Below are 60,948 nucleotides of genomic sequence, written 5' to 3' on the forward strand. Positions count from 1 at the left end.
CCTCTCCGGCCGCCTGGCTGTCCGCCCGGGCTCTCTCTCTTCCCGCCTCTCGTCTGATTCCTCTCCGCTCTTTCCTTAGAAACTTCTTCACCATCTCGCCGACACGGAGGCAATATTCACCGCTTAACTTCCGACACCAATGTAGCGTTCCTGGTATTTATGGAATCATGAGGCTGCTTGTTGGTACAGGGTTCTTTATTCACAGTTGTTATCTGACAACTCTTGGCGGTTGCTACGCCCATAGCTAGCTAGCTGCTTCCTTGTTAAGCTGCTCATGGAGACTGACTCCACGCATGCTCTGTCTGACAGGAAGTTTCCCCCAAGCATAGTGTTCCCCCCCAGGAACACTCCCACACATCAGTTCCTAGCTGCAATCGAGACACTCCCATTGCACACCACATTACATGTAACTCCGGATCGCTACAATAGCCTATTAGCCTATAGGAATTATTCCATCAGTGCGACCAAACACATCATGAGATCATTATTATTCATTGAGCCTAAATGGTCTAAAAACACCTACGGATTCTGGAAATTTAGACTGAGATAGATTAAACATTTCTTCCACTCGCAAAAAAGACATGCAGGTTTTATTGAGTTCATTCAGAGGGTGAAGCTGTAGAAGGCAGAAACCGCTCTTCAAAGAAATTACTGATGTGAATAAAAGTGGTAACTTTGGACAGTCATTCGGGAACAGACTAATAATATCCAATGCGGATTTTGATTCTGACATACATAGTAAAGCTTCATGATTTGCGCTTTGAATGAATGAGGAAATAGGCGTGTCTGGAGCTGTAAAAGCTGGAGCAGTCCATATTGCATTGTGATTAGCTAGTTGTTAAAAACCACACCTCTTTTGCGGGCACGAGCTCCTGTGCACGGGCATTTTCATGTGCACGCTCTCAACTTGATTAGAAAAACCTGGATCAACTTGAGAACTACATTCGTGGTATGGCTTAAAGCCCCAATCAGTAAGATTTTTAACATTTTTACTGAAATATAATAGCTTTTTAGTCACAGGACATGGTAGATTGACTTGGAATAGGGAGACCCTCGTCTTTATTTATCCCACACCGCCCTCCATTGGCCAGCACTGGGACTAAGCAGTTTGTCTGCCACGTCCCGTAGCAAGAAAAGCATGCGCGCATGCGCTGTACAGCGGAAGCGCTGTGTTCATGAAAACAAGGAAGTAACTCGATTCGGATTTGCTACGAAAATGATGTTTCACGGAACTATGGATTATTATTTCATCACGTGGTGAGTACCCGATGTCACAACATGTACATAGAGCTTTCTGGCGCTGTGTTTTGTTGACTTTGAATGGCGATATCGTTACCGATACTAATGCACGCAGAGGGCGCAGTTTCTCCAACTCCAAAACTTACTGAATGGGGCTTTAACTACGTATATATATATATATATATATATATATAGCTAGATCGCAATTATCTGGTTAAGCCAAACCAGATCAAGGGACAGATCCTGGATCTGCTTATCCTACATTCGTGGTATAGCCTAGGACTGTAGTAACTTCAACTACTCAGCAACAAGTCGATGGTGCACTGTGGGACTGTGCAGCATCCGTTTCTGTGCCACTGTATCGCACCACATTTACACCAGAATGCAACCTGCATCCGGATAAGTTATCTGGATAATGGTCACATTTAAAAACCAGGTGTAGATGGGGTGTTTAATGAATTTGAGAATGATACTGTATATTGACGTAATTAATCTATAAATAGACAACAATGGGCAACTGTCTATCTCTTCTGCTCTTGCTTGTATAAATAATAATGTGCAACAGCCTGCAGTTTGGCCAGCTAACTGACACACACGTGCACATAATACACACCAAACCATCTCACTATCCCTCTCAAAACTGAAAGACTGACAAGGGCGTGGTAGACCACAAACACATTCAGCAGTCTAACATGGCCTATTGTCTAATCATGTTCAGACTGGTCAGACCTGCTAGAGAATCAGCCTTTCAGTCTGTCATCACTGTCACTATAGATGCCTCAGGTCAGCAAATTTCCATTGGACATACATGTAAACAAAGCCACATTTGCCAATGATTAACAATGGTATCGGCCATTTTTGGCTCATTAAAGCATGAAGTAAATGAAAACCTTTTCATAGCCTACTTGGTTCTCCTTGGTGATACAATGTTCAAAACAGCACATTGAATAATAGTGAAATTAAAAGTGATAGGCTATACAGTATGAAGCATTTTTAAACATCCTTTGCATTTATTTCAGCAGCATGTCACTAGTCAGACTGACATTTTGGTATTATAGTCTTCTTCGGCACATCCAGAAACAGTCAGAGGCAGGATAAGCTGAAATACAATGTTTACTACTGTAAGCGTATTAAAGTGTCCATGTGGCTTCTATTATGTGGGAAGGTCTAAAAGAGAATTGGGAGTTTAAATTAAAGAACATATATCAGGAAAGTCAATGAAGGTTCCAAGGTATTGAGGTAGGGTTAGGGTTAGGGGTTTAGTTAAACCAAACAACATTTGGTTTAAGCGAGAACAAAAAATTACAAGATTATTATTTTTTTACCCGTTGTTATTTTTTGTTCTCGCTTAAACCAAGTGTTTTATGGTCACTCAACAAGATTCTCTGGAAGACTTGTTGGCTTGGTTCGAGCCTTAAAACTCATTATACTTGGATTTATCAAAATGTCTACGGCGAAAATGGATGCGGAACTTACTTCCGGGGCAAATTACGTCACGAAAAGTCACTTGCCTGTTGAGCTCTATAGTAGTGACACTATGAAATATAAATAGAAAATGTACAGTACTTCTGTTGCTTGCTGATGATATGGCATAACCAATCAATTTTGAATGTACATGTAATAGTATAATGTAGTATAATAGAATGAACATGTCTTATGTCCTGTAAACAAAATGAATCATTGTAATGCATGCATGGGGATTTCATGGTGAGGCATTGACATTAGTAATAGAATATAAATAAGTATCCTAGAGGTGTTCATGACACCCCCCCCCCCCCCCGACACACATGCACGCACGCACGCACGCGCGCGCACACACACACACACACACACACACACAAACACACACACACACACACACACAAACACACACACACACACACACACACACACACAGGCGATTCTAGGCTTTCCAACCAGGGGGTGCACCATCACGGTCAAAAGTGAACCCCGAATGGGAGGTTTCCAGGGACAAAGAAATGTTGTACATTTAAAGTAAAATGTATTAATCTGGTATACTCAGAGCAAAATGAAGAGGCTAGTAATAGATCTATGAAGAACACACATCACATTAATATCCTCTTCACTAGGCTGTGGCTTTACAATGATGAAAAACTACGAGTTAGTTGAGTTGAGAGGTCAAGTATAGATTTATTTTTTTCAGAAACAATGAATCGAGAAATTGCATTGAATAATGTTGAATACAATGAAATATAAATATCTACGACACATAATATACGTATATATATTCGATTAGATTTAGTTTCGGACACGTGTAGAATTCTTTTTTTTTCTTCATCTGGGCACAAGGGGTGCACGTGCATCCAGTGCACCAATGTAAAATCGTCGCGTGCGCACACACACACACACACACACACACACACACACACACACACACACACACACACACAAACAAATCTACTTAAGTTACTAGTTACTTAAATAACTTTTGTAACTTAAATAACATATAATTTCTCAATAGTTGGAGAAGGCTATAATGCTGAAAAATCAATAGTAATATGCTGCTGAAATTGATGCACCAAACATGTTGCGATGACAATGTGCTCTTCCTATTTTGTACAATCTCCCGTTGTGCCATAAACCAATTAATCAGAATTCTCATGAAATCAGACCTGTTGGCGATGTAAAATGCAGTGTAGAGGCCAGTAGAGGCTACCATTTTTAGCAATGCTTTTGTTTGTTAATTATGTCTCAAAAATAGTGATTTATTGATGTTAAAATGCTCCACATAGCACCTTGCATCTTTCTTGGGTGCTCCTCAAGGATATCCCTGGTACCCACAAATCACTGCAACAGGACAAATATTCCACTTATCTGTTTTCATTTGTCCTAATCTGCAAAGCATACATGTTTAGTTTATCTCCAAATCAAGGCAATGGACAAATGACTCTATAGTACTAGTCGACATTAGTCATTTAAAGGGTCAGTCTTGTATGTCTTGTATTATTGATGAGTCACAAGAAAGCATTTCGATAGCACTTTACATTACAGCTCGGTAACAACATGGTAATAGTGTGATCATAAAGAAGTAATAATTAGGTAATACCATGTAGCCTACGGTAATTACAAAAGTAATAACCAGGTAATTGCTTGGTATTAACACTGGTGGGGCACTATCGGGGCTGCAGATTGCTAGCTGGGAAGTGTTTCCAGGTAATCCCTTTGTCTCTAGATGTTTGTTTTAATCTAATATTACCATGAAATTAAAATTCCCCATTATTACTATTTGTTTCTGGCCCTGTTACCCTATCCTGTTAACATATTACATAAATCTCCCTCTAATTACCCAGGTATACCCATTGTTAATACCAAGCTAATTGGTCATTACATACCTGATTACTTTAATTATTACTTCTTTATTATCACACTATTACCTGTTACCATGTTGTTTACCGAGCTGTAATGTGAAGTGCTACCAGAATTTACACCATCTGTGTGTGCAAAGTAAAGTGGAGCTGCCTTCCATTTTACCATTAGATTTCCATGCTGCAGCACACAGGCTGGTACTTTGCATACAGTTAGAGCGCAACTCCGGAGGGCAGCAGCACACAGTACAGTCAACAGTCTCCTGCAGGCACTAAGGAAACGCTAACACTACACACATACATATCATAGCTCAGTATTAAGATAATTTTGTTAATATCAAAAACCACTGGTTGTTTTACTCATACACCTTAACAGATTCACACTTACAGAAGTAACATTCAGATTTTTTTTTTATCGTCCCTCAAATACATAAACAAAACAACAAATACATCCATTTTACATCAAATTGTATGCACTTAGTTGACATGCTTATCCAGAGTAACTTACAATGAACGTGTTATCAGGTGAGGTTCCACAGTGAATGGGTTCCCTATACTATAGCATGAAACATTTTGAGAACCATTTATCTATTCAGTGGGCAAATAGATGCCTAATAGGTTCTCACTTTGGAAAATGTTGCTGAAATTTCAGACATATACGTACGTACCGGTATGTACAGTATGTCTGAATGTATGTCATCACATACATACATACATACATACATACATACATACATACATACAGTACATACATAGCTACATGGCATACATACATACATACATGGTATACCTACATACATTATTACATACATACATGCATGCATGCCTAATTGCCTATACTGGCAGTGACTGCCACTGAAACACATTACTCTTCATGATTCTCTGGATGAGCTGAGGTATTCTTGGAGTGACCTCTATTGGTATTTGCATGTCTCTGGCTGCGTCTGTATTTGCCATGCAGAATCCAGTGAAATAAGATGCCAGTTCATTTGCTCTCGTGAACGCACTCTTTTCTTTCTGGCCGTGCAGGGCAGACCATTAGACAAGGCTGAGATGTTATTCTTTGGTGGAATTGCTAGACAAAGAGGGACTGTTTAGATGCCTGAGTAATACATTGATCATCATTGCTGGAGATTTGAGCATTTTGGACATCTTTTTGCATTCCTAGAAAGAGAATACCGTAGTGTAGTTGCGACTCCAGAAAGATATAATGTGCCATCATGTATGTCCATTTATGTAAATGACACAGTCAACGGACACCAAACACTACATGCTTGACATCTTTTCAATGCCTTTTAATGGCCTTTGTCTGCATTTTTAGAAGCTCCATAATCCCACCAAACAATTGAAACATAAGGAGGCAAAAAAAAGAAAAGAAAAAAGAAAGGGCTGATTTACCTAGCAGTTAAGGTTGTGGCTCCTCTGTGCATGCTCCTGTTACTCAGACCGTGCCCTTTGTCTGGGGCAAGGGCTTGGTCCGGGGCCCATATTTGCATGCCGAGGGCCACTTGAATGCGAAGGCCCCCGGATTTTCACTGCCTGACATGCAAAACCATTGGGGGACCAGTTAAAGCGGCGCACGCGCACAGTCAACACAGGTGTACACGAGTCAAAACACTCCCCAGCCCAACCACCCCACCCCCCAACTCCAAACCTTCGCCACTCTTCCAAGAGAGTGTTATGGAAATGAGAGCTGTGATTTTGTTGGGCTACCTTGTTGGGCAGTTGTCGAAGGATACGGACGGGACGTTGAGGGCGAGGCGATGTGATTTCTCAATTGGTCTTTCACAGTAGCTGATCACAAACTAAAAGCAGTGTGGCATTTGAGAGCAGGGACTACGTACATCAAGGGTCAGATAAGAGACAGATCTGCAGATAGGCTATAGAAGCAAAAGAAGGACAGAAAGCAAAGGATGCCAAGGTCTTTCCTTGTCAAAAAGAAACAGGCAGCCCATGGTGCTTGGCGATGGAAAGAGCCGGAGCAGATGGACTGGAAAGAAGATACTATAGTAGGTAAGAGTGTCAAGACAAAGTATTATACATTTTATTTTCATTGTTTCACTACTGATTCATCATTGGATTATTTCAAATTTAAAAAAGTTAAATGAGTAAGACACCACTTGGATTAACCCTACAGTAGTAGTGACTAAGTCATACTATGTGTCAATTATCAGTTATAATTCAGTAAAACCTGTTAATTTACTAATGTTAGACAACTGATGTTTTCTTTGGTCCCTTTTAGTGAGTAAGAATGCTATGGAACAGATACTCAGTAGCCCTGATGTCCAAAAGCCTGCCACTCTTCCTCAGCCAGTAAGCGCTGTAGGACCTGGGACAGCACAAGACATCAGAGTGCCAGTACCCCTAGCAGGACCAGGAGGGCCAGGGCCTGCTACAGCCCAAGACTGGTCCACCCTGATACCACCCCAGGGCCCCTACTACCATCCAAATGCACTGGCGTTGGCAAGCCGAGCTAAGGTAGGGTCATAGTTTGAATGTGAAATACTGTATCTCATGTGGGCTGGCTTTTACTGTACATTCTACTTCCTAACAAAATTATATTGTAAAATACAGTCAAGATCAATTGCTTACTGAAGCCCTATTTGTTCAGTTTGAATCCCTAATTAACAGAAATGTAGGAATGTTTTTTTACAAATCATATCACCTAGCCTGATATTCAAACTACATTGTCAATTCATTAACTCATTGCCTCTTCGTCTGAGATTGTGCTCACTTCAGAGCATTTCTATGAGGGGACGGGCTTCGGTTTTCCCTAACCAATCGGCAGGGCAGCCGCAGCAGTCTTGCTAGTCACAAGCACAAGCTAATGTAGCTAGCTAATGCTAGCCAGTTTCTCCACGTTAAGCAGCTAAAGTTGGCTGAATTTGTACTTGTGCTTTTAATGTAAGTCTTATTGTACACTGCAGTAACTAATAAGTCTTATTGTACACTGCAGTAACTAATAAGTCTTATTGTACACTGCAGTAACTAATAAGTCTTATCGTACACTGCAGTAACTAATAAGTCTTATCGTACACTGCAGTAACTAATAAGTCTTATTGTACACTGCAGTAACTAATAAGTCTTATCGTACACTGCAGTAACTAATAAGTCTTATTGTACACTGCAGTAACTAATAAGTCTTATTGTACACTGCAGTAACTAATAAGTCTTATTGTACACTGCAGTAACTAATAAGTCTTATTGTACACTGCAGTAACTAATAAGTCTTATTGTACACTGCAGTAACTAATAAGTCTTATTGTACACTGCAGTAACTAATAAGTCTTATTGTACACTGCAGTAACTAATAAGTCTTATTGTACACTGCAGTAACTAATAAGTCTTATTGTACACTGCAGTAACTAATAAGACGTTCGTTAAAACGAAAAGTACAAAGTCGGCCAAAGTTGGCTGCTTAACATGGAGAAGCTGGCTAGCATTAGCTAGCTATGTTATGTTGTGTAATCTTTATGCCTCTAAGATCACATAATGACAAGACGGAGAGCAGAATATCAGTAACGTGCTTTACTCTTTACATTATGTCTGACCAGGAAGTTACATGTCCGTCACATAAACCGGTCCGTGCGGCAACATCAACCTATGACTAGCATCCACATTATACACGTTAGCTTTGGCCACAGCTGTTTCTGTTGTGCATGACTGACAACCAGGCGCTGACTGCATAATCGGGCACGTTGGGCAAATGCCCGGTGGCCTGGCCTGGCCTGTACTTTTTTTTTTTTGTGTGTGTGCCCGCAGTCAGGCCACTCACTGAACAGCAGGCCAGGCGCCGCCTACTGGTTTACTAGTGGTTTTATTACTTTATTAGTTAGTCTGAAGTAATAATTACACTTCAGGGTTAAAGTGGGTGCATCTCATTGTAAAATTGGACTCAGAAGCTCAGAACCATGAAAATATGGACAGAGCCACCGTGATGTCACTCATTCATTTCTGGACTCTTGTGTTGGAGCCTTGAGTTTTGCATTGCTCAACACGGCTATAGAGACTAAAACCATTGTTGGCATAATTTTTCAGAAACAAAGGTTGGGGCTTGAGCAGAACACACTAACATGTCTTTAATGTTAGGGGCTTGCTTAAACAGGAAGATGTTTAATGAAACTGAGAATATGTCAATGTTTATTATTATTGTTATGACGTGTAGTTCTTAAGCCTGTGGAGAATAACGCAGTATGCACGATCTGATCACTCTTCCTTAAATAAAGTTTGCTGTGAAGCGTTTGTACAGAGGCATGTTTTTGGTTTTACTTCTTCATATTATACTTGCAGTTATCTAGGCAATGTTGATGTTTCTATTAATGAACAAATAGGTAACATGTATCATCGTGTTAGCATTATATTCACTAAATCCTGCTTCAAATGACCCAAATTGGGCTTCAAACGGCCCAAATCTGGCTTCAAACAACCCAAATTGGGCTTCAAAATGGCCCAAATCTGGCTTCAAACGACCCAAATTGGGCTTCAAACGGCCCAAATCTGGCTTCAAACGGCCCAAATCTGGCTTCAAACTACCCAAATTGGGCTTCAAATGGCCCAAATGGGCTTCAAACAGCCCAAACTTTTTCGCGTGTCAGCCCGTGTTGGCCTGGCCTGCTTCTGAATTATGATCCCAGTCCGCCCCTACTGACAATAGCGTTAGCCAATCAGCGTCCGTCATTGGATTTTCAACTGGAGAAAAGGCATTTGCACATGGTGATTCCAGACCAAGAAGAGCCAAATTCACAACTGTGGAGTTGGTGTGGCTTCGAGGGTCTGGAGCCAGGCTACATATCTCCTCCTCTGGTGTAACAAAACTAATAATTTGTTTTTTAAATGGCATTTTTCACCTACAGTATAAGGTTTGCCCAAGTATGGTTTTCCCCCCACTTTCCTAATCAATAAGTTTACAGCAGTGTTGTGACCCCCACATCTCTCACTCTACTAGCCCCGCCCCCGTGCGTCCCCCAGCTCAGGAGACTTCCTGTGTTCGGTGTGTCACAAGGTGTTCCCCCTGCAGCGCATGTTGACGCGCCACCTCAAGTGCCACAGCCTGTTGAAGAGACACCCCTGTCGGTTCTGCGGCAAAGGCTTCAACGATACCTTTGACCTCAAGAGGCATATGCGCACACATACAGGTGAGGGATGCATGCACACACATTTGAATTATTTATTTCACATAAATACAAGTATGCAAAGGACATAAACACTGATAATCCATTCAGATATTAGGAGTCAGTCAGTTACATAAGTGCCCAATCGGCAACCACAATAATGCATGCACATAGGATAACAACAACACGGGGCCTTTACAGTGTTGGGGGTCTTATGCAAGCTGCGTAATGAGCGGGCGGACCAGCACTGCCCAGTTATGTCACCAATATCACTCCATCTTCAATAGCCAATCAGCCCATGTCATCTGCCAAATATGACGTTGTCCATCTCCGTCTGCTCAGCCAATCACCGAAGAGGACGTGTGCAGTATAGCCGAGGTTACCATGTCATCATCCTCTTCCAGATTGATCACCTCAGTTTCGCCCTACCCACCCCACCAGTCCACCACCAATGTCTTTGACCCCTGAAGAATTCCCTACCGGGGAGGATTCTCTATCCTAGTCTGCGCCGATGCTCTCATCTCTCACCACAAGAGGAGCGACATCTTATCATGGAGTCATATGCCAAATTAGCTACCATGGCATTTGCTGAATAAAGCTTGCCTGTTAAATCTTACCCACTGGTCTCTCATGATTAATCAAATAATGTGCGGTGCAACTACGTATGGAGGGGGGCTACCTTGCTTGGCGGAAGAACGATTATTTCTTATCAAGATTGAATTTTTTAGTTGCTCAAACCTTACCAGGTAGGCTCTGTAGTAACCGTTTTATAAAACCAATAAGCTGTGTGAGGCTGTGATTTACAGTGATTTTACACCAGCTAAGAGGTGTTTAAGGCACGCTGCTGCTTAAATAACTATGGCTAGTAGTTACATGTTAACATTAAATGTCAGTTGCATTTAAATTACCGGGCTAGTTAGCTAGCTAACAAAACCCAAAACCAGTAAGGACTTGGGCCAATTAAAGGGGCAATCACTAAAGACAACAACACATTTGAAAACAAATTTACTTTTATATCAGACTATCGTATCAGACTACCAGTATTGTGATGCAACTAAGCCTCTGTAATCAAAGTAGGATGCATACCTGCATCTATACACGCACACACAAAAACCACCCACTTGTCTTCTCCTGCTGCAGGTATCCGCCCCTACAGGTGTGAACTCTGCGAGAAAGCCTTCACGCAGCGTTGCTCTCTTGAGTCCCATATGAGGAAGATCCATGGCGTCCACCAGCAGTACGCCTACCGCCAGCGCCGCTCCAAGATCTTCGTGTGTGAGGACTGTGGTTACACCTCCAACCGGCCTGATGAGTACTTCCTCCATGTGCGGCAGTGTCACCCCGGAAGCCCTGCCCTGCGCCGCTACTACCGCCGCCAAGCCCATGAGAATGGCAGCTTTGCACCAGCTGACCGTAAACTCAACCCCTACCTGCTGTACTCAACCCCTGGATACTATGTTTAAGACTGATTCTAAAGAGCAGTTTATATGGTCACCACCGACCATGGCCACCGACTATCATCGATGTCCATTTGGCCCAATGGCCATCGATGATTGTTGGTGGCCATGCTCGGTGGCGACCATGTACTATAAACTGCCCTTAATGCTCGTGAAGTTATCAGCTAAGCTTGAGTTTAAATATGGACTTGAGATGTATTCATTTCGAATAGATTACTTTGTGCCTTAGCATTGTCTTCTTATTAAAAGAGATGCACATCACTGTTGATAGAATGTTAAATGTACATAAATTATATACAGCTTCAGGATACATTGAATCAAATTTGAATCTTTTATTAGTTTTCAAAAAAGTATTTGTGTTGTAGGCTACAATCATCTGATATCTGTCAATATATCTGTGCCACCTTCATCCTGTGCATTTTTTTTAAATGCCTCAATTGTTTAGGATATTACTGCACTTTTTAGGCTATTTATATAGGCTGTTTTTTACATGTATATATTTTTATATTTAATCATGATTAATGTTAATAATGTTTTATATAGTCTCTAATTATGCATTTTCTCTGCACTTATATCTTTTTTTATTCTTGCTGATAAAAAAAAACAATTTTGACCTGAGGGTAGGGCCTAGAACTGAAAATAAGAGCTTGCTCTCTTTGTTGCTAACTATAAAAAATAAAAATAATGGGCAACAATTATTCTTATTGTTGTTAAATACCACACTAGCATATAAATTCACTTTTTATCAACAACTGTTCAGGACTTTTTTGGTGTGGTGTGGCAGGTGATTTGACGTTTCTGTAGCATGCCTAAGTGTTTTGTTAAGTTTCTAAACTGTTGAGGAAATGTCTTCCTACAAAAATATGGAATTGTTTGTTGTTTTCCCTTGAACAATAGAGTTGCTTCCTGATTTGCATGGGTTTATTTTAATCCCAGCCCATTTTAGGTTAAACTTGAGAAGCAGCCAGATAGGCCTACAGCAGGGGTGTCAAACATACAGCCCGGGGCCCAGATCTGGCCTGACAAAGGGTCCATCCAGCCCACAGGATGTCTTTGCAAAGTGTAAAAATAACACTGAGAAGTCCTTCAATCCAATGTGATGCAGTTGTGAAGGCTAAGGTACCAGGTTTGAGGAGCAACTTAAATATTAAGTAGCCTATTCGTGTTTTCTGTATTAATCACTAAATGGCGAACTATTTTCCTCACCTTTTACTATAGAGAATTGTACCCACACAGGGCCTTAGACCCTCCATGCACCGAAGGGTCTTACAATACTGCGGTGTAGCACTAACTCTATTGCAGCGGATTGGACGTGATCAACCCTTCTGCGGGCAACGTTGCAGACAGAATAGGAAGGCTGATCCGTGAGCGGCTGCTTCTGGGACGAGGGTCGGGGTCTTAATCGGCCTCGGCTGGGTCTACTGGGCGAGGGTCTATAATGTTGACAGACCCGAAACACCTTACGACCCCAGCTAACATCACTGATGACGCGTCCCAGCGCATGCTGTAGCATGTATTTTAAACCTACAGTTGCTGTCAATTGTAATGCACAGCTACAGACAGTAGATTTGATCATTTGTTTGATGGTAGACTCAGCCCTCAGTCTTAATCCGTTTCACTCCTGTAAGACTGAGAATATTACTATTTAAATCTTTGCATAACGTTAGGTGGCGCTGTTGGAAGCCTTGCATCGGAGAACCAATCATGAGTGTTGTGGGCGGGCTTGCTTTCTGGGGGCAGTGACGCTCATGCAGAACCGGTGTCTCGCAAAACATCGTCGCATTTGCGGAGAAACATATTAATCACTTAGAAACAAACATAACCTGTTAATAGGACGTGTTTCATCCGGCCCCGGCGGCTAGAGGTCTTTCCCCCAGCGATAAACCCGACTCCCGAGGCTAACGTTACAGAGCCTGCTGATGACTTCACACAGTAGCAAGCAGACCCCTTCCGGGTAGGAAAAATGATTGTAAAATAAACCACAGCTATAAATTTTGTTTGGAGCATATCAGCTTCATGCTCTGTGTTAGGACTATGATAAATGGCATTGACGCTACCAAATAAAATTCTAATAATAAATGTAGGCGTGTCTGCTGCCGGCGGTTCTCGCCGGGCTCGGACAGACAGTTTCTGACAGTGAAATTCCCAGACGTTTGGTGGCGCAGCTCACCAAACGTCTGGGAGCCGAGACTAGTTTGATGGTAGCTGAGATAACCCTATGTGAAAATCTGTTCTTAAAATGTACCTGCAATTCTTTACACTAAAAGAAACAGGAACATTTGTAGATGTCATTTATAGGTTATTATAGATTTTCTTTGTCTGGCACTTGAGACCAAATTGGGTCACATGTGGCCCGTGACCTGAGATGAGTTTGACACCCCTGAGCTACAGGGTGCAGAGCACTGTTCTGGCCTACAGGGTGCAGCGCACTGTTCTGGCCTACAGGGTGCAGCGCACTGTTCTATCTATAGTATCTATCATATCAGTCACCGTGAGAGCTGAGCAACCTCCTGTAGCCCTTCCCTACCCATATCTCCATTGCCATAATAAACACTATGGGGACATTGTGCAATGGTGACCGTATTTCTCAAATGAGAATTGGGGACATTTCCAGTTCATTCAAATATCCAATGTTATTATCTATGAAACAAAAGAAAGGGGGACAATTCCGGTTTCATGTATTTTGACCATTGAATGCAATAAACTATGGTGCAGGCAGGCTGAATGATATCACTCCAAAATACCACATTAAGACACCAAGACCTAAACACCATAGAAAAAGTCATGCTGTGATTTAGTATAAAAAACGTTTTGACATTTGGAGATTTTCTTAACAATTGCATTAATTGGTGTCGTGATTTGGTGGCGAACAGTTCTGTTCTGGAAATCGCTCAGAAACCCCCTTAAGGCTAATTTATACTCCATTTTCATGCGAAAATAAATGCGTCTGTTTCTTTAATGTAGAGTATAATTGGGCCTTTATTGTCAATATAAAGGCCCTAGGTCTCTAGTTTGTTGTTGTAAAGATTCATGAGGCTGTGTTTATCCTAGAGGTCAGAAGGTCATTTTATAGTATACAGTGAGGTCAAGTTTAAAAAATTGGTCTCTCTACAATGAAATGGCTACTATGGGGACTAACATACAGTATCACACATGATGAATACAATTGGGCTCATTGATCCACAAGTCTCAGTTTTTCAGACCAGGGTATACAGAAATATTCAAATAGAATAGGTGAAAATAACATTTATACTGCATGCAAAAAATGCATATATTTTGCCAAAAACTGCATGGGATTAGCGGTGGGCATGTCTGTAAAGGGGAGACTCATCTCATTCATATCTTGGGGTGAGAGCAGGGACCCCTTTGAAAAAAATGACCATGCCAGTTTTTCCCTTGCCAAAATTGTGCCTAACTTTGGAGTGTTGTGAGACCCGTTCTCGACAAGCTAGCACTACAGTTGGTGACCAACGGTTGGGACGAATGGATGCCTTAGGTCTTCTAGTTTATATGATATGAGTATTTTCACTGTATGAGCATGCTACTGTAGCCCAGGCGCGTAGCCACGGGTGCGCTAGGGTGTGCAAATGCCACCCAGACAGGCCGCTGGCGCACCCAAAAAAAATGGGGTAAAAAAAGTTTTTTGTTTGTCTGCAAAACACATGTCAACGCTGTCATGCACTGTGTCCAACTTATCCTATGTGCGAATAGAAATCACGCTCCGCTGACCTATGTGCCCCGGAGCATCATGGGAAACTAGTTAAGCTGTCGTCCACGTAAAGTAAACAAATGCACGCACAGCAGCAGCAGCAGCGCCAAATCAAGAAGACATGAAACAAAGCTCGCTTTTAAGCTTTTTCGGCAAAGGCAAGAAATGTCGCATTGACGACAAGGAAGAAGATGACTCGTTGTCACCCTCCCCCTCAACAAGTGCGGATTGTAGTGCACCCGTTCCCGCACACTGTATTGGTGGTGTACAGTGGAGAAGAGACAGACGATGATGAAGAATACGCAGCCGAAACAATGACGTTAACAGCGGGGAACGCAGCCAACAACACACCGGAGGTTTGTGCAGAGCCAGAGGACACTGACGCTACAGATCTCTCTGAGAGCCTCCAAAGATATATACTGTATCCTCACTGTTTGCTTTTGTAGAAGAGAAACGAGACCCTCCCTGCACTGCAGCAGCAGACTTTTTTGAGATACCAAAGTAGTTTTACATGTTGCCAAAAAATACAATTTAATTGACTGCTTCTATCTGCTAATAATGAGTGCGAAAAGGAGCAAACATTGATATGTCATGGTCCTTCAAGGCACTATGTAGTGATTTTTTTTGTCCACTAGATATCGCAATTTTCCCTCTAAATCTGGCTTGAAAAGCCCCAAATTTTTTGATCCGCCCCCTGGCACACCCTCTCTTTCTGTGGCACACCCATTGTGCCAAGTCTGGCTACGCCACTGCTGTAGCCTCTAAAAGAGAGTACATGCATGTGGCCACACACACACTCATGCTGATGGTGGCCAGTGAAATATAAAATCCAAAATCCCTCCCTTTCTCACGAGGGAAGCGACGCAACTCCTGGTCCAGTCACTTATCGTCTCCCGCCTGGACTACTGCAACGTGCTCCTGGCTGGCCTACCTGCCTCTGACATTCAACCGCTTCAGCTCATTCAGAACGCTGCAGCCCGTCTGGTATTCAACCAACCCAAATTCTCTGATGTCACTCCTCTCTTCCGGGACCTTCACTGGCTTCCCATCTCGGCACGCATCAAATTCAAGACACTGGTACTGGCCTACAGGGCAGTACACCAGACAGCTCCTCTGTACTTACAATCTATGGTCAGGTTCCAAACCTCTCACCGCTCCCTCCGCTCCTCCACCAGTGCAGGACGCCTCGCCCCTCCTTCGCTATGGGGGCTCAAAAGTCGCACATCCCGATCGCGACTCTTCTCGTCCCTGGCTCCGCAATGGTGGAATGAGCTCCCCCCTATCGTCAGGACGGCCGCTTCACTGCCAATCTTTCGGCAAAAACTTTTCAGGCTCCACCTGGCTCCTCCTTGAACTAACATCTTTCTCTCAAAAAAACAACAACAACTAAACTTTACCACTATTTCTTCAGAAGTTGTAGCTGTCATAGACTGTTGCATAGTTGATTGCTCTATTGCTGACAAAAATGTGTTATTGTAAGTCGCTTTGGACAAAAGTGTCTGCCAAATTACGTAATGTAATGTAATGTATAGTCTCTGCATTTATCCCATCCAGGCTTGTGCTTCCTTGGGCAGGCCAGGAGCAGTGGGCAGCTTTCTTGTGTACAGCACCCGGGGACCAACTTCGGTTGTAGTCGTCACTGGTCAGATGACGATCTTCTGCATGTTTTTAGTGGGGGTCCATACCGATGTTGTATGGAGGAGCCCCTGGGGGGTAACGGGGAGAACATGCAAACTCCACACAGAAAGGCCCTTTTGACGAGATAGCCCAGCTGGGCAGTGGGCACCTGAGGATAAGTCTGGTCACCTGTGCATCATGTGATGATTGATAACATGGTCATGTTTTGACGTGGACAGTGACAATCCTTTCACCTTGTTTGACCCTACAGAAATCTCACATTCAACCACCTTGTCCATCATCTGCACCACCACCCTTCTTGAGAGTATGGTCAGGACGTGCTTAGCTCAGGGCACATGGCGCTGTCGCCTCACAGCTAGAAGGTCCTGGGTTCAATTCCCACCTGAGACGCTGAGGGTGTATCCTGTGATAGTAAAATTATTGATTGATTGCTTATGATCTATGGCTCTTCTATGTATTTTGTGAACTATGCTCTCCATCATTGCAGAGCATTCCTGTAGGGCATGAACTCCTGTGCACGGGCATTTTAATGTGCACACTCTCAACCTTAACTAGAATCCAGCTACAGTAGATGGCAATTATCTGGTTGAACCACACCAGATCAAGGGACAGATCCACACTTTTACTCTTAGGCCACAGAGCACCTCTATTTACTATGAAAACACCATTTTATCAATGTCCCATCGATACACATTTGACTAATTATGCCAGTGGTGGGAAGAGACTTGAACTCGTGGCTCTTCTGACAAAATGTGGTCAGGGGAGATTCTGTGCACATATGTAAACATGTGGAATAAATCCTCCTATATACACATTTAAACGGGCATCTCATTATTGATGGATCAGCAAGGCATTTCAGCTATTTTTCTATTACAATCCCCCATATCTTCAGTGCCTACTGCGCAGGTGTTCTATAGTCTCATCAAAAAGGCCTTTCTGTGTAGAGTTTGCGTGTTCTCCCCCTGCTCCCCTGGGGTTCCTCCATAACATCAGTATGGATCCCCACTAAAAACATGCAGAAGATCGTCATCTGACCAGTGTCGACAATGTTTGAAGATGTGCTGTCGGGTGCCGGGTGCTGTCCTTCTTCTTCTTCTTCTGTGGTGTTTTCTGTATCTGTGAGGCTGTGGCATTATTGTATTTGAGTTATTTATTTGAGTTTTATTTGAGTTGCATGCATTCTATTATACTTTGTTTATTTTTGGATTGTTTACTGTGAGTGGTTGTTTTCTGGACTGTTATTATTGTATTATTTTGCATGGAATAGAAGTTATGATTTGGCCCAGCAATCAACAGGATAAGAGGCAGCCCTGTAAACCATCAGCCACAGCAGAGGCACCTGTGTGGGGGCGGAGACACTTAACCGGCAGCAGATATATTCCCTCCTGGGAGGAATTGGCAGACAGAGAGAGACAGAGGCACAGAGCAGACGCAGCAGCAGCAGAGGGATCCCACATTCCCATCCAGTACCGCACGGAGCCGCAGAGACAGCCAGATCAGCTGGACGCGCCGAGCACCACTAAAGATACCCACCCAGGCCATCTACTTACAGTCTGGACAGCAGGGACGCGCTGTCCATACCAAGCACAGCAGCGGTGGCTTCAGGAAGGACGCCACGGACCGCGTGCAGTGCTGGGGAGAGCGATCATCAGCATCGAAGGACAGGACGGCGGCGCGGTGACTGGAGACGTTGGACTGGGAAAGACTTTTATCCGCTGTTTTAGCTGCATCTTTAACTGGACTTTTAACTGCTTATTGTGCTTGTTTTATCTTTTTAGACAGGGCCTTGTTTTTACATTCAATTGTCTCTATTGTAAGCTATTTTTATGAAGGTGCTATGCGATGTCATTTATGTTTACGTTCTAGGCAGCACTGTAGGCTTTTATGTTGAAGGCCGGAAACGGAAGTGTGGGTTGTTGTTGTGGGGAACTTGAGGCTGGAAGAGTACGAGGAGGAGAGAACGGGAAGAGGGAATAAAGCTGGCGTCTCATGGTGAGAGTGTTCAAGTGGGAGTTGCACCATTTATTGCTTTTATATATCCAAGTCTAAGCGCAGCCTAACGCTCGGCTACACTGGTGGCAGCGGTGTTTCAAGGGAACGTCCCGAGGAGAACCGAAGTAAAACGCTAGGGCGGTTAGCTGTGCGTGCTAACTGCTACGGAGCTAGCTGTGTGTGCTAGCTGCTGGGAGCACCACGTGCGATCATGTTGCGCGGCGGAGAATGGCCGTCGGTGAACGGGATGAGAGAGGAGCTGACAACGGTGATCAGCTCGATGCTTGCGGGTGTGGAAGCCCGTTTGTTGAAGGAAGTGAGACGGCTGTTGGATGCTACGCCTGCCTGGGCAGAGGGGCTGATGCGGATGCTACGAGAAGTCATACAGCAGGTGGACTTGTTGAGCACAGAGGTGACGAAGAGTGGAGAACGGCCGGAGGAGCCGCAAGAGAGACGGTGTTGGACTTGTGGAGAACCTGGGCACATAGCGAGGTGGTGTCGCAGCGGTCCCGGGGGACAGACCAGGTGCGCGGAACAACGGTACTGGGGACACCCGGGTGTCTGTTGGTCATGCGGTGCGTTTGGACACTTAGCCAGGGAGTGTCAAGAGGCTGTCTGGGACCGGAGGACAGCGGAAGAGGAGAGACGTGCAGGCGGCTGGCAGGTGAGACTCTGCTGGTCGTGTGGTAGGCCAGGTCATTTGGCCAGAGAGTGCACTGAGAGGATAGAGGACAGAGGAGAGACACAGGCTGGGGAGAATGTGAGCAGCCGGAGAGAGGTAATCTGCAACGCGGTTACAGACGGGGGAGCGACGCTCGTGTCTCCAGGTGAGCGAGAGGGGTTGACGCCGGAGGAGCCGGCCCAACCTAGGCGCTCCACAACCCCCACGGTTGCTGTGCAGAAAGCCGAGGTGGAGATGGATGCCGGTGGTGTTCGCCCTGCTGCCCTCAACACGCCGCCCCCTGGGGGAGGAAGACGAGAGGACGAGCGAGTGCAAGAGGCGGAGGAACAGGAGGAGTGTCCAGATGTGGACCTGACGGACGACAGAGTGACCATCAGGGATGTCGAGGTGGGTGAGTGGAAGCGCAGACAGATGGAGGATGCGGATATCGGTCCGGTGTACGTGTGGGTAGCGGCCGGACGCCGGCCCCCTGTGGAGGAGATTCCCCTGTGTTCCGGTGCCATGAAGGGACTGTGGGAGATTTTTACCGACCTGCGTCTGGATGAAGATGGGCTGTTGGAGAGGACAGGGCACCGTAGAAGGGGGTTCCAGACGGTTGTACCCAGTTACCTGCGAGAATTGGCACTGAAGGGGGCGCACAAGGGCCCTGGATCCAGTCATTTTGGGCCCGAAGAGACACTCAGCCGCATCCGTGGACATTTCTACTTGAGCGGACACACGGGGGATGTGCTGAGCTACTGCAGTGCGTGTGATGTCTGTGGGACACAGAAGGGGGTGTGGGAGAATTTTTGGGGTTGAAAGGGAGTAGCGTGCTTCAGGTGGGACAGAAGCTGTAAAAGGGGGGATGGAAATGGTGGTGGTCGAAATGAAGGTAGAAAGAGAAAAGAAGTAATGAAAATAAATAATGTAAATGTTGGGGTTATTGTGGAATGGAAATGTGTGTAAAAAAAAAAAAAGATTGTTGGTATGGAAATGCACTGTGAATGTTTGGAAATACTGATGCCTTTTCACGGGGGGGATGCAGTGTTATGGAGTGTGTTAATGTCCGTGTCTCTGGGGGATTGGAGTGATGGGGTGTTTAGTTAATGAGTTAAGAGTGTGTAATTTTGAGGGTGATGGAATGTGTTGGGTGCTTTATGTTACATTACAATGCCAGGTAGTTACACCGTGAATGGATGCTGAAACGAGGACGTTTCTTTTGGAGGAGGGGAGGTGTGTAAGCTATTTTTATGAAGGTGCTATGCGATGTCATTTATGTTTACGTTCTAGGCAGCACTGTAGGCTTTTATGTTGAAGGCCGGAAACGGAAGTGTGGGTTGTTGTTGTTGTGGGGAACTTGAGGCTGGAAGAGTATGAGGAGGAGAGAACGGGAAGAGGGAATAAAGCTGGCGTCTCATGGTGAGAGTGTTCAAGTGGGAGTTGCACCGTTTATTGCTTTTATATATCCAAGTCTAAGCGCAGCCTAACGCTCGGTTACACTATCATGCTTTTTGAATAGTTTTTAATTAAATTATTCATTCTGACCTTCTGCCTCCGTTTGGGTAAATACTGCTGCTCACCCCTGTGTTTTATTATTGAGTTTGTACACACAAACCAGGAGTCCTAGGCTCCTTCATTCCTCTAGGTGGCGTTGTCACGACAACATTTACCTCAACTTTTAAACCACTCGGGCTACAACATATCCTTTATGTTGCATTACTGCCTCCTTCTGGATTCATCCTTGCCCCTTTCGGAACTGCTAACATAGCTTACGCTACTACGCAGTCCCTTATTAGTACACCGCCGATGTAGCCTAAACAGGTCGCTCCGTCAACTCCAAAAGTTACAAAAAACTACAAAAGTGCCACTTCCGGCCGCCAGGGGCCGGAAGTGATAGCGAGCGCTATGGTTGATATGCGCACCACCCATGACAGAAGCGTAGAAGAAGACGAGTGTTTATAGCTGATTCATTTTGAAGAAATGAGACCCGGGTTTCAGTGAGGGATTAAACATGTTTATTAGTGGCGCTATTGTTTCTACATCATGCGCGGAGGTTCACACAACCCTTTTCGCTCCGTAAGTACATTTGAAATTTCATTTGCGAAACTTTATCGAGTAGTTAGAAAATTTTTGCAGACGGAGCGACCTGTTTAGGCTACATCGGCGGTGTACTAATAAGGGACTGCGTAGTAGCGTAAGCTATGTTAGCAGTTCCGAAAGGGGCAAGATTCATCCATCCTCTGTTTCGCTACATTCTGTCCTCTCTTCTTCTTCTTCTTCTTCTAATGGCTTTCCAGCAGACCAGATGCCTTGGGGCACATTGCTGCCTATCACAGTTGGGGAATATTCTTCTTCTTCTCACTCAGTCTCAAACAGAAGGCTCCTCTCCACTGCTCCTGGCCTTTTTGGGCCAGTGATGATGTCAGAGCATTTAAGATTCTTTGGGCTCTATCTTCCCAACGGCGGTAATTTTGCGTTAGCGCCTGGAGTAGCAAAGCCCTAATTGTGGACGTTTCGGCCCGCTGCGCTTCACGTCATCTCGGCGCACATCTCTGTATAGGTGTGTTTATGCCCAAAAGCATTGTGGAGGTGTGGTCATGCCCATAAAACCACAGCGTCACATCAGCAGCTTCCTCCTTCACTGAGAGGGACTAGAGTGAGAGAGAGAAAAGATAGCCTAGATGGGGAGAGGGAGAGAGGGGGAGAGAGAGAGAGATGAGGCTGTCATGCATTGAAATCAAATAACGTGCTGATGCCCACCTGTGAATCACCTGTGTATTATTGCCAGCAGCCAAAAAGGGCTGCTGCCCAAACGTCTGACTGTAGGACGTATCACGTATGCTTATTCCTTTTCGGGCTCTCCTCTCTCTCCGTAATATACTGCATGCGTAATTGCGCAGCGTACTGAGAGCTGCGGTGAGTGATCCTGCTCTATTTGAAGAAGTTGAATTTCGTTCCACCAGCACACATTTTATTAATCAGCTATTTTCTATTCGTTTCTATTAAAATATATACATCGAATCCCACCAATTTAGCCTGTCATTTTCCCCTTGGCGCACATAAAGACACATGCTTCCGTCACTGTCTGCTTGACGGCGAGAGGGACTTCACTGTAGGCTACTCGTGACAAAACCAGACATCGAATTTTCAACAATTAACTTTTGCAGCTAGGCCTATAGGTTACTGGCTATTACGAGGTGAGGCAGTATGCCCCGTGTCTCTCTCTCTCTCCCCCCGACGAGGGAAGTGGAGAGGGCTATTGCGGTGCTATTAAAGTATAATGGTTGGAAAAGATCATTTGCTTTTAATTTTCTCCTACCCTCTCCTACCTAAAGTAATCTAATGTTACACCACAGACCTGTATGGTCGGGAATTATGTAGCCTAATAAAACCATGACAAACAAATTCTCATTTTTAAATCAAGGTGTTTTTTCTGCAATGCAGGCTATAGTTGAAACTCAACGTGGCATTCCCAGGAGAGAAGAGTGTGTGCAGGCGTGAGGAGACTGTGCGTAAATGTATCCAAGCAAGGATTTCCTGCACTGCACGGAAAATGCTGTCTGCGCTCAGGCATACGCCTGGCGTAGTGGGGCCCCTTTTTCTAACACATTGCGATGGAACGCCTATTTTGGAACGAGCAACTCCCAAACCTCTCTTTGCGCTCGGAACATACCGACGGTATCTTCCCCAGAGCGCTATATGACACTTGCGCGAGACAGATGATAGGCTAGAGGCCACGGACACTGGGTCACGCCTACACCTGCCTCATCCCAGCGCAAAACTGGACGGTGGAGGCAGACGATAGCTTAGACGCTGGGAAGATAGCAATAAGAGGCGCGCAAACGCAACGCAAACGATAGCGCCGTACGACGATAGGGCCCTTTGTGTTCAAGTAAGGGGCAGATAAAAAATAAGAATTATATTCTTCTTTCTATTCCTTTTCAGTCATGAAAAGCATTGATTTCAAACATGTATTGTGATGTATTGTGTGACCAAATTTATATTGTACTATTGCGCATTTTCATGACAGGAACAAATAAAAATGAAATGAAAATGAAATGTCATTAGTGATGTTACTCAAGCAATTGTGATGTCATCACTCATCAGTGATGTCACTCAAGTGACATCATCAATAACATCATCGGTGACATCATCAGTGGAATGCAGGGAAGAGATGCTGATGATGTCACAATGACTCTGTGAGTATGAAGGCCTAAAAACTTAAAATATCGACTGTAAGCATTTTTTTTTTTTGCACCAGATTCATTCCAGACCCCTGAAAAGTGTTTTGGCAAATTTTAGAGGAGTAACGGTGCACCTTGAAACTCCAGACAAACAGACGGACAAACAGCTCTCAAATTATATAGAGCTAAAATAATATATATAATAAATAATATATAGAGCTATCATATAAAATTATAATTGTCTGACAAGAGAATATTTTCATGTCAATGTAGCTGTGTAACCTGCAAGCATATAGTCCATGTTTATACCTAGAGAAGGGGTTGGGTTAGCAAACACATTTTCCTAACATTAGCATTAGCTTGATGTATTGGAGAAGGTGGTTTTGATAGCTCAGTATTAAGACCAATAAGACCAGTAAGTCCAAATTCAAAATCTGTTTATTACAGTAGTGCATCTTACAACCTGCAAATACCATCACCAGTACCACTATTCATTTCCCATCAATCCCTCCCTTTTACACACGCACGCACACACACACACACACACACACACACACACACACACACACACACACACACACACACACACACACACACACACACACACACACACACACACACACACACACACACACACACACACACACACACACACACACACAGAGGACTGGCCCCATATCATGGACTCTGTGATTGTTATTTCATGTTATAGTTTTTATGTATTTTTTTTGTAAAGCAATTTGTGCCTAGCCTGTTGTGCATTCTGACACAATTATGCATTTACAGCACAGAAACCACAACTGAACCAGTGCCTTCCACAGATGAAAAACAGTCAGATGGGACTGTTTTTTTTATTAGTCTGCATCGAGTGTCTTTATTATTATTGTATGTTAGGCTAGTGCCTACGAGTGTAAAACAATTACTTATCACCAAAGGTGTCACCAAAATCAGGAAAAAAGAATTATCACTGTAATGAAAATGAATGCTCACATCACACCCAATTTGGCATTTGAACCAAAACCCCAAATGTCTTTTACCCTTCAGTTCTTCTAACTATGCCTTCCTATAATCATGCTGCACACCTGAATAAGCCATATAAGGTAATATGCATAAAATATTAAAATACCAAAAAGCCATGAATGCTAAAACAGGCACAACAAAAACATGCCTAAAGTAGTGCAACACAAGTACAAACCACCCCTAAGTGCAAATACAGGATATAAGAGAGAAATCATATTCACTGTAACAACCAAATGCAACAGTACAGTCTAGTTTGCTCGTGAATCTCACTTGCCCCTCTCTGTGTCACTCAAATCCACATCATCATCATCATCATCATCACTGTCATTGTCACACTCTTTTCTCAGTGCATCTCTATCACAACTTCAGAAGGCAGAGACACACATATGTCCTTCATCATTTCCTCCTCTTCCAAAACGACCCATTCCAGAGCTTCCAGTGGTCTGACCTACCTTTCCCACCTCATCAACTGGAAAGCATCACCATGGGGAAAATCCACCAGGTGGAATTATGAAACGGTCACCTCCTAAATATGCCTCAGCAGCTCTCGTTTGACCCCTTTTCCCATCCCGCTTTTCCTTCTTCTCGGAAAGTTTAGAAGGCTGAGCAGGGGGTCAGGGAGTGACCGTAGAGCAGGGGCAAGAGACCCGAGTCCTGTTCTAATAGGAGAGGTCCGCGGGTGACACCCTAAGGTGCGATCAGGAGAGCTCAGTGTAACAGTGTCTCTGCCAGGCTTGGAGCTCCCCGCCTTCTGCACACACCAGCAGGTACGACTCACTCCTCACCTGTGGCAAGCGAACCTGCAAGGGAAATGAGATAAGAGGTTATTCTGCATAGGTCGGAGGTGGAGAAACAGGTTTAGAAAATTTGAGGCAGTCATGGAAAAACAGATTGATTAGGGATAGACAAAACGGTATATCTGGCCAACCCTGGTCTTTTATTAAAAATTGGATATTGGCCGGATATTCAGTGTTGTGATTCTGATATGATGGATATGATGCATTTATAACATGACATTTTGATCATATTCCACATATTATCAATATTATTATTACTATGGGTGTCAATTGAACATTTTAGTATCACATTATGTCTAAATGGGAAAACACTATATATTTTTGTTTTGGATTTGTGTGTGTGTGTGTGTGTGTGTGTGTGTGTGTGTGTGTGTGTGTGTGTGTGTATGTGTGTGTGTGTGTGTGTGTGTGTGTGTGTGTGTGTGTGTGTGTGTGTGTGTGTGTGTGTGTGTGTGTGTGTGTGTGTGTGTGTGCATGAAGATGCTGGAAATGAATATCAGCCCAAAATATATAGGCATTACTGGAAAAAATATTCACATGATCATTGCATTGGTACTGGTCGTACTGGCATTTTTGCCTTCAAATCATGTGAACCCAGCTTTGAACCAAATGTTGGATAACTGCTTCATTAGTTGTGTCCATACCCTGTGAAACAGGAGCAGGTGGCGGTGTAGTGGAATCACCAGCGGGTAATGGCAGGCAGGGGGCGCTCTCTCCCTCTGTAACACATTTAAGTCAGGCCAGTGAACAGTCAGCAGCTTAGCAGCAGCATAGAGGCTGGTCTGTTGGGTAGGGCTTGGCCTATAGTTGCACATCTATTTTCATGACATAGCCTACATAGAAGTGACAATGCTTCTGCAAATTAAATAGACAATCAAACAGGTTAAATGTGTGTTTTCCCCCCATCTCAGGCAGAAAAAGAGAATACTGTAAAGTGGAGTAAAGATAGGCTTACATCCCCTGGTGCGTCCATACAGTGGGCAGGCAGAGCAAGAGATGCTGGGCAGATACTCAGCTCTGTGATTGGAGGAGAGAGAGTGGAACATCAGAGCGAGGCTCTGTTGCAGGCGTCCAGCCTCAGGGGTGCACTGCTGGGCCAGCCAGATTTGTGATAACAAAAAGAATAAGACAGAACCAAAAAAACAACACTTTGCGGTGATGGAAAGCATGATCGCGTGAGGCAGTGATTGTGAAAGGGGAGAGAGAAAGAGCGATGAGGCAGGGGTGATTGAGGAGCGAGGTATAGGCCTACGTGCTTTTTGTTTCTCTGTGTGCTCCTGCGTTAAATGGGAGTTGCAGTCTCATAACTTTCATCCATCGGTCTGGCGGCAGGAAGACCCTCAACCCTGCATCTTTAAAAAGCTCATGACACATATTGATTTATGGAAATGGGCATCCAAGCTCATGCATACCAAGAGTATTCTTAGAGTGGATATTCATCACCGTGTTCCGAGGGCTCCAACATAAGCAGATGCTGTAGCTGGAGCTGTGCAGCGCGGCAGTGTTTATTCAGAGTGGCTCATATTGTCTTGAACTCCTTCCACCTCACATTTATGTTGTTGCTAAGAGAGCGAGGGCCGTAAAGTAGTCCTTGTGGTTGTGTGGATGTCTGTGTGATTATGTTATGTTACACAAATACCTGCCATTCTCAAAACAGCGTTTTTAAGTTGGCCTAACTCGTAATGGCAAAATGGGAAGGAAGCCACATCTCTATACCTCTACAGGTATGGCCTTGGCTTTCTGTGTTTTTCTATGGATTAACTGCTTTTTAATTCATTCATATGGCCATTTGGCAATTCTTAGGCTAAAAACAACCGTTAGATTTTTGATTGTTGTACCTTAGGATGCCACAAAGTTTTACTGTCATTATGAGCAACTATTGTCAGGTTATGCGCATCATACCTTGATTGTTCTCTTATTTCACGATGACACTTTCTATGGCACCACAGTATCAGCTACAGTATATTGCCAGATTTATGGCAAAACTTATCAGGACAATAGGTTGTCATAAATGTGTCATGACACAATTATGGAGCGGACCAATCCACGCTGCAGAGGATAGATGACTATGAGGATTGATGGTGGTGGTGGTGATGCAATGAGGAAATGCAGATGTTAATCTCTTGCCTGTCTCCTTGGGGGCTCTCCAGTCCTGGATCTCCCCCTTCAGTCTCTCCATCTCTTTTTCCAGCTCGCAGTATCTCCTCTCTGCTTCCTGTAACCGTCTGGCCAAGAAAGAGGGAAGAAGGGGAGGTTTCAAAAGTTTGTCTTATCTTCTTGTTGTTGCTTTACTTTACAGACAATTGTGGTCAATCCACTCTAACTTCATCTATACACATACAGCATGTTCCTGTACTGTTTGGTATGATTCTCCCCAAAGCAAGACACGAGAGACAAAAGTGCAACAGAGTGGAAGTTACTGTCTTAAAATATAACATCGGGCCACTTTTAGCCTTGTCTCACGTGAACCGCAGCAGGCTAACTACATTTATACACCGATATTTAATTTTGCTTAGTTACAAGTATGCCAAATGTCCACTCTAGTGCTGCCTTCAAGTGACCCAGGAATTTGACCTCAAAGGCCTCGTCCTCAGATGGTTGGCAGCATTACATGTACATTGCCAACTTTCCCCACAGAAACCTTCCCATAGTTTCATGTGGGATGATTCTTCCTGCAGGCAAGCCATGCCATATAATTTCAGAGCTGGTAATAGCATTGTTTGAAATGATTTATATGTGACTTTGAGAGTAATTGTATGTGTATGAGAGTAAACAGACAAACAAATCTCTGGTGTAAAAAGTTTTTGGATGTCCAAAGATGATACCATAGTTGATATCATGATGATATCATAGTTATTTGTTTCTAGAAATCCAGATTCTACAAACCCTGAGCCTTGAATATTAGGAGTTGTGCTATAAAGTAAACTAGAAATGAGCACGCTTCATTTCTAGGGTGGAGACTCTGAAGACGCACCATGAGCGCACTTTTTCCTGGGTGTGACCAAACTCATGACAAAATTCTGCACTGTACTCTGTCAGGTCCCCAGTGCACCCGTCAAGTTTGAAGTCGATCGGACGAACGTTTCTCGAGATGAACAATTTTTTGTGTTGCCATTAGGTGGCGCTATGACTATGGGTGTGTCCGAAATTGGGCACTGCACTCCTCCGATCCCTGCAGTGGACTCCCCAAGGTTGAAGTCGATCGGATGAACCAGTTTTTGTGTTGCCAGTAGATGGTGCTGTCCGAATTTAATGAAAATTTGGCATTGCACTCCGTCAGGTCCTCCTACGCACATTCCTCAAGTTTGGAGGCGATTGGAGCAATGGTGTGTGAGTTATGGCCATTTAAATCTAACACATTGCTGTAGCACCCCCTATGGGCAATTATTTTTCTTTTTTTCATCCATGCCAGACCCCTGAAAACTGTTTTTGCAAAGTTTGGAGATGATCGGAGCAACGGTGCGCCCTGCAACTCCGGACATACACACATACATACATACGGTACACACACACACACACATACAGCTCTCCAATTATAGTAGGATATTAGCAAAATCTTATTTTTTAATTATCGACTATCTTGACATGGCATTGCTTTTTTAATGTGTGCATTTTGTGGTGTGGAATACAGTTCCATTTGGATATGGCATAGTGGATTCCTTTAAGACCGGATACCAAATGAATGGCCAACCATCTTAAAATGAGTGACATCAGCCCAAAGCAGGTGTATATTCACCTCTCAACCACTGTCATTGTAGAAAAACAAACAAACAAACAAACAAAAATCTAAATATTCAAAAATCCATTAGTGTGGATTTTCCCTTTTCAGACGGGACCTGTGCAAGTCTTCATCAAGTCCTGATTGGTGGCTCTCCTCCTCCTCTGTGGTGGTGGTGTGGGTGGATGCCGTAGTGCCTTGCTCCAGGGTTAGAGGGAGCTCCAGCAGGGAGGGCAGGTCAACAGGCAGAGTGGCTCTGAGCTGCCACACTTGACTCTGAAACCCACACCACACAGATATCAGGCACAGCGTAAGTGTAATCGGAAGGAACATACACACATAGTAGTATTGTCTAGCAGCAAGTCCTCAAAAAAGGCTTTAGTTTTCGGGATACCCCTACCCGAGGTAGAACAAATGACAATGATTTTTCTTATCTTTAGGGTCTCCCATTAATTAAAATGATTGTTGTCAAGAAATTGTTGTTCTTTAGAACTACCCCAATAATTGAAAAAGAGCCAAATTAGGCCAGTGCGAATAGGGGAAAGGTGATCATCACCCGGTCTGCTTTCTTCCCCATCTGCAACATCTCCAGACTCCGCCCATCCTTGTCCCAACACAGCACCGAAGTCCTCATCCACACATTTGTTACATCCCAGATTGATTACTGCAACTCTCTTCTCTCTGGCCTACCCACCAAATTGCTCAACAGACTCCAAATGCCTGGATCATCACCCGCACTAAATCATCTGACCACCTCACCCCTGTCCTCATTCAACTCCACTGACTTCCCATTCACTACGACTTCAAAAACCTTCTGTTCACTTACAAAGCCCTACACAACCTAGCACCCACCCATCTCTCTGACCTCCTCCAGGAATACACCCCTTCCTGCTCCGTATACGCTCTTCCTCAGCTGGCCTCCTGACCGTCCCCACCTCTCACCTCAGTACCATGGGTGCTTGGGCCTTCAGCTGCTCTGCACCCAGACTCTGGAACTCCTTGCCCCCACACGTCCAACAGTCTGACTCCATCACCACATTCAAATCCCACCTCAAAACCAACCTGTTCAAATTGGCCTACTCACTTTAAGCATAGATATACAGCACTCAATCTGTTATTCACCTGCCGTGTTTATCTCCTGTCTTTTCTTATATGTACGCTCGTCGTATTTTAATGATGCTGGTGTTTGCCATGCCTGTTGTTTTTATGTATGATGTTTTAGAATCTTATGCACTGTACTGGGTGTTTTGAAAGGTGTCACCAAATTAATTATTATTAGTAGTATTATGCCACTTATCCCCCCATTCGGAATGTTGACTGTTTCAGAGAAAAGGTAGGCCTATGTCTAAAGAAATCTCATTTGCAATAGAACGGTACCAGATATCTCCATACAACTACTGGTTAGTGTTCAATAGCACCCTAGACAATTCAGTAATGGTATATTTATCTATATTTATTTATTTTTCTGATAAATGAGAGAAAAGTGATGGAGTCCTATGTTCCTATCACCACAAAGTACAATTTCCGCCTAAACTAAAGCTATATTTACAGGACTATAATTCATTATCTTTTTAGGTAAATCATTTTCAGACTATTTGGTGATGTAGGGCAGCCACCTGGTTCATACCTCAGCAAATCTGATGAGGAAAAGTGAGCATTCTCAAGTTATGGGCTTTTTTGTCACCTTTCCCCTATTCGAAGTGGCCTAATTTGGCTCTTTTTCAGGGATTGGAGTAGTTCTAAAGAACAGCCAAAAAAAAATAATCCCCAAAAATAAAATTGGACAACAATCAATTTCATTAATGGGAGACCCTAAAGATAGGAAAAATCATTGTTGTCATTTGTTCTACCTCGGGTAGGGGTATCTCAAAATCTGAGGGCCCTTTCTGCTAGACTAATACATGATGTCTAACAAATACTACTACACATCATATTCAAGACTTGACACCTGCCAAATGGACATAATGGAGTCTCTTGACTCGTATAGACTCTTTGGGCTGATAATGGCCTTCTCACCAGCTTCTCTTGGGAATACAGCCTCTCACACTCCCTAATCCTTCTGTGGTCAATTTGCATCATGATGTCTCGACTGCGGTCGATGGCACCCGTCTGGCTATAAGAGAAATACTGATTAAACAATACCCCTGATGATTACGTCAACCTCAGTGGGTGTATGGACATGAAACATCTGATACACAAATTAAAGATCACCTGGTGGCTGTGTAAGAGTATCCAACAAAAGCCAAGTGTACCCCAATCGGAGCCCTGTCCATTACATCAGACAGCGTCTCCTGCAGGACACAACAGAACATTGCAAATTCATGCGCTTCTTATTTAGATATGTTAAATATGCAATTTCATGAAAGCCAATACCAAAGCAGCAAAAATTACATAATTTGTATACAAATTTAAAAACGAAATCTTGGTCAGAACTTTGTAGCTACTGACTACATACTACATACAGTTGGAGTATCTTGCACTGCCCACAAAATAGACTATTTTGTCATATTGTGTCTATTTAATAGAGTGACCATTAACCAAGTTGCTCGCAGTGTGTACAAGCCATTCTTTCACAACTTGGGCTCTACCATGTGTGCATCACATGTAGAGCTGCATTCTCTGAAGGCAATACCATTTCACTCAGACAGTCGTCCAGAATGTCGAAGTTGGAGGTGTCGGTTGCGTTAGATACTTCAGGCAGGAAGGGGGCAGGGAGTTTATGCAGGGAAGCCCAGTCTAGTCCACAGAAGAAGGGATGGCTCTTGAAATCACTGCTGCCGTTGGTCCCCAAACGAAGCTCTCTCTCACAGATGAGGCCAGTGATGAAAGAGCGAGCCTCGTCTGAAATCTCTGGGCCAGACGGAGGGAACTCAAAATACTCCTGCATGGGATTACAAGAAAAGTCCTTGTGTTTGGATAAATATAGACTTTTGCAGGCTACTACTATCAGTACCAATACTACTACTACTTCTTTAAATTCTGAAATAATAATTTATTCCAATCAGTTGTTTGTCGACTCTGTATCGGTATGAACACACACCTGAAAGTGGATGATCTTGGCATATGTTTCAGTGATGGACTCTGCGAAGAAGGGCGTGGTCCCCAGCAGCATCTCATAGGCACAAATGCCCAGAGCCCACCAGTCACATTCAGGACCGTAGCCTCCCCCTCCCTCTACTGCCCTCAAAATCTCTGGGGACAAATAGTCAGGTGTCCCGACTGCCAGGGACGAGTGCACCTGGAAAGAAGTCACATGGATTTAGGACTTTGAATAGAGGGAATTGTATTGTTCTATATATCTAACATGCATTCAATACACATGTATGCACGCAATATATATATGATGTTATTCAACAGTTAGTTCCGGCCGGGCAATTTGATTGGACAAGAGGGATCCTACCAGTGCCAATATTTCATGATAATGCACTGGCGCTTCACTGTGTGTAGATCACTCCACTTCACAGCTGCCCTAATCAACAAAATGCTTCACAGCTGTAGAGTAGACCGTAGTAAAGTAGACAGCCTGCAGTTAATTAGACTGATTAGGCTACATTTTCGGCAAAGCAGAAAGCTGAGGGAACTATTTTTTTGGCGGAGGAATAAATAGAGAAATCATATATTTTCTCAGCTTTTTGTCATTTTTTTAATCAGCTTTGTTGAATAGAACTGTTGTATAAAAGCAATATCACACTCAAGGGCGTGCTGTTGTTGTCTAATATCGGCACTGCTGTGATTATCTCGGCCTACGACCGAATCACAGCAGTGCCGATATTAGCCAACAACCGCACTCCCTCTCGTGTGATATTGCTTAATTATAATATATGTGATTATAACATCCCCAGACACCAGTCAAACCCTAAAACGAGGGAATTAATCCCGTCCCCAAATAAATGTGAGGTAGTCTAAAGATAAAACGTCCAGGAGGAACACATGTTAAAAGCTGTAGGCTCTGCTGATCTGCTGCTACACCAACGTGCGTGCCGTTGTCTCGCTATGAAAAACATCTACACTATTAATTAAAGTTTCTTGATTATACAGAGGTACATTAAATAGATTACCAGGCGCCACTCTTCAATTCGGCATATATACAGTATAATCCACGGAGGGGTTACTCTAAATGAATAAAATGTCAATTCTGGATGTGAGTCGTCTGTTATCCTCACTGGTTATCCCGCTGTCTTTCTCCGTTAAACCTGCATGTTTTTGAATGGAGTTTGATTACAGATTCGCTAAAGCCGTCGCCATGCACGTATCGCATTTCTTTTGATCGATAGCTTTAAATGTTGTACATCACCCTCCATGGCATAGTGAAGTACTTTTTGATGGCTTCTAGACGATATCAGGCCTCAAAAAGTTGTGAAGAGCGTGGGGGGGGGGGGGGGGGGGGGGCTTAGCAATAGGTCAATTGTATCTATGTAAATGTTATATGGGAATGGGACATACAGTAGATATTGACATACATGTTAATACATGGTTTGCTGTGAGTTTTGGCATAGTCTGTATTTTCTCCTGGAAAATAGTTTAGTTTTTCATTAATAATATGAGCCAATGTGGCCCTCAGGGCCCCCTCACCATTCCGTCCTTGAGGACCCTCAGACAGGAACCAAAGTCCCCCAATCTGATATGTCCCTCTGCTGTCAACAGGATGTTGTCTGGTTTGATGTCTCTGCGGAAAATACAGGAGTAGGGGAGTGTTCATCTCCAGAGTTCAAATTTCACTAGTTAAGAAGAACATTGCATATGATTTCTGTAGTTACTAGTTAGTTATTATAGGATTTCTGTATTTCCTAGTTAGTGATTAGTCCCTGGGAGCAGTAATTCTTTACACTACTATATTACGTTTATTACATCCTCAAATAAATCAGCGGATTGGGGCGGGAAATGTCTAAGCTCTTTTCCTATGAGGCGTCTACCTGTGCACGTAACCCAGTCTGTGGACAGAGCCTAAGTAACGTCTAAGCTCTTTTAATATGTGGCGGTCTACCTGTGCACGTAACCCAGTCTGTGGACAGAGTCTAAGTACATCTATGCTCTTTTCCTATGTGGCGGTCTACCTGTGCATGTAATCCAGTTTGTGCAGAGTCTAAGTACGTCTACACTCTTTTCCTATGAGGCGTCTACCTGTGCATGTAACCCAGTCTGTGGACAGAGTCTAAGTACATCTATGCTCTTTTCCTATGTAGCGGTCTACCTGTGCACGTAATCCAGTCTGTGCAGAGTCTAAGTACATCTATGCTCTTTTCCTATGTGAGGGTCTACCTGTGCACGTAACCCACTCTGTGGACAGAGTCTAAGTACATCTACGCTCTTTTCCTATGTAGCGGTCTACCTGTGCACGTAATCCAGTCTGTGCAGAGTCTAAGTACATCTACGCTCTTTTCCTATGTGGTAGTCTACCTGTGCACATAACCCAGTCTGTGGACAGAGTCTAAGTAACGTCTAAGCTCTTTTCATATGTGGCAGTCTACCTGTGCACATAACCCAGTCGGTCGACAGAGTCTAAGTAACATCTAAGCTCTTTTTCTATGTGGCGGTCTACCTGTGCACATAACCCAGTCTGTGGACAGAGTCTAAGTAACGTCTAAACTCTGTTCATATGTGGCAGTCTACCTGTGCACATAACCCAGTCTGTGGACACAGAGTCTAACGTCTCTAAGCTCTTTTCATATGTGGTAGTCTACCTGTGCACGTAACCCAGTCTGTGGACAGAGTCTAAGTAACATCTAAGCTCTTTTCCTATGTGGCGGTCTACCTGTGTACATAACAAAGTCTGTGGACAGTCTAAGTAATGTCTAAGCTATTTTCCTATGTGGGGGTCTACCTGTGCACGTAACCCAGTCTGTGGACAGAGCCTAAGTAACGTCTAAGCTCTTTTCCTATGCGGCGGTCTACCTGTGCATGTAACCCAGTCTGTGGACAGAGTCTAAGGTCGCTTTCACATATAAGCTGTAGGGGTGTCACGATACACTCAGTTCACGATACGATACGTATCACGATACTGGGTTCACGATAACGATACGATACGATACGATTTTAACAATATTTTTTTAAACTTGAATAATGACAATATATGACTGGAAAAGTAGTATTTTATTTGAAATGCACAAATACAAAACATGCTGTTGTGGGAAATTGTTATTACAATAACAACTAGAAAAAACATGAGATTGGAGATAAGGCTTATCTAAAATAGAATGAGTTACACCGTCACTTAGATTTACTTTGAACTAAAAGGTTTCTCAGCAGTATAAATTCTCATTATGCATCTTCAGTTTTTCTTCAAACTCAAACAACAAGACTTGCATCTTCAGTTTTTCCTGTCAAGTAAACAGTTTTGCCAGAAACTCAATTGAATGGTTTCTCTCCTGTATAACTTCTCATGTGTCTCTTCAGAGACTTGTTCAACTGAACTACTTTCCACACATTGAACTTCAACAAACAAAGACGTTTCTTAGTCTATTTTTTGAAAAAGATTTTTTTTTTTTTTTTTTTTTTTTTTTTTTTTGCGATATGATATTTCATCTCAACGATACATATCGTGACGTTTTACTATCGCGAAATTTCGTGGGACGATATATTGTGACACCCCTAATAAGCTGTATGGTCCGCTTTAACCGTGCCAGAGTTCGTTTACTCAGATAGTGCGCTTCGTTTGGGGTGGTGTGAAAGAGCAAACGAACTCTGTTGAGGAACAAACAAGCGAACTCTGGTCCGCTTGAAAACGTGGGTCTCGGTTCGATTGCAAATGAAATAGATCAGCTGTTGAGAGTTTCACTGGTAGCTTCGACAACAATGTTTTGACGTCCCTTGTTGATGATGTAGATTGTCTTGTTCATGTTTTCAATGCGCACTGCGCAGCCATTTTAGATGACGTAGCTCCCCTCGTCACTCGCACTGTCCGTCCTGTAAATTCTGCCCCCTGGCTGAATGATGACATCCGTGCACGTCTATGCCGCAAAACAGAGAGGCTATGGAAGTCCACCAACCTCCAAGTCCACTGTATTCACCTCAAATAACTGATTGGTGACCTTAATGATCGGATTAAGAGCGCTAGAGCTGCCTATTTTAACAATCTCATCACTTCTAGCAAACATAACCCTAAAGTGCTGTTTAACACCATCAATACTATTATCAGCCCTCCCCTTCCCTCTGTACCTGTGTTTTCAAACAAAGATTGCAACAGTTTTCTTTAGTTTTTTGTAAACAAGGTTGCTGATGTTAGGGCTAGCATCACCCCCTCCCTCCCCCCTCCTTCTCTGTCCAACCATCGAGTCATCTCTGAGTAGCTTTCCCCCCATCTCCCTAAGCAATCTTTTAGACATAGTGAGCACTATGAAGTCCTCCTTGAGTCCCCTAGACATCCTCCCCACCTCTATGCTCAAGGAGGTTATTAACTCTGTTGGCCCCAGCATAGTCACCATCATCAACAAGTCCCTAGTGTCTGGCTCTGTCCCATCCTACTTTAAGCAGGCGGTCGTCCAACCCCTCCTTAAAAAGCCTAATTTGGACCCCTCCCTCCCCAAAAATTATAGACCCATATCCAAGCGGCCCTTTGTCTCAAAGGTACTAGAGAAAGTTGTGGCCAACCAACTCACCACCTATCTGTCAAACCATGACTTCTCGGACAAATTTCAATCCAGTTTCCGCAAAAACCACTCCATTGAAACTGCCCTCCTCAGAGTCTCAAATGACCTCCTGATGTCAGCTGACAATGGTGAATGTTCCATCTTAGTCCTATTAGACCTCAGCGCAGCGTTCGACACGGTCGATCATGCCACCCTGCTGGACAGACTCAGGGAGTGGGTGGGCATATCTGGGAGTGCCCTAAATTGGTGTGCCTCCAACCTCAGGGAGAGAAGCTTCTCTGTGGCTGTGGGCCCTTTTAAGTCCGTCCCCTCTGCCCTTTCATGTGGCGTGCCTCAAGGTGCCGTCCTTGCGTCATTTTTCATTACTTTATACATGCTCCCCCTGGCCTTTCTCATCAGCAAATTCCCACGTATCTCCTACCACTGCTACGCAGACGACATCCAGCTGTACTGCTCCCTCAAGCCCGGCAATTTAGGGAAACTCCCAATTTTATTGGAATGTGTCTCCGCCATTGAAAACTGGATGGGGAGAAATTTCCTCCAACTCAACGCTGCAAAGTCCGAGGTGCTAAACATAGCCGCCGACAACATCGCCTCCAGAGTTTCCACGCACCTGGGGGCTTTTAAAGAAAACGTGTGCACCCACCTCCTGGGCATCATTTTTGACCAATCAATGCACCTGGACAAGCATGTCAAATCCCTCACCTGCACCTGTTTCAATCATGAGAGACCAGAGGGTAAGGTTAATCAGCAAGCTTTATTAAAGTATGGCATGGCGATAGGAGGCGTAGTGACTCCGAGGCAGGATGCCTCTCTTCTTGAGGCGGGAGGGCATCTGCTCGGAGAACCCCCCCCCGTAGGGGATTCTTCGGGAGTCAATACATTGGTGGTGGACTGGGGAGGTGGGTGGGGTGAAACGCGGCTTCCAGAGAAGGAATTAGATCAGCTTAGTGCAGCACTAGGGGACAGGGAACAAGGACCGTGGTGCGCCCGGCGTGGCTATAAATACTGCCACGTCATGGCCTCGGCACTGACGACATTAACGCCGTCACCTAGGCAAGTGCGTCACTACTGCACTGACGACATTAGCGACGTCACGCTGGGATTACTGCACTTGTCGTCACGCTAGGATTACATGTGATGCTGAGGTCGCTATGTCTCTAGATTACGTGTGGCGTGACTGGTCTTCATCTTGAAACTAGGTCGAGACCATCATTTCTTTCACCTCAGAAATATTGCAAAACTCTGGTCCATCATATCATATACCGAACTGGAAATGTCTGTACATGCCTTCATCTCATCCAGACTCTATTACTGTAACTCACTGTTCACCTGCCTCAACAAATCATCTGTCAACCAACTCCAGTTAATTCAAAATGCCACTGCTAGACTGCTCACTAAGTCAAAAAAATCATGTCACATCACCCCCATCCTTGCTGCCCTGCACTGGCTCCCTGTACAATTCAGAATAGATTTCAAACTCCTCATTTTCACTCACAGAGCCCTCCATGGTCACGCCCCCTCCTACATCTCAGACCTCATCCTCCCAGACTCCTCCAGCCGGTCACTGAGGTCATCCAACCAGGTGCTCCTGGCGGTCCCCAGAACTAAACTAAAAACTAAAGGGGACCGAGCCTTTGGGGTAACGGCCCCAAGGCTCTGGAATGCCCTCCCCCTGGCCCTGCGAACCGTCCCATCAGAAGGCCTTTTTTTAAAACAACTCAAAACTCACTTCTACAGACAGGCCTTTGGCAATCGGTAAATCAATCACTGCTTTTACCTTTTACTTGTCGTATCTGTTGTTTTATCCCATGCTTTTATTGTACCTTGCTGGTTTTTTAATCTATTGTCTTATTGCACTGTATTGCTGTTCTTGCCTTGCTTTTCTTACCGATGTAAAGCACTCTGTGCATTTGTGCTGTGAAGGGCGCTATATAAATAAAGTTTTACTTACTTTACTTACTTAATAACTCTAGCGTGGTTCATTTGTGGTGTGAAAGCAAACCGAACCAAACACAAGAGCAAATATAGGAAAGGCAGTGCATCATGAGTAGAAGGCGGTAGAAGGAAGCAAAACACTGCGGCGCGCACACGGGTCGGTGCGCACAGCGCTGCCTCGCTCATCTCGTCTCATCTGCAGAATGATGTTGGACCCAACAGCTCGCTGCCTCATCTGCTGCTCATATTGGGCGCATTCTTGTAAAATATTTATTTGATAGTAACCCCAAAGTAAAACCAGAAATCCCAAGATCGCATAAAGGTGGTGTTTCTCTATGAGTTGTGTTTCGCGGATTCACTTGTGTGCACTCAGCCCTCAGCAGGCAAGGCGGCAGAAGAGGAGAGATGTCCCCTCTATATTCTGTCCAATAGACGAGTGACCGTTTCAACCACGTGACAGTGTTCAGAAAGTTTGGTGCTCTTGGCAAATTGCATGTGTGAAAGCGAACCGGACCAAATGAAAAATGAAACAATGTTGCAACTTCACCACCCCGAATCGCACCGAGTCCACCAGCTTATTATGTGAAAGCGACCTAAGTAACATTTAAGCTCTTTTCCTATCTGGTGTCTACCTGTGCACATAACCCAGTCTGTGGACAGAGTCAATGGCCATGACCATCTCAGCCAGGTAGAACTGAGCCATGTCCTCAGGGATCCGGTCTCCAAACTTACTGAGCAGCGTCAGCAGGTCGCCCCCTACATAGTAGTCCATCACCAAATACTGAGGGAGCAGGGGACGGATGGGGGAGGAAGAAGAGAAAGAGAAACAAGCAAATAGTAACAAGCAAATAGTAAATATGTTGTCCCCGCCAGTGATGTAGTCACTACATCCACACCTTTGTCCACACCTTTCGATCAGTCAATTCCTACTCCACTATTGAATTATTGAAATATAATATGCTTTGGTTGACTGATTTCTAATAGTAGGACTTCAAACTCAAAGAGCTGGTAGACTTCTCCTAAGTCTTCCGGTCATTAGTATGAATGAAGTTTTGTGACACCCCTGTCCCGTCTTGCCGGTCGGGTTCACTCTTTTTACACAGATGTAGATTCAGCGCTGTTACTACCGCCACTCCCGGAACAAAAGGCTGAACAAAATCCCCCATTCCGTATTCGTACCTTTTCCACAAGACGACGCTCAACAAATCCGCCTTGAAAAGACAGTGGAAAAAGGGCTACTGATTGCCGAGTGTATTGATTAATATGAATGACATTTTATTATAAGCATTTTCTTATGGGACAAGGACAGATTGACCATATGTTTTGGTTCTCTCCACGCTTTGTCTTGTTTATTTGTCTATGTTTTGTATATCTTTGTTTATTGTCACTCATGTCTAGTTCTTGTAGTTCTGTGTGTCATGTTCTGTTTGCCCCAGCTCTGTGTCTAATTGGTAATCACCTCCTCATGTGCCTACTGTATATCTGTTTAGTTTCCCATAGTCTTGTCAGATCATTGTTGCTGTTACTTGTCTGTTTTCTGTGTAGAGCTCATGTTTTGTTAAATACACTGGTTTTTGCACTAAGTTCCTGTCTCTGTCGGCTGGCCATTTTGGTCCTCACCACCCCTGCTCTGTGTCCAGGCAGATCTGATTCATACATACCAGGTAGTTGTCATCCTGAAAGGCGTAGTGCAACTCAGTGATCCAACGTCTGTCACCCTTCAGCAAGACCTCCCTTTCCTCCTGGTAACACGCTGTCTATGCACAACACAGACAGAAAGACCCTGGTAACATGCTGTCTACACACAGCACAGACATAAAGACCCTGGTAACACGCTGTCTATGCACAACCCAGACATAAAGACCCTGGTAACACGCTGTCTATGCACAACACAGACATAAAGACCCTGATAACACGCTGTCTACGCACAACACAGACAGAAAGACCCTGGCAACACGCTGTCTACACACAACACAGACAGAAAGACCCTGGCAACACGCTGTCTACACACAACACAGACAGAAAGACAGAAAGACCCTGGTAACATGCTGTCTACACACAACACAGACAGAAAGACCCTGGCAACATGCTGTCTACGCATAACACAGACAGAAAGACCCTGGTAACATGCTGTCTATGCACAACACAGACATAAAGACCCTGGTAACATGCTGTCTGCACAACACAGACAGAAAGACCCTGGTAACATGCTGTCTATGCACAACACAGACATAAAGACCCTGGTAACACGCTGCCTGCACAACACAGACAGAAAGACCCTGGTAACATGCTGTCTACGCATAACACAGACATAAAGACCCTGGTAACATGCTGTCTATGCACAACACAGACATAAAGACCCTGGTAACACGCTGTCTACACCAGAGTCCTGCACCGGGTCGGGGTTCCGCGGGGCCCCGCCGGGTACCCGCAAAAAAACGCGGGGGGTGGGTAAAAAATACACTTCTGTAAATTGGTGGGTCGGGCGGCGGGTAAAAATTAACTAAATGCGGACGGGCGGCGGGTGGAACAACGACAACGTATGAGCCATGTATGTTTTTCTGTTGCACTCAGATGGAGGCAGGGGGTGTGTCTGGCAGGGGGTGTGTCTGGCAGGGGCGGTGTCTGGCAGCTGGTCTGAGTCGAACAGGAGAAAAGTTTCTGACGCACGTTTTCGCTTTGTTTACATAACTGGCATCGTTTCAAGTATGCGCATATTGTGCAATGTGTGACGCTATATGGACTGCACAAAACATTCAAAACTCAGCTGCGGTCAAGGTGATTGATTGGAGACAATACGAGTCGGACAGATAATATAGTAGGCTAACGTTAGCTTCCAGTCAAACACACACTGGCTGTTTTCATAGCAACAGGCAAGAACATGTCATGGATGCGTGATTTCTAACCCCACATAGGATAAGCAATAACCACGCCCTGTGGCGCCGGGATTGGCCAGGAGTATTGAAGCTTGGGACTAAAGCACCTGGGGTTTTTCATCTTTTAAAATAAAGATGTTTAAAACACTATTGCTTGTTACATTTTCAGTGCTGTACCTTTTCTCTGGGTAAGAATTGAGCTTGAAATTAACGATATGATACATTATATTATATGAGCTATGAACGTGAACACAACACCGTTTATATTATTGCATGTTTTTGTAGATTGTGTACATTGTGTAGATTACAATTATTATGCTTATTATTATTATTACTATGCTAAGGAAGGTAGGCGACCATAATTCATTTCAATGTCCGCTCTCGAAATCGCTGTCCGTTCTCAAGAGCTATTCAGTAGGGTTCATGAAATCGCTGCGCTGCGTACCCTCCAGTGTTGCTCCTGGCCAATCCCGGCGCCACAGGGCGTGGTTATTGCTTATCCTATGTGGGGTTAGAAATCACGCCTCATTGACACGTGCTATGTCCTACCGGTGAAGCTTCCCCTGTGTATCAAAATACTGATGATGTTAAGATTACATAATGAAACATGAAACTGTGGCTGTAAAGCATTACTCAAAAATGTATATTAAAGGGATAGTTCACATTTTTTAAGTCTAGCCATATTTGCAACTTACCAATGATGATGTTGATTGGTAGCGTTCTTTCTCAGCACAATCCATAGCAGCTCTGTAAAGTTGGGCAAAAACAAATGCAAGGTCAATGAGGTCATGGTCCTGTATGTATAAGCTGACTGAGGCTCACAAAAATGTCATCCACAGTGCACACAAAGTACATTTCAGTACATGTACAGTATGCTCCAGTCAGCTTGTACATACAGGACTGTAAACGCATTGACATTGGATTTGTTTTTTCCCAACTTTCCAGAGCTACTATGCAAGAGCAACCTCTATAAGCTCTCCTTCCTCTCAACTTAAATTGCACTTTAACAAACAACCAGCCCTACCTCACGGTTGTAGCACCCCATAGGATGTTGGTGGAGGTCCTCTATACAACAGGAGGTATTGTAGATTTAAGCTCTTGTTATTCTCTTTTATTTTATTTTATTTTATGATTTTAATTATTTAATTATTTAATTATTTTATATTCTACCTCTAGAAGTACGGTCGTGGCTTTCTCTTTTTACTTTCTCTTTTACTATACTACCTCATGAGGTAACAATGTAGCCTATGCAATCTTCTCATAGTGTACAGGGCTTAAAATTCACTTTGCAAACTGGGGGCGAATTCATGTTCATGTTCTTCAGATAGGGGGGATTTATAGATTTGGGGGGGATCTATAGACTTTGAGTGGGCTTTTTTCAGCCAATACTATAACCGACAAATATCTGCTTCTCATGTCCGATAAGCGATAATTTCACATTTTTGTAAAATAAAAAAAAAGGAAGTTCTTAACCTGTAGTTTATGCACACCTGAGTCTAAATTACTATGGCTTTTTGTCAATGTGTTTTATCTGCAGACTAGGAGCCATAGGCTTTTGGTTCTATCAAAGCCTTTATTTTTTGTATTGAGTGATACACTTTAATAAAACACTTATCATATTATATCAGAAGTTCTTTGTTTTGTGTTCACAATAGTGATGTCAGTTAGATTTGGTTAGGTCAGAGCTCTGGAATATTAATTAAAGGAACACTCCGCCCATTTTCAACCAGCTTTGTATCATTAGAACATCAGTAGTATATCAGAAAACTGTAAGTGGTTTTGAAGTCTGTCATTTAATTTGACAGTTATTGAGTGTTAAAGTGTGGACCAGTGACATCACTGGTCCACACTAACTCAAATTAATAACTCATTAACTCAAATCAACTCTCAATAACTGTCAAACTATTCATCATTCATCTAGTTTGACAGTTATTGAGAGTTGATTTGAGTTAATGAGTTATTAATTTGAGTTAGTGTGGACCAGTGATGTCACTGGTCCACACTTTAACACTCAATAACTGTCAAATAAAATTACAGACTTCAAAACCGTTTACAGTTTTCTGATATACTACTGATGTTCTAATGATACAAAGCTGGTTGAAAATGGGTGGAGTGTTCCTTTAAATCATCCATCTTTGCTCACTATATCTGCCTTTCTTACTGTCATGTTACTGGCAAAGCTGTAATGGAAGTCTGTCCCACTATAAACCATTAGGCTATCTGTCTGTGTGTTTCCACCTGATTAAAGAAAATACATTATGTGATGTTGACTGATGTTTTATGTATTACATACAATCACGTTTTCTTTAATCAGGTTGAAGCGTTTTTCAATCAAAGGTGAAACGACACAGATTATGGTTTATAGAGGGACTTACCGCATTCAAGACAACTCGGACCGCCGTAAGTTTAAACATGCAACCTCCGGCCCGGACAGATTTGCGTTCACGCTACACCTCCCGCTCGGGGGAAAGGGAACCAAACTGTTGCTATAGCAACCCGCTTTAGCATGGTAGCTACCTACTAGTGAACAATGCTAACCGAACATGCTGAATGCTGAATTTCACACAGAGCGAAACACAGATGACACAAACACATATGAAACGTTAACATTACATAATTAAGATCTCAAATTGTGTTAAAATGTCAACAAACGTCTTTATAATAATTATGTGATTATCATTAACGATGCCATTTTGATGTGGCTGTGACGTCAACTCGGAGAAACCGGAGCTCTGGATGATACCCGAATCTCCGAGCTGTAATTCCGGCCTGAACGACCGTTCAATTAACTTTTTACAGGTCGGGACCCATTTTTTCCGGCGGTCCGAGTTGTCTTGAACGGGGTATTACCCCACACGCAATTTAACGTTAGCTCCGGTTAGCCACTGTAACGTTAGCCAGCTGTTCTAGAGCCACCGACCGACACAAAACCTGGACGTTTCATTTCAGGTAAAACATGAGGGTTTTTTATATGGATTACGCCAGCTCTGGGAGTATGAAGTGCTTTGAATGCGTGATATTTGGTCACAAAAAATATGCGGCTTGCCGAACGGGGAGGCTACACCATGGGCTACACCGCACCTCTGTTCCATGAGCAACAATAAGACGAGCAACAATAAGCACTTCTGGTGACAATTTTTCAGAGTAAAATAACCTTTTTGCACAAGCCTAGAGCAATGGCATAGCTACGGGTGTGCCTGGGTGTGCCAGTGTCACCCATACAGGCAGCTGGCACACCCCCAAAAAAGGGGGAAAAAATAAAGTTTTTTGTTTGTTTGTCTGCAAAACACATCAGCTGTCATGCACAGCCTGTCATGCGTAAGTGTCCGACTGTCCGCTATGCATCTGTGCCCCAGAGCATCATGGGAAACTAGCTACGCTGTCTAGTAAAGTAAACAAATGCAGCCGCAGCGCCAAATCAAGAAGACATGAAAGAGCTCGCTTTTAAGCTTTTTCGACAAAGGCAAGAAACGTCACATTGACGAGGAAGAAGATGACTCGGCGCCCTCCCCCTCAACAAGTGCGGCTTGTAGTGCACCCGTTCACACACCTGTATTGGTGGTGGACAGTGGAGAGACAGACGATGATGAAGATGATGCAGCCGAAACAATGACGTTAATAACAGCGGGGGACGCATCCAAAAACACACCAGTGGTTTGTGCAGCAGCAGAGCCAGAGGACACTAACGCTACAGATCTCTCTGCAGTAGAGGAACCTGCATGCCAACCAAACTTGCATTCTTTCCCGACTAGAACACTCTTTGGAAAAAGTAGGTGAGACTTTTTTGAGATACCAAAGTGGTTTTACATGTTGCCAAAAAATAAAATTTAATTGACTGCTTCTATATCTGCTAATAATGAGTGCGAAAAGGAGCAAACATTGATGGTTATGGTCATATGGTCCTATCTTAAAGGAGAATTTCGTTTTTTTTTAACCTGGACCCATCTCCTGGCATTAATTATGATTTGGCCACTCACCAGGCGATCTCCGCGGCGTTTCTGGCCGTCCTAGCGTTGTTTTGACATCAATAGCGTCCAAGTCAGTTGTAAAATGGAGCTGACTTGGGGCCAAGTGTGAGCCTGTCTTTCCTGCATCTAAATAGCTATTTTTATTCCCGTTTTCGCCAAATATCGTTATAATCTGATCCCTCAAGAACCACCACAGTGATATTTCGCCAAAGGCTGTTTCCTGGAGTCACACAGGGATCAAATGACCTCAAACGTGATCTCGGTCACCAAGTCTCGTGAAGTCCCGCGATACTTTCCTGCCGACTGGCCAAGTACAGGAGGACGCTTTGCGGTGGTGGTTTTAGCGCAACCTATGTGGGGTTTGGCGTAAACTATGTGGGATTCGAAATAACGAAGGTTATGCCAAACCCCACATAGGTTGCGCTAAAACCACCACCGCAAAGCGTCCTCCTGTACTTGGCCAGTCAGCAGGAAAGTATCACGGGACTTCACGAGACTTGGTGACCGAGATCACGTTTGAGGTAATTTGATCCCTGTGTGACTCCAGGAAACAGCCTTTGGCGAAATATCACTGTGGTGGTTCTTGAGGGATCAGATTATGACGATATTTGGCGAAAACGGGAATAAAAATAGCTATTTAGATGCAGGAAAGACAGGCTCACACTTGGCCCCAAGTCAGCTCCATTTTACAACTGACTTGGACGCTATTGATGTCAAAACAATGCTAGGACGGCCAGAAACGCCGCGGAGATCGCCTGGTGAGTGGCCAAATCATAATTAATGCCAGGAGATGGGTCCAGGTTAAAAAAAAACGAAATTCTCCTTTAATATTCCTCTAAATCTGGCTTGAAAAGGCCCCAATTTTTTTGGGTGGGGGCCTTGCGGCCGCCACCAGATGCTTCGCCCCCTGGCACACCCTGTCTTTCTGTGGCACACCCAATGTGCCAAGTCTGGCTACACCAGTGGCCTAGAGCACACAGAAGCCATTGGAAAATGATGAATTTGCACATTAAAACAATAAAGTAAGCATTTAAACGAAGCTATACAATACAAATTATGTTTCTGTATAACAATAACTGTTTTAATAACATTGAGAACATTCTTCTCAGTATCTAAATGGGTAAATGCTGTTCACTGGACTGCATAGCCTTTACAAATTGGACACTGCACATGTGCGTGTTCAAAGTGGCAGCTTGCCAAACATATACACATGTTCAGGAAGACCTCCTCTATGACATCACACTGTCAGCTAACCTTGGGAGGAGTAAAAAAAAACATGGCTAAACCGCTGCCCGAGGTAACGTTGAGCTAACAGTCTGCACTCTAATGTGTCCGATACGGCGACCACTCGTCAGCAAACGTTCGTTCTGCTCTGTCGGCTTAACATTATAGACATTGGTGCGCAAACAATTGCGGGACTTCTCCCACATTATAAATTACAAATCTGCGGGAATTGACAAAAATATGCGCGATTCTCGCAATCCCGAATTTTAAGCCCTGGTGTATCTACACTTTTGCATCCTCCCTCGGTATACGTGTTGCTGATGGAGTGTGACTTTTATTATTTTACTTGGCTTATTTTTATCTTCGGAAATGTCTGAGTCGAACAAATGGTGAAATAGGGGTTGTGCAATTATGATGTCTTAGCTCTAATCTCTGTGACTTTAGTGCAATGCTGTAGTGACTCTGTGCAACTTTGTTCTTTGGTTGTGTGATGTTGTTTGTAATGTTGTGATGCTGTGTGCACTTTTTGCCCAAGACAAATTTCCCCTAGGGGACAATAAAATGTATCTCATCTCATCTCTAAACTCTCTCATCTATGGGGAACAGGATGGATTGTGCTGAGACAGAACCAATCAACATCATGGTAAGTATCAAATAGGGCTAGACTTGAAAAAATTTGAACTATCCCTTTAAGGTTAAGGATTTTATTTAGAAAGCCCTAAAGCGGAAAACCTACTTTTACATTCTGGCTGACTTGACACTGGTTCAGTAAATGCTGGAAGGTCTCATCCGAGAGACGCTTTTTTTCTTTTGGAATATTCCGTCATTTGGGTTCGATTTGGACACAATGTAAAGGCAATTTAAAGTACCATTAAGAAAGTCAGATTTCAGCCTCTGGGAAGCACTGACATCATTATCAAGCTGCAAATATACCGTTTTCAGCCAGTGTGCTATTTATATCACATGCCGTTCACAGCTGATCCATTAAATACCCATCTCATTTGGAGGTCTGTCTAATCGGCTGTCACTAACCTCTTTGTAACTTTTAGACAGAAGAAAAAGCCGGTATAGCTAGTTTGTGGATATTACTAGGGTTTTGGGCCAATCTAAAAGGGAAGGGGAGTATAGTTTACCCACCTTGTTAACCCCTTATTGATTGTTACAGTTGATCTGAAAATAGGTGAGTCTCAGCCTCATTTCAAAGAGGTTGGTCAACTGTGTTTACTTGCATTTGCCCTCCACTACATCCCTCTATAAGTTGTAAGTGTATGCATTTGAGTACGTGTGTTTACCTGTCCTCGCCTCAGCATATCCCACTTGTTCATGATCTTCAGAGCATACACTTGTTGTGTGCTTAGCATCCTCGCTACTGCAACCTGCAAGCAAGGCAACAAAGAGACATAAGAATACAGTGCACTCCTCTTATAGTGATCAACTTGGGACGGGTCAAATTGATCACTAAGCGGATGATCATTATAACTGATTTTTTTCTTTTTCTTTATTTCTCATGTAGATTACAATCTAATTGACATTTGTATGTATTACATGAATACAGTACATATAAAGTAAATTAATGTTATTCACTTAAAAAATCGATACAGTAAGTTTGGCCTCCAGCTGTTTCAAACACAGCGGTGTCATGTAGACAGAGACGCTGTCATCTCTCCACACACAGGGATGCCGCAATCTCTCCATATACAGACAGACATGCACCGAGAATCGCTGCTGTATCACGTTGGCTCATTTTTGGCAGTTTTTAAGTAAAAATAATAATAAAATTACTATAGTTTTAAACATGTTTCCCTACTATACACTTATATCACTATAAGCAAATTATTTAAACAGCATGTGTATAGACTATGGAATGATTCGGGACCAAGCTTTTTGATCAATATAAGCGGTTGATCACTATAACCGTGTTCACTTGGATTCCACTGTACTGTATAAAATCGACAATAACTATATAGTGTAAATATAGCATGGATAAAGCATCCATGCATGCTGTATCAAAATGATTGAATATCAGTGACAGTGAATGAGACATAATTGTCACTATGAGACTAAAATTGCTGGATATCACTTTCACACCAACGGCAAGGGTTGGACCAGAGTTACTTGACCCATGTTCAACCCTTCTTTTGTCAATTCACACCAAGTCAGTCAACACTGCTTAATCCCTGGTCATGACAATTATGACAGGAGCTGGGTCACAACATGGGAAAGAAGCATACCAATTAGCCTAGCCTACAGCATTAGCCTAACAAATAGCAACCTGGGTGGTGCCATTCACACTGAAATCAACCCGTATAAGACCTTGAGGAAACAATCCTTAATCCAAATCTAAACAAATGGTTGCAAAGAAAGGCACAGAAAAGACAGAAAAAGTCTAAAATTGACAGAGGTCATAGTGCAGGGGGATTTAAAGCCTGCTGTCATGTCCAAATACAACATATTAACTGAAGACAGTTTGAAACATGACTTATAATACATTTGTTGATTTGATTATTTAAAAGACACAGATTAAATATATTTGTCAATACAAGAACATTTAAATTCCTACAATCTGTTTTTGTTGGTAAGCTGTTTTGTTTTTTGTTTTTTTGCAAGTTTCATACAACTGGTGTGAAGCGGCTCTCACCTCACTGAAAGTGCCTCGACCGATCACCTTCAGGATGTGAAAGTCATCTCTGTTGATGCGAGTCTTCTTCACCTGCCTCACCAGGGGCTCCGCTGGGACCGGAAGGGAGTAGAGAGAGTGTGTGATGAACAAAATTGCACTTTCTCTCTCTCTCTCTCTCTCTCTCTCTCTCTCTCTCTCTCTCTCTCTCTCTCTTTTTATTACCAATTTTTGTCTCAACTAATGTCTCATGCCTCATGGACACCTCCTGACTGTAGATAGACCTTTGTGTTTGTAAACACTGTATCACTGTTAATGGCCATTGACATTTTGAACAGTGGAAAACTTCAACAGTCTTACAAAAAAAGTCAAGACATGGGAATTCCCATTATAAACCCAGTTTGTAGCCAGGATGTAGCTCGTCAAAGTTTTCATTTAGACACATTCAGGTCTGTTCAGTCTGCTCCCTTCTGTCCCAAATGAATAGACTTTCTGAATTCCCAGAAGTCTCAGAAAGTGAAATGTCTTGCATGGCCCTTCCATTTCCCTTTGCCATTCAAACAAACACTTCCATGTACCAGAGCTTTCGGGCCTCCAATAAAATAAAAAAGGGGTCATGAGCATTAATTCGTCAATGTACTGTATGCCCTCGTCTAAATCTACTTGCCACACAGAGTTCTTCTTTAATAGAGCGACTGTCTGAATTCAAGTCACTCTGTACTCGAAAATCCAAAAATACGTATCTAAAAATAGCAGCTACCATTTATGAATTGAGGCAAGTTTTCCAGTCCCTTATTTTTATTTTCATTCCCCCACCACCTCTCACACCGAGAGGAATGCAAGTGAGACAGAGGCAAAGTGTAAACTGTTTTTAGATGGGGAGAGCGAGCAACTTGCAGACACACTTTGTTGCCTGGGACCTTAAAAGCTTCCTAAAGCAACAAGACAAAGACAACCTCATATGGTGCTTTATAGACTCCTACTGTGGAGTCTGAATGGGAGACTAGACTGTGGCTGACATGTGACTTGTGCTTCACCACAGTCTTGTCATGTTTTTTAACGCATAGATCATTAACATTTTACATAGCAAAACATAGACGACAGCAATTTGAGGCTGCAGACCACTGTGTCCAGACCACACAAATAATTTTGTCTCATTCAGTTTTAAAATCGTAATTTTTTTAAACAAGTGGTAAATTGAGATCAAGTGAGATAACTCCACTTGTCTCCAGTGCAGTTTCACTTGCTTGAGGACTTTCCTAATTATCTTGAAACAAGGCAGAATAAGGTAAATCAGTCCATAGGGTCAAGAAAATTACATTTGACCTAATACAATTCTTGAGTTGCAAGTTGATTTGCATTGGAAAATCTTGAAGCTATGTAATCCTATCTTCATCATCATCACCATCATCAATCCAGGTTAGGGGCTTCCCAATGACAAAAAGTGTCATAATGACATATACAATGCACCAGTTATACTCAACCCAAGGCTCTAGAGCCACATGCGGCTCCTTTATGGGTAGTTGTGGCTCTTTTAAGTCCTACTTAAAGGGATACGCCAACATTTTGAGAGTTTCATCTATTTGGTATATTGCCAATACTAAAACTAGAATGTACTGTAGATGCCTTTATCCTCACTATGCATGCAGTACAAAGTGTGGTACACCCCTCACTGCTAGTGAGCTTAGCACTACAATGGCAGTACAGTATATGGTACAGCCATAATACCTGTTATACCATATTGCCTGAAGACCTCAGATCTGCCCCAACCTTACTTACTTTTAAAAATAGACTAAAGACTTTTATGTTTACCGTCGCTTTTAACTGCTGACAGCTATTATGCAAACCCAATGAGTCCTCTATAAGTTTTTAGCTGTTTTTGCAACTGCTGCGCCTGTTGCTTAATGCACTTTTTATACTCTTTTTTAAAGTTTTGTTGTGGTGCTTTTAAATGGCCATTTTATTCTCTTCTTTTATTCTTTTATTTTCCTGTCAACCATTTTATGTGAAGCACTTTGAATTGCCTCTGTGTATGAAATGTGCTATACAAATAAACTTGACTTGACTTGACTTGTCTTGACAGCTGCCTACCCCCGTTCAGTTACCCAAAATACACATTCCAACAGCGTCAGAAACACTCACATGTACATGTTGTGAATTGTGTACTCACCACACAATAAAATAATAATCCAAAGTTACGGAAAACAGTAATTTTAGTAAATACATACCAGGAAGTCTGATGACTGCACACACGTGCATGTGCCTCAGACAAACGCGGAAGTAACTGTGGTTCCATGCTTCCGGAACATTCATTTGGTTATGGATCATCCTTACAAACACGTTTCACAGCCAAGCTTTGTTCAAACCCACAGAACTTTACTTAAAATTCTAGTCAAGATCCAAAGAAGTCAAGATTCCAAAGAAGGTATCAAACATGGCATGCATTGCAAGGGGCCAACTACAGCAGTTATAGTGGCTCCCCCTGGTGGTTCAGATGCGGCCCGTGATAGGGTGCAGAGTGGCCCCCCGATCATTCTAATTCACAATGAAAACTAATGTGAAATAAAGTTTGACTGAGCTCCAGCTAAATTGTCAAATACAGCCGTCTGCTCGCCACTCAGGCACTTATATGTACTTAACTAACTTAGCCTAACTAACTTAACCTAACTAATTATCCTGTGTGCACAAAATTGTCAGACTAAACTCCGGCTGACACCCCAAAAACCTACAATCTGATACTGTACAGAAAAAAAGTATATTAATGTTTGGCCTCCTATCATTATACAAAAGTGGCCCCCGGGGCCCCGGACAAAGCAAGTTGAGTATCCCTGACCTAGATGTTTGTAATGCACAACATCGATAAATCACTCACTCTTGGGCGGAGCTTCAATTTAGGAACTATGATTCAGCTTGCTGAGTGACGGAGTGACATCACTCAGGCTGCAGCCACCAGTAAACATGCCAACACTGGGGGAGAAATGTAGCATAGTGTTTGTTTCTGTGCAGGATATAGGGACATTTGAGCCCATCCTGTTGTCTGTCCTTCCTGCAGCTGTATCCCCCCCAAAACAGAGCCAGGCCTGTGTCTGTGTAGAGAGGCTATCCTGCGCCTGCATGTGTTTATTCAAGACTATCACCATTAGTGCCATGCCAACCCCTCTGCCAGCCTCCTAGCTTCACAAACGGAAATTCGGAAACGGAATATTCTCAATGGGACGTAAAAGGATTAGAAACAGACCTGAATAGCTGAAGTGTGTCTCGCCGGATCTTATGACTACTGCACACTCACATGCTGATGACTAATGAGCATTCAGAAAATGTGCTCCAATGTTCTTTATGACTTGAAAATCCAGAACGTCTCTACTGGATGATCTGCATCCTCATTCCTGCTCATGGAAAATACACAGGTTGCTGCTATTCCATTGCGTTTCTTGGGGTATTTACTGAAGACTGTAAAGCAATATTAACACACTAGGGCACATACTGTAAACTGTCAAATTAATTGGTACTTGCTGACTGTTACTAATTATATCTTTGAGGCCATAACATGGCAAAGAGGAAAAACAGTGATGGAGTCATGGCTAGATCCTGTGGATGTTGACTCTGGCATGGTACCCATCGCCTGCTTGTCCTGTTTGGAAAGCCATGTAGGGAGTGACAAGACCGTGAGCGACCCAGGCAGAGCGAGGGAGGACGGGAGGGATTGACAGGGAGGAAAGGTACATGGCAAGGTACATGGAAACAAAGAGTGAAATAGGGAAGTTGTTAAGGATAAGAGTTGGAGGGATTTGTATTTGTTTGGGATCCTCCTAAGATCCTCAAGTTTGTTGACTTGAGCTCAGTGTTCAGCACTATCATCCCAGAAATGTGTCTTCCCTGCAGTCTGGCCCAGCTCAAAAGTCTCCCATTTAATCTGCCAGAGGACTTCCTCCCATAGTAGATTCCGAACTAAGTTGACTTGGGCCTACGCACTGACCTTCACAATACAGCCCACATTAAAATACAAGATATACAAGCTGTGATGTCCGCGATTTAAAATGTGTCTCTGTGTGTGTGTGTGTGTGTGTGTGTGTGTGTGTGTGTGTGTGTGTGTGTGTGTGTGTGTGTGTGTGTGTGTGTGTGTGGGGCGGGGGGGGGGTGGACGGCTTCCTTGCTCAGAGCACACCCATCTTCAAACTCTGCCTTCATTTTGATGTCAACTCCACACCTGTAGTTTCGTGACTACATCTTGCACAGTTTTGACACTATCGCATTTGCAAAATCTGTCAGACAGACAGACAGACACCCAGACAGACATTTAAACACCTGGCAAAGTACTTCTGTGGTAGTTCCCGCTACAACAGGTGTCTCAGTCAGGACCACATTTTGCCTTGATGACACACACACAGACTCACAAGGTGAAAACAACAGCAGTATAGTACACGCTGTCACAGTTGGTATATTATTGTATTGTTGTCTGTCATGATGACCCTGTGTTTGCTCTTGACTCCCTCCATTTGCCTGAAATGGCCTCACTGATGATGGGTCATTTTGGGGCAAGCTCTGGGTGTGTCGTTTGGGCGTCGTCAGTGGTGAGGTTGTGGTTATCAAGGTTAGGCTACAGTAGCTACAAGCCACAGAGCAGTGATGTCATAGCGGCAAAAAGGTAATGATTTTTGTGGAAGGGCTGAGAAGCGACGCAGAGAGATAGCTTGTACATTGCTAGACAGGTAGGATGCTATGGATTTAATTTTAATGTTATACGTTATAGCCTAGTTCGGCTATGGGCGGAGGACAGATATGCGGTCGCTATGAAGACCAGGAGTGGGCGGAGGTGAGTAAACTTGCTATGGAAACAGAGTCTATATTAAGTAGAGACGAGTAAGACCAGGTCGAGTAGAGCTGTACTGTGCTGTTATATGTGGTGGAAATGAGCCAATAGACATCAAAGGGAGATTGAGCCCCTGCCTTTTTCCCATTGGCCAAAACAAAGTATTATAGCCTACTGCCCCCCCCCCCCCCCCCCCTCCCCATCTTATTTGTCAAGTAGGCTCTCTCTCTCTCAGTCTGATGTAATTTGCTAATTGAATTTTGATGAGCAGATCAGGGGTCGGTCCACTTCTATTTTTCATTATTCATTAATAATTTACCAAATTTCTGTCTAAATCTGCACTCCCAGATGTACGCGGATGATGCAGTAATTTTCGCCCCTGCCAAAAACATTGAGGAGGCCTCTCGCCTCCTCTCATCCGCTGCATCTGAGATACAGAAATGGCTCTCTAAATCCTGCCTCCTGCTGAACACCAAGAAAATGGTGTGTATGATGTTCACTAAACGTCCTCATACAACAACTCATTCTAATGTGTATTTTAATGATGTTGAACTGGAATTGGTACCCGAGTTTAAATACGTAGGTGTGATCCTAAATCCTACACTGACTTTTAAGAACCAGGTCAAAAAGGTAGCAATTTTTTTTCAAACACATTAGAAATAGCATGTATAGATTCAGCTAGGACATTCTTACACGCAATGATCTTTTCTCACCTGGATTACTGTTTGACCAGCTGGTCACTCACATGTACTTCCACACTCAAACCACTTGAGTCACTTTATAAGAGAGCCTTGAAAGTATTCGACAAAAAACCATGTTCCTATCACTACTGTAACATTCTGGTTAAACACAACTTCCTAAGCTTCAACAACTTCATTACCTTTAAATATGCTTGCACCATCTACAAAGTTCTAAATGGCCTTGCTCCTCCCCCGCTAAATGAGTACATCAAGCGGAGACCTGTATCTGGATCCACATCCAGAACCACCAGAACCTCAGTCAGAGGTGACTGTCTCATCCCATACAGGTGCACCACCTTTGGCCAGACGGTTTTGGGGGTGGCAAACTCTGGAACACAATTCCATCCTCTATTAGGGAATGTCCAACGCTGAGCATGCTTAAAGGTCAAATGAAGAGATGGCTGAAGTCAAACCTGTACACATCGTTACGGGTAAAGAACAAGAACGGTTCTACTGTATTGGCTATGTGGGTAGTTTTCTGTACGTTTTTTTCTTTTCATATTTGTTGTTTAAATCTCTATAATCTTAAACTTTTTTAAGAGTATAGTTACTCTGATTTTATACTTGTGTATTAGCTAGCTCTCTTTCTCAGAGACGCTGAGCATGTTTAAAAGACAAATGAAGAGATTGCTGAAGTAAAGAACTAGAATGGTTCTACTGTATTGCTATGTGGGTAGTATGCTGTACATTTCTTTCTTTTCATAATTGTCATACATTTACATTTTGCTAAAATGTTCATTAATGTACACTGTCCCCTATTGAACAAATAAAATTGAATTGAATTGAATCACACATGCTGACTGACTGACAAGGGTCTTCTAGGCCAGGGGTTCCCAAACCTTTCCGACCAAGTACCACTACGTACCAAACCAAATTCCCCCAGGGACCACTTCCACTCCGTACTGCCCCCCCCCCCACCTAATTTTTTGCTGATTTAACCATGCAATAGCAGCAGAAAGACTAAATAACAATATAAGGTTACTAGCTGGTTCAAAATGGACACACACACACACACACACACACACACACACACACACACACACACACACACACACACACACACACACACACACACACACACGTCTGCCAACATTAGGCTGTGAAAAAGAGGACCCCTTTGAAAAAGTTGTTTTCCCTTGCCAAATTTTAGTCTAACTTTGGAGTGTTATTACCTATACCTTCCTGACAAGCTAGCATGACGTGGTTGGTACAAATCGATTCCTTAAGTCTTCTAGTTTCATATGATACCAGAAACTTCACTCTGGCTTTAAAACTGAACCTGCTGCAACCTCTGAAAGTAAATGTTCAAAATTGTGATGTTTTCCAAATATCGCAATATTTCCGAAAATCGTCCCAATCCGGCAACTGCTCAGGGTTAATAATGTCTATGTAAAAACTGTTGTCTGTAAAAAAAAAAATATATATAATATATATATATATATATATATATATATATATATATATATATATATATATATATATATATATATATATATGTCTCGTAAAACAATTTCTTTCTGGACATCGGACCCAGAGAAAACCCTGTGATCCTGTTACATGGGATGGGTACATCTCCCCATTAGAAAGCAACCCAATCACCAGAATAAAATGTTGGCATTTCGCACTAATGGAAACCAGGATATATCAACGTAAATTTTTAATACAGTATCCTATATCCATACTGTTATTTGGGGGAGGGGGGCGGGGTTGCAATCAGTTGCTTTATTTTATATTTTTTACTGCCCTCTCTTCAACGTTAAATTAATCGAATGAGTGGTTTAATGTTGCCTTGTTATCAGCAAGCGGTTCCCTTCACAGTTTGGGTTTGGGTTTTGTTTCAGGCTATGCCATTTCAAGGAGACAGCTCATCAAGAGCTAGTGTTGGGGTGTGAACCTCTGATGGGGCAGGACTTGCAATAATACACCTCTCTGACTCAAGGCAACAAGTCCCATATAGCTTTAAGAAACATGCATCATATTCCCCATTCATTCCCTGCCTATGATGCTGTTGTGATTGCCGCTAGCTGTGCTAAAGCAGATTTACTCTAAATCTCAGGCCTCCAGTACGGCTAAACCCAGGGACCTGCTTCATCATCGGTCGCCCCACCAACTCCGACACCAGATCCTCATCCCCGGACACATGCCGCGGTTAAATTTGGAAAGTAACATCACTGGGGACATAATACCTCCCTTGGCCACTGTACAATACATGAGTATACACACAGTCACGGTCACATGCATGGACTCATACTGTCCACAGAGAAGAGAGGGAGAGAGCTTGGAGGATTGGATGGGGGTGAAAGTTGAGGGTTTAAGACGTGACAACAGAGGGACACACAGAGCAATGGCAGGCAGCCAGTAAACGCTACAAGAATGGGCATTGTTTATGAGCCAATCAATGTGTGTGTGTGTGTGTGTGTGTGTCTGTGTGTGTGTGTGTGTGTGTGTGTGTCTGTGTGTGTGTGTCTGTGTGTGTGTGTGTGTGTGTGTGTGTGTGTGTGTGTGTGTGTGTGTGTGTGTGTGTATGTGTGCGTGTGTGTGTGTGTGTGTGTGTGTGTGTGTGTGTGTGTATTGCCCCATAAATAAAAAATAAATTATGGCAGGATATCATCAGCTAAAATAGGAGGCTGTGTGCATGTAGTAAGAATGTGTCACTTCTGTACACGCATCTGTGTGGATTATTGTCCATACATGTATATTTCATATTTGTGTGGAGGTGACTCATGGTGGTCTTGCCAAGATGACACCAGTTGAAAACCCCTCTAGAGAGCTGTCAGTAGAGGGGAGATTGGCTTACATGACCTCGTGTTGTTGGTCTTCCATTTCTTATAGGCACAGTGTATTCTGGGCCATATCGCGATTGACCTGGGGGATGTCTAACCTCTGGTCTGCAATGCATCCTGTGCCAAAAATGAAGGGATTTATTTTAGAACGTGTCAGAGCGCTGTAATCCCTAAGAAATGCTGACCCATGGCTGTCTGGTCAGCCAGTGCTGAATTGGAATCAATGAGAATCTTCATCTGCCATCGCACATAGTTACTGTCATCACTGTCTCAAATATGGTTTAATGTGAGCCTCATATTACATCATGATGTATTGTATGTCAATCTATATAAGCTTGATTGATTGATTGATTGATTGATTGATTGATTGATTGATTGATTGATTGATAGATAGATAGATAGATAGATAGATAGATAGATAGATAGATAGATAGATAGATAGATAGATAGATAGATTGTTATGGCACAAATAGATTCTAATACAGAACAATTTAAAATTACTTTTTGTTTGGGAACTACAAGATGTGATGAAAATAATGGTTATTTGCCTCCACGTCATGCATTAAAATCGTATGCACACCTAGTTGTTGATTATCCCTTACATATTGACTCAGACCTCATATCTATTTTGTACTTATGGGTGTTGACAATAGCCTACTTTCTTGTCAAAACTGTTCTAATTTCATCAAACATTGATTGACAGGTCGCTTCAGTGCATGTCACTGTGAGTTTAGGGTCTAAAATGGTCTCTAACTCAGATAACATGCACACATTATGGAATCTATGGTTCACTATAAGAAAGCTCCCTTCTACTCACTCTACATCCTAAAATCCAACAGGCACTTGATGCAAAAACCCAATAGATACATAGTTCAATGATGTTCATCATGTCTTCATTTATACATAGATGTTTTTGTTTTCTTGTGTTCAGACATGTGTTCTATGTCTGAACACAAGAAAACAAAAACGCCAATAGATACAGTCGGTAAACGCCCACAAACGTAACTTCTGGTAGCGGTGGCAGTATAGTGGATTGTTTACACTGACTTCAAGACAATTGAGATTATTTTTCGGGATGGTTCCGGGGCAGCGATGTGGGTCTTTGGCACCACAGACGATCTGTCAATAAGCTCTCTCCATCTCTCTCTGTCCTCGCACGAGTGAGTACACTCTATTATGCATGGAGAGAATTACAGCATACAGCGGACTGCAATCTTCCCTGTTTTAAGGCACGCGCAAACAGGTGCGCAAGCGCTATTAGGGGACAGCGCCTGTATGAAGATAGGGCCCGTTGTCTTTCAGCTGAGTGACCCTGGCTCAAGCCCTGCATCAGCAAACATCCACCGTGCTGAAGAGTGTCCTTGGGCAAGACACTTGAGCCTGACCTCTGACCTGTGCAGGGCGAAATGAGATTTCCCCTATAAGGAGCAATAACACATCAGAGAAAGGCATGCTAAGTCCTTGTACAGATTACCTGGAAAGCCATGAGAAGCACATACTTTTCATTTCTTCCATCATAGTATTTAAACAGCCCAACAGCTCTCCCCCATCTTCCTCTTGTATTATCTCTGCTGTCATGCCTACAGTATGCAAGTGATGCATGTCAGTTGCTAGCTACTCATTGTGTTCATACTAAATGCTTACATACGGTAGGCTACACATGGCACTTGTCTTAAAAAACGGAGCTAAATTGCCTGCTACTTACTGTCTATTGTTGAGAATGTGAATTCATGATTGAGGCAGAAATGTCAACAAATGCACACACTCAGAATGACATAACGTAAAGCTTCGCTGACCATTATAGTCAATACAATACGCAGCCGAATGTCAATGTGCCAAAGGAAAAAGAAAACATCATTGTGGACTAATCATGCTGACATTTTGAAATCAGTCCACTGTGTGTACTAGCAACCTGTGGTTAGAGGCCTGTTTCAACTGAAATGTGTGAAACAGGAGAAGTCACTATTGTGTTCAGAGTTCCTTTAATGCTCTCTGGTGTGAAGCTCACGGGGCACAGTGTGAAGCAACTTGTGGGCGTGGCCGTGCTTTATAGTGATTTTACAACAGCAAGAGGTAGAGGTGTTCTTCCTATTAGCGGCTCTAAAATCACTGTAAACTATGGCCTAGAGTGGCTAATTGCATTTCTAAACACCTTCTAGACACCCCTGTAATAACACCGAAGGGTCAAGAAAACTTTTCTCTAAATGCAGTTTTTTCTGCTGAGGAATTTAGTTCTTAAACAGTAGCTAAACAATGTGGATACAAAGTCACACATATCAGTGGTAATTTTTGGTTAATGTGTTAATTGATTGTTCCCTGAACAGTACCTAAACAAAGTGTTTGCTAAAGGCCCAATTATACTCTACATTAAACACGGAGACGGACAGAGCCTTCTGTCTGTACTCTGCATTCATTTTATGTGTCTTCTGTCCGTCCTCTGAGAAATTACGGATACGCATGAAACGGAGCAGAACCACACACACATTTGACTCTCTACTGCCCACTGGTGGATGTATTGCTTAACATGATACCAACGTGAAAGACGCATGGAAGTATTTGGGCAGTGACGATTACACCGTTTGAAATGGCTGCATTTATTTTCATATGAAAATGAAGTATAAAGGAGCCTTAAGTGACACATAAGTACATAGCCTATGAGTGGGAATTTTTATGTTACGCAATGTGTGTTTATCAGCTTCGAATGCAAGTGAGCCAATCAGAACAACCAGAACTATCTGCCTGCTATATAGAATATAAGACAACATTTCCCCACACACACACACACACACACACACACACACACGCGCGCACGCACGCACACACAAGAAAATGAGAGGAGTGTGCTCACCCCACTGCAGGAAGCCCGACACGTACTTCTCCCTGGCCAGGTGTGAGGCACAGAACTCCTGGTAGACGCCCACCAGCAGGTCTAGCAGGGTCTGGAGGCCCACGGGCCCTGTGCTGCGGGGCCCCTCGGCCAGGCCCGGCTCCCCAAGGCCGGAGCCCGTCGACATGACACCCGGCGGGTGAGCGGGGGCCTCTCACGGGTTCAGCGCTCTTCCGGCCAAACCCCGGTGAAATCCATGGTGCCCGGACAGTCTCTCCAGTCTCAGGGTTTGGATCTCTGGATCTCCTCCTAGCCTTTTGGGGATTACAGTTGCTCCAGTTGGGTCTCTTGCACTCTATCTCTGCACTCTATACACTTACAGTAAAACAGCCCACCCTCCCCTATCTTTTTTGGACTGCTCCCCTCACAGACACACCCTCCCCTTCCCTATGTTAAGTATGGGAGGGTGTGTTTCCCTATGCGTGCATCCTCTTTTCTTTTTTACATATCAGCTTCCCTTTTGGCTTGTTTCTTCTTCTTCCATTTGACTCCACTCTCTTGTCACTCCGGCTTTTCTTTTATCTCTCAATTTGTCTTTGTCTGTTCTCCCTCTCTCTCTCTCTCCCTCCCTCTCTTTCTCCCTCCCTCTCTCTCTCTCCTCCCCTCTCTTATTTTTCTCTCCTCGTGGCTGTGCAGCATCTGTCAAGCCTGTGCTTTCTCCAGCACT

The 60,948-nt window shown here is 43.4% G+C and overlaps 2 protein-coding genes across 2 annotated transcripts; one reads left to right on the forward strand and one right to left on the reverse strand.

Moving 5' to 3' along the window:
* Positions 1–6,478: 6,478 nt before the first annotated feature.
* LOC310797658 (transcription factor ovo-like homolog lin-48) lies at positions 6,479–11,139 on the forward strand (the record flags this gene model as incomplete). The annotated part of the gene is made up of 4 exons (XM_083660070.1): positions 6,479–6,578; positions 6,808–7,043; positions 9,511–9,700; positions 10,817–11,139. 4 exons carry the CDS (start codon positions 6,479–6,481, stop codon positions 11,137–11,139), a joined length of 849 nt encoding a protein of 282 aa, XP_083516196.1.
* A 13,873-nt stretch (positions 11,140–25,012) lies between these two features.
* On the reverse strand, positions 25,013–60,408 carry dmpk (DM1 protein kinase; the record flags this gene model as incomplete). The annotated part of the gene is made up of 15 exons (XM_083647289.1): positions 25,013–25,137; positions 25,779–25,853; positions 26,090–26,151; positions 27,262–27,359; positions 28,971–29,128; positions 30,869–30,965; positions 31,064–31,143; positions 31,485–31,733; positions 31,893–32,090; positions 33,425–33,518; positions 39,009–39,157; positions 40,038–40,133; positions 47,737–47,820; positions 49,083–49,174; positions 60,243–60,408. The coding sequence occupies 15 exons, from the start codon at positions 60,406–60,408 to the stop codon at positions 25,036–25,038; spliced, it is 1,800 nt and encodes a 599-aa protein (XP_083503415.1). The 3' UTR covers positions 25,013–25,035.
* Positions 60,409–60,948: the final 540 nt, after the last annotated feature.

Source organism: Poromitra crassiceps (assembly GCF_964638095.1).
Source record: "Poromitra crassiceps genome assembly, chromosome: 1".
NCBI lineage: Eukaryota > Metazoa > Chordata > Actinopteri > Beryciformes > Melamphaidae > Poromitra > Poromitra crassiceps.